Raw genomic sequence first — 71,167 nt, forward strand, 5'->3', positions numbered from 1 at the left:
CTTCCTGAGGAAAAATTCTCCTATGCATTTTGTGCGTCTTGAGATGGGATTGGACCACATCGAGTGCAGAGTATTGAAGGGAATGTTAGCATGGTATTTAAAGGTTAAGAGAATGAGAGGTGACCGCTTGCCAAAAATATGTCTTGAAAGACTGACGGAATTAGATGCACAGCCCAACAATAAAGAAAAGTACAACTGGATGACGCAACTTAATCGGAAGCTCGACAGTGCCAATCTTGGTGAGAGTTTGATCGCACTAGAATCCAAGAGAGATATAGATGCCCTAATAACCAAATTTAAGGAGCACAAATTAAAAACGGATGTCGATAGGGTGATGATTTCTCACTACAATCCGCTTTATCGTTGTATTAGTGGTTTGGGTGCTGAGGAGGAGTACTTGAACTTCGGGAAAAGCATATGGAAGATGCGTCTCATCAGCCAGCTGAGACTTGCTCAGCCAAACACGGCATCTTTCTCAAGTGAGGAAATCTGCTTGCTGTGCAACCAGCGGGCTGATAACAGCTTATGTCACGCTCTCTTTGGATGTCCGACTTTTGATGACAACAGAAGAAAGTACTTGGCGGAGTATCTGCGGGGGAGCCAGGAACTTGACGAACAGTATAAAGAACTATTACACATAGAGACACCAGCCAAGATGGATAAGATTTGTTTTTACTTTTTCAGCTACATAAGATTCAGGAGATTCGTCGATGAGTTGGACTGATATCTGATCTGTTTTTTTTTTTGTGGCAAGACTGATTAAGGACAAATATGTTTTCAGTTTTCCTATTTTCAAATGATATTTTGTATTTATATAATATGTAAACAAACTCAACTCCATTTGTATGTTTAAAAAAACGAAAGCAAATAAAATATTCTATTCTATTCTATTCTATTCTAAATTCAGCTCAATCCATATTATAGAGAATTGCCATTTTGAATCCATCTAGAAAACAACAGGTACCTAGATGTATTTAGTTCATGAATAGTTTACTATTTAGTTTATAGTGTAGAACGTTTTTAGTAAAGGAAGAACTTTAGTTTACTCTTTTAGTTTATAAATTCAGCTCAATCCATATTATAGAGAATTGCCATTTTGAATCCATCTAGAAAACAACAGGTACCTAGATGTATTTAGTTCATGAATAGTTTACTATTTAGTTTATAGTGTAGAACGTTTTTAGTAAAGGAAGAACTTTAGTTTACTCTTTTAGTTTATAAATTCAGCTCAATCCATATTATAGAGAATTGCCATTTTGAATCCATCTAGAAAACAACAGGTAGATGTATTTAGTTCATGAATAGTTTACTATTTAGTTTATAGTTTAGAACATTTTTAGTAAAGGAAGAACTTTAGTTTACTCTTTTAATTTATAAATTCAGCTCAATTCAAGACATTGTTTGGCTCTTTTACATTAATTATCCTGTTTCATTTTTCAAGAAAAGACAATGATGTATCTTTCATTCACTGATATGAAAAATTATTTAGAGTAGGGCATTGAATTTCATAGAGAGTATTTGATATGAGGAAATTATATGAATAATATGAATTGGATTGGAATTTTTATTTAAGTCTTAGTGCCGGTTAAATTTTAACCGTGAGAGAATTCCACAAGAACCAATCAGAGAGGCCGTCTTTTCAAAAACGCTTTCTCTGATTGGTTCTCGTGGAATTAATCACGGTTAATATTTAACCGGCTTTTGTGCAAACCGGGCCTTAGGAGAGCAAAGTTAGGGCTCAACCGACACTGTCTCACACTCTACCCTTGATGGTTGAATAATTTAATTATTTATAATTTAATAATATAAATATTTCAAAGCCAACCAGCAGAAGATAATCATAAGTTGACTTATTGTATTATGACGAAACATATAGGAACTGAGATCATAATTTTATGATATAGGTTGGACAGAGTGATTGTTCAATTTTGGAAACATTAATAGACAAGAAAACTATTTCCAAGTAGGCCAACTGCAATGCATCAATGGATTTCAAAAACTACAATATTATTAAAAAAAGAGAAAAGCAATTCACGATTCAATCAATTTCACAGAGTTCATTAATAACACTGTATGAGAGTTTCGATAACATGAGGTTTAGAATTAAAATGAATTATGTACATCATAGATGAAATTAAAGGATATGCAGTGACATTGAAACTTTTTATTCGGACAACTACTTTCTAAGACAGTGAGTGTAGAAAGAGAACAATTTTAATTTAAAATAATTAATTTAAATTCAGTTTGTGAGTGGTGCCTCAGGAGATCGTTTCTTCCTTCTCATGCCTGTCAGAGTGTAGGGAATGGGTGGCAGCTTTCCTTCCTATAGACAAATTCCAACAAAAATTACATTAATTCTCATAAAAATAATTTGCTGCTCAAAAAGAAATTGTGATTGAAATAAATCGAAAATATCATTCAGTACTTTTCAACTCATGAGAACAATTTTTCATCTGCAACCTAAAATAAACTAAAAACAATTGAATTGCATAATATGCATTATAAATAATATGATTATTACTAATTATTATGTCTCATGCGTTCAAACAGGTTATCCACTTATAAAATATGAGAGTTTACTGAGTGATATTCTTTTTATTTCAATAAAATATATTTGTAGCCCTACAGTAAGTTAGTTCTAAGTATTAGGGGTTTCACAAATTTATACTCATTCACAAATTAAATCACTTTTATTTATAATTAATCACAATTTTATTCGCATCGCAATTTCGCAAAAAGAGGGTTACACATATCCCCATCGCCATTACATTCGCTCGACCATAGAGCGTTAACACCAAAAAGGTAGGATACACACACACCAACATCATAAGTAATACCTAGCGCACTCTATCATCAGGGCCTTATAAAATTGAGTCTCTAACACTCGGCCATTCTGCAAATTAATTTGTCCTCAAATTTACAAAGCGTATACAAAATAAGAATCAACATTTAGCAAGAAATAGAATCACGAGATTACAATTTTTCAAGACAGCAAGTTACTTCAAGATTTTCAAATATAAAAAAAACTACATACATTTTAATCTAACTTCCTTCATAGAACCAATGATAGCAAAACATAACACTGTATGAAACAATGGTATAACTGGGTAGATATTACATTTGTTATAAACCCCTTTTTTTTACTATTTTTACAATAATTCAAGTGAACTCCAAAATTTTCAATTTACTTTAAATGTTACAAATTTTACTTTAATTCTACAATATTTCAAACCACTAAGAAAAGAAAACTGAATGATCCAAATATATGTTTCAAAAGACAACATGGACAAAAATTATTTTAAAATGAAATCCTTGAGGTAGTCTGGCCTCCTTCGTTTGCGCGTTTCTAGCAATCTAGCTTTATTGTTAACAAAACGTACTTCTGGCATAACTTCTTGTTCATTATTTACATCACCTCCAGTTTCCTCAAATCTCTCTTCATCATTCTCGAATCTTTCCTCTTCACCTCCCTCAAATCTATCTTCTTCATCATTCTCATCATCTTGGTTGCATATCTTCCATGACTTTAATTGAGAAGAATGTGCAGTGCTGGAATACAATCTGGATTCAGTCGGATTCAGGTCTCTCACCCGGTATGTATCATTCGGTAACACATCTGTTATAACCAAAGGTCCTCTGTATTTATCTTGTAGTTTAACTGGCTGGCCAGTGTGTTCTGGAGCTTTCTGCATTACTACAATTTCACCGATATCATATCTATCTCCAGCAAAGTGCTTTCGATCATACAAGGTTTTCATCTTTCTCTGTTCCTCAACAATTCTCTCACGTGCAGCTTCTCTCAATTCTACAGGATTATTATAATCCGAGGCTGTCTCTAGAACTTCATTCAACACTCCTAGATGGAAACATGGTTTATAACCATACATTAATTCGAATGGACTCTTCCCTGTGGTTTTATTTGTCGCCGCATTCAGGTTTCTCTCTACTTCTGGGATGACATTAACCCAATTCTTATTGGCGCTGAGACTGGTGGCTATGGTAGGTACCAGCACTCTGTTGACACGTTCTACCTGTCCGTTTGCCTGCGGATGCCTAGGCGAGTTCAAGGTATGTGTAATGCCTTTATTTGAACAAAACTCTTGGAATTCGAACGAAGTGAAACATGATCCTCTATCACTGATTATTTTTCTGGGTATACCTTTTTCATTGATCAAGTTTTCAAGAGACTTAATGACAAATTTCGTTGAGGTATTTTTCACTGGGAATAACCTGACAAACTTGGTTAGGTTATCAATAGCTACTAGGATCCATGAACAACCAGACCTTGTTTCAAAAGGACCCACATGATCAATATGCACAATCTCAAATGGACGCTTCCCAGGAGGGATAGGGTGTAGTAGTCCTGCCTTTTTACCAGAGGGTACCTTTACGAGAAGGCACTGGAAACACATGTGGATGTGTTGCTTGACATATCTTTTCATTCCACCAAACCAGTAATTTTCCTTAATTTTACTCAAAGTACGATCCAAACCAAAATGACCTGATAAGTCATGATAGGTGACTACGATACTTTTCCTCATGGACTTTGGGATGACAAGTAACAATTTTCCTTTATCTCTTCGATATAGTATGCCATCAGTTATAGTGAAATTTTCCATCAATAATTTTTCTGCTCTTGAAACTGTATCTTTGTGAAATAGTCCAATCAACTTTTGTAGATCAACGTCATTGTGTTGCATCATTGCAACCTGCTCTTCCTTTGTGAGCCCCAAGCATATGACATTGTTTGCCTCCAAATTCACATTTTGGTATCTGTCTGCTTCAGCTTCTTCAACAGGTGCTCTACTTAATGCATCTACATGAGCCATCTTTTCTCCACTCCTGTGTCTTATTTCAAAGTCGTAATCTTGAATGAGGTCAACCCATCGCGCAATTTGGGGGTTCTTTGTTTTGTGAACATTCATGTAGACCAATGACTGACAATCTGTAATAATCGTAAATTTTCTTCCTAGCAAGAACGGTCGCAATCTCTTCAATGACCAAACAATAGCCATAAGTTCAAGTCGGCTGGAATGATAATGTTGCTCAGTACTTGAAACTTTCTTACTTACGCAGTAAACTAAATGCAGGCGGTTATCTCCTGATGATCGTTGCAGAAGGATCCCTGCAAGACCTAATGATGATGCATCAGTATGAAGTTCGGTGTATGCATTTGGGTCAAACAACTTTAATACAGGCTCAGTAGTCAAAGCGGTTTTCAACTTCTGGAATGCTCTTTCTTGATCAATATCCCAATCAAAAGATGTATCTTTCTTAGTCAAACTTGCTAGAGGCACTGAAAGTTCTGCATAGCCTTTAACAAAACGTCGGAAGAATCCTGTGAGGCCAAGGAAACGTCTCACCTCATGTACATTTCTTGGGGTTGGAAATTCTGAAATAGCCAAAGTTTTCTGTTCACCAGGACGAATTGTACCATCTGAAATTACAAATCCCAAAAATTCGACAGTTTTTACACCAAATCGACACTTACTTGGTTTCAAGGTTAACTTGGCTTTACTCAATGCTTCAAAAACTTTACGCAGATTTATCAACATGGTTGGCCAGTCTTTAGCGGGAATTAATAGGTCATCAAGATAACATTGAACAATTGTGTTTCTGAGAGATCCCAAGACTTTATTCATTAACCTTTGAAATTCTGCTGGTGCATTGGTCAAACCAAATGGCATACGCACAAATTGTGCTGTTTCATCAGGTGTTACAAAAGCAGTTTTTGGACGAGTACTTTCCTCAAGTGGAATTTGTAGGAAACCATGTGCTAAATCCAGGGTCGCGAAGATGTGCGCATCGCTCAAAGTCTCTAATTGGGAGTCCAAGTCGGGTAATGGATATGGAAGTCGTACAGTCTGGGAGTTGAGTCTTCTATAATCTACGCAGAGTCGTTTTTCGCCATTTTTCTTATTTACAAGTATTACTGGGCTTGCATAAGGAGAGGATGTTTCCTCAATGATTCCTTTTTCTCTCCAATCGGTCAAGATAGTTCGAATTTCTTCTCGCTCACCAGCTGTCGTCTTGTAAGGTTTACTAGTGAAAGGCCCACTACCTTCTACCTCCTGTATTGTCATCTCAGTCAGGTCAGTACATCCTAGTTCATCTAGGCTTAATGCAAAGCAACTCCTAAATTCATTACACAAATCAATTACTTGCTGCTTCTCATCAGCAGTCGCATCTTCACATATTTGCAGATGACTCTCGGTAAGCACTGGGTAACCATCTTCTTTCACAAAACAAGAGTACATTTTCTGATCTTTAGTCTCAATACAAATACTTTGGACAGGATTGATTACTTGTTCGATAACAAAATTGTTTCCCTTACGGTAATAATTAACTCGTGGATTGTGAAGCCATTCTCTGCCTATCAATATGTCAATAGGAATTGCGTCATCTGGTAAGACATGGACAAGTGTTTCAGGGACTTCGACACCATCAATACAAATACAACAAGTTGATTTACCTAATGTATGGGTCGAGGGTACGTTCATATTACCTACACCATACAGAGGTTTTTCCAAAGTATCAATTTTCAAGTTGGTCCTAATTGCTGCCGAGGCGCGTATCAAAGAGTGATGCACTCCCGAGTCTATCATTCCTGAAATACAGACGTCATTCACAAGAACATCTTTTTGAAATGGATTTTGGTATGTTCTAGAAGGCTCGACAGCCACTAAGGCTTGTGACTTAACCTGGCAATATTTGGCGGTATGACCCTCTTCCTTACACTTCAGACACTTTAGAGGTCTCTTGGGTTCTGGGCAGTCTTTTGAAATGTGACCAAATTTCTGACAGTTATAGCAACGTACAGAATCCTTCATATGTATTAATGCAGTCTCATTGTCTTGATGATGAGATGTATTACGACTAGTAGATGGTTCTATTTTTCTACAATTGAGGTCACTAGTTGCATTGTTAAATTTGGTATCATGAATTTTAAATGAAGCAGGATTGTCATTTATGGATTTTGATCTTAAATTAATTGTTGAAGTTTGTCTAGGCTGATTTAATGGAGATCGATCTCTGGCTCTTGCGGTTCTTGATTTTGTTATGGCAATATAGTCCTTCATACTATTTAAAAGTTCGTATTTGTCTTTATGTGGAGTTCCTAACAGATGATTGCTTAGGTCTCTTGACCACAGTCCTTCTATTATTTGTCGTTTTGACTCTTTGAATGACATATTTAAAGAGGAGCATAGTCTTAATTTTTCATAAAAATACTCATTGATGTCTTCGTTTTTACGCTGTACCCTTGCATGCATAGCAATCCATTTCTCAGTTAGACTTTCTTCACCTATGAATGCTAACTTGAATTGGTTTTCAAATGCCTCCCATGTTGTCACATCTTCTTGGCATTCAAGGTACCAATTTTCTGCGGCGTTCTTCAGCCTGGTTCTTGCCGCTTCCAACTTTACAGCATCTGGCCACTGGTGTATGGTAGCTGCACTAATCAGCGAACGGAGCCATGTACGGGCTTCGTGGCTCGTTTCAGTACCTGTGAATTCTTTTAAGTTTCTCATAAGATCGGGCATAACGCCATACTGCGACATTCCCATAGAAAATGACGACAATGAAGCATTTTGAGTCAAAGTATTTTCTGTGTCTTTCTTTTCCTGACCAGTATTGATTTTATCTTCCATCAGTTTGTTCAATTGTTGTTGCTGATTCTGTAAAAGATCGCTCATCCGAGATACCAAATGTATCAATACGTTATTGTTGTCTTCTCGACCATCAAATCCTTGAAAAGGTTCGTCACTGATTGTACTATCATCAACATCAACTGGTTGTTTGCTACTTTGCCCCTCATCATGTGACTTAGAACTTTCCGTTTGGTTTCCACTAGACATTTTAACCTCAAGATTTTTACAAATATTATACAAAATTTCATTAATCAATCAATAGTACTCAATAATCAATAATGAAAAGTAGACATACAACAATAAGAGTGACATATGAACTGAATTAAGTAGGTGTGGTATCATTCAGTTTTGCATTAGAGTAAGCAAGGAAAGTTATTTCAGAAAATTGCAAGGAGCACATTATTTCAACAAAACACATCATCAAAACGAATTACCATAGAAATTGAAATCATACAACGAATCAATGAGTAAAGACACATCAAAGTAACATGAGCAACGAATCAAAGCTGTAAAGACACATAATATTAGTTCAATCAAGGAAAATAGTTCAATCAATATTCATCAAGGTCACAACAAGTATTCAAAATAAGTCCAATCAATGATATACAATAATTAAAGTTCATTAGAAGCAGACATCAACACATAGAATTAGTTCAGTCAATCAAATAGACCTAAAATGTGTGCATGAACAGTGTACGAAAGGTAAGTTTGATCATCAATCAAACATTGGCGCATAGAATCTTAAAACAAATCACAAAACACATTGGAGCACAGAATTGATTCAATCATCAAATTTTAAAAGTTCTTCAGAGTCGAAGCAATGTAATAAATTTAAGCAGTTCAATCATCAAGTTGAGAGTTCATTGTAATCTACTTCCAGTGTACGCAAATCAGTTCAATATTCAAAATCACAAAAAATATTCATTGGAATCAAAGCGGAGTACAGTATTAATTCAATAATCAGAATGGTGAACGTCCGGTTGAAATCGAAATATATCGAGTAGCAAGAAAATAAGTATCAAATCAGTTCACAATTAAGCTTATTTTCGCAGGTCAAGTCCATTAAGGTAAGTAAATTAGCAATTTGATCAAGTAAGTACGTAAGTCCACAATTTGATCAAATAAACAGATAAGTATCAGTACGGCATACAAACAAATGTTCATTAAACTAGATCAATCCAAATTAGGTTGGGTCTATGTAACACATAGGCGACATCAGTGTCCGTAATCAGATTAATAAAGAAATGTGTGTAGTCAATAATTTATTGTTCAAACACACCTTATTCAAACAAAAGAATACGATACTTTTCTGACGCAATAGTGATGACCAAGTTTAGCAATTCGTATCATGCAGCACTCATGTAGCCTAAGTATACGTAATTAATACTGATAAGTCTTTCAGAGTTTTCAAGACTCGAAAATTTATTTTTAATAGTTTAAAAGTTGAATACAGTTGAATAATAATTAAAAACGAATGTAGGTTATCCCACACTGTACTTATCCTGTATTTTCACTTCACTTAACCATAGGCTTTTGTTGGCAAATCCCACTTCTGAAATATTAGGGGTTTCACAAATTTATACTCATTCACAAATTAAATCACTTTTATTTATAATTAATCACAATTTTATTCGCATCGCAATTTCGCAAAAAGAGGGTTACACATATCCCCATCGCCATTACATTCGCTCGACCATAGAGCGTTAACACCAAAAAGGTAGGATACACACACACCAACATCATAAGTAATACCTAGCGCACTCTATCATCAGGGCCTTATAAAATTGAGAAGAATGTGCAGTGCTGGAATACAATCTGGATTCAGTCGGATTCAGGTCTCTCACCCGGTATGTATCATTCGGTAACACATCTGTTATAACCAAAGGTCCTCTGTATTTATCTTGTAGTTTAACTGGCTGGCCAGTGTGTTCTGGAGCTTTCTGCATTACTACAATTTCACCGATATCATATCTATCTCCAGCAAAGTGCTTTCGATCATACAAGGTTTTCATCTTTCTCTGTTCCTCAACAATTCTCTCACGTGCAGCTTCTCTCAATTCTACAGGATTATTATAATCCGAGGCTGTCTCTAGAACTTCATTCAACACTCCTAGATGGAAACATGGTTTATAACCATACATTAATTCGAATGGACTCTTCCCTGTGGTTTTATTTGTCGCCGCATTCAGGTTTCTCTCTACTTCTGGGATGACATTAACCCAATTCTTATTGGCGCTGAGACTGGTGGCTATGGTAGGTACCAGCACTCTGTTGACACGTTCTACCTGTCCGTTTGCCTGCGGATGCCTAGGCGAGTTCAAGGTATGTGTAATGCCTTTATTTGAACAAAACTCTTGGAATTCGAACGAAGTGAAACATGATCCTCTATCACTGATTATTTTTCTGGGTATACCTTTTTCATTGATCAAGTTTTCAAGAGACTTAATGACAAATTTCGTTGAGGTATTTTTCACTGGGAATAACCTGACAAACTTGGTTAGGTTATCAATAGCTACTAGGATCCATGAACAACCAGACCTTGTTTCAAAAGGACCCACATGATCAATATGCACAATCTCAAATGGACGCTTCCCAGGAGGGATAGGGTGTAGTAGTCCTGCCTTTTTACCAGAGGGTACCTTTACGAGAAGGCACTGGAAACACATGTGGATGTGTTGCTTGACATATCTTTTCATTCCACCAAACCAGTAATTTTCCTTAATTTTACTCAAAGTACGATCCAAACCAAAATGACCTGATAAGTCATGATAGGTGACTACGATACTTTTCCTCATGGACTTTGGGATGACAAGTAACAATTTTCCTTTATCTCTTCGATATAGTATGCCATCAGTTATAGTGAAATTTTCCATCAATAATTTTTCTGCTCTTGAAACTGTATCTTTGTGAAATAGTCCAATCAACTTTTGTAGATCAACGTCATTGTGTTGCATCATTGCAACCTGCTCTTCCTTTGTGAGCCCCAAGCATATGACATTGTTTGCCTCCAAATTCACATTTTGGTATCTGTCTGCTTCAGCTTCTTCAACAGGTGCTCTACTTAATGCATCTACATGAGCCATCTTTTCTCCACTCCTGTGTCTTATTTCAAAGTCGTAATCTTGAATGAGGTCAACCCATCGCGCAATTTGGGGGTTCTTTGTTTTGTGAACATTCATGTAGACCAATGACTGACAATCTGTAATAATCGTAAATTTTCTTCCTAGCAAGAACGGTCGCAATCTCTTCAATGACCAAACAATAGCCATAAGTTCAAGTCGGCTGGAATGATAATGTTGCTCAGTACTTGAAACTTTCTTACTTACGCAGTAAACTAAATGCAGGCGGTTATCTCCTGATGATCGTTGCAGAAGGATCCCTGCAAGACCTAATGATGATGCATCAGTATGAAGTTCGGTGTATGCATTTGGGTCAAACAACTTTAATACAGGCTCAGTAGTCAAAGCGGTTTTCAACTTCTGGAATGCTCTTTCTTGATCAATATCCCAATCAAAAGATGTATCTTTCTTAGTCAAACTTGCTAGAGGCACTGAAAGTTCTGCATAGCCTTTAACAAAACGTCGGAAGAATCCTGTGAGGCCAAGGAAACGTCTCACCTCATGTACATTTCTTGGGGTTGGAAATTCTGAAATAGCCAAAGTTTTCTGTTCACCAGGACGAATTGTACCATCTGAAATTACAAATCCCAAAAATTCGACAGTTTTTACACCAAATCGACACTTACTTGGTTTCAAGGTTAACTTGGCTTTACTCAATGCTTCAAAAACTTTACGCAGATTTATCAACATGGTTGGCCAGTCTTTAGCGGGAATTAATAGGTCATCAAGATAACATTGAACAATTGTGTTTCTGAGAGATCCCAAGACTTTATTCATTAACCTTTGAAATTCTGCTGGTGCATTGGTCAAACCAAATGGCATACGCACAAATTGTGCTGTTTCATCAGGTGTTACAAAAGCAGTTTTTGGACGAGTACTTTCCTCAAGTGGAATTTGTAGGAAACCATGTGCTAAATCCAGGGTCGCGAAGATGTGCGCATCGCTCAAAGTCTCTAATTGGGAGTCCAAGTCGGGTAATGGATATGGAAGTCGTACAGTCTGGGAGTTGAGTCTTCTATAATCTACGCAGAGTCGTTTTTCGCCATTTTTCTTATTTACAAGTATTACTGGGCTTGCATAAGGAGAGGATGTTTCCTCAATGATTCCTTTTTCTCTCCAATCGGTCAAGATAGTTCGAATTTCTTCTCGCTCACCAGCTGTCGTCTTGTAAGGTTTACTAGTGAAAGGCCCACTACCTTCTACCTCCTGTATTGTCATCTCAGTCAGGTCAGTACATCCTAGTTCATCTAGGCTTAATGCAAAGCAACTCCTAAATTCATTACACAAATCAATTACTTGCTGCTTCTCATCAGCAGTCGCATCTTCACATATTTGCAGATGACTCTCGGTAAGCACTGGGTAACCATCTTCTTTCACAAAACAAGAGTACATTTTCTGATCTTTAGTCTCAATACAAATACTTTGGACAGGATTGATTACTTGTTCGATAACAAAATTGTTTCCCTTACGGTAATAATTAACTCGTGGATTGTGAAGCCATTCTCTGCCTATCAATATGTCAATAGGAATTGCGTCATCTGGTAAGACATGGACAAGTGTTTCAGGGACTTCGACACCATCAATACAAATACAACAAGTTGATTTACCTAATGTATGGGTCGAGGGTACGTTCATATTACCTACACCATACAGAGGTTTTTCCAAAGTATCAATTTTCAAGTTGGTCCTAATTGCTGCCGAGGCGCGTATCAAAGAGTGATGCACTCCCGAGTCTATCATTCCTGAAATACAGACGTCATTCACAAGAACATCTTTTTGAAATGGATTTTGGTATGTTCTAGAAGGCTCGACAGCCACTAAGGCTTGTGACTTAACCTGGCAATATTTGGCGGTATGACCCTCTTCCTTACACTTCAGACACTTTAGAGGTCTCTTGGGTTCTGGGCAGTCTTTTGAAATGTGACCAAATTTCTGACAGTTATAGCAACGTACAGAATCCTTCATATGTATTAATGCAGTCTCATTGTCTTGATGATGAGATGTATTACGACTAGTAGATGGTTCTATTTTTCTACAATTGAGGTCACTAGTTGCATTGTTAAATTTGGTATCATGAATTTTAAATGAAGCAGGATTGTCATTTATGGATTTTGATCTTAAATTAATTGTTGAAGTTTGTCTAGGCTGATTTAATGGAGATCGATCTCTGGCTCTTGCGGTTCTTGATTTTGTTATGGCAATATAGTCCTTCATACTATTTAAAAGTTCGTATTTGTCTTTATGTGGAGTTCCTAACAGATGATTGCTTAGGTCTCTTGACCACAGTCCTTCTATTATTTGTCGTTTTGACTCTTTGAATGACATATTTAAAGAGGAGCATAGTCTTAATTTTTCATAAAAATACTCATTGATGTCTTCGTTTTTACGCTGTACCCTTGCATGCATAGCAATCCATTTCTCAGTTAGACTTTCTTCACCTATGAATGCTAACTTGAATTGGTTTTCAAATGCCTCCCATGTTGTCACATCTTCTTGGCATTCAAGGTACCAATTTTCTGCGGCGTTCTTCAGCCTGGTTCTTGCCGCTTCCAACTTTACAGCATCTGGCCACTGGTGTATGGTAGCTGCACTAATCAGCGAACGGAGCCATGTACGGGCTTCGTGGCTCGTTTCAGTACCTGTGAATTCTTTTAAGTTTCTCATAAGATCGGGCATAACGCCATACTGCGACATTCCCATAGAAAATGACGACAATGAAGCATTTTGAGTCAAAGTATTTTCTGTGTCTTTCTTTTCCTGACCAGTATTGATTTTATCTTCCATCAGTTTGTTCAATTGTTGTTGCTGATTCTGTAAAAGATCGCTCATCCGAGATACCAAATGTATCAATACGTTATTGTTGTCTTCTCGACCATCAAATCCTTGAAAAGGTTCGTCACTGATTGTACTATCATCAACATCAACTGGTTGTTTGCTACTTTGCCCCTCATCATGTGACTTAGAACTTTCCGTTTGGTTTCCACTAGACATTTTAACCTCAAGATTTTTACAAATATTATACAAAATTTCATTAATCAATCAATAGTACTCAATAATCAATAATGAAAAGTAGACATACAACAATAAGAGTGACATATGAACTGAATTAAGTAGGTGTGGTATCATTCAGTTTTGCATTAGAGTAAGCAAGGAAAGTTATTTCAGAAAATTGCAAGGAGCACATTATTTCAACAAAACACATCATCAAAACGAATTACCATAGAAATTGAAATCATACAACGAATCAATGAGTAAAGACACATCAAAGTAACATGAGCAACGAATCAAAGCTGTAAAGACACATAATATTAGTTCAATCAAGGAAAATAGTTCAATCAATATTCATCAAGGTCACAACAAGTATTCAAAATAAGTCCAATCAATGATATACAATAATTAAAGTTCATTAGAAGCAGACATCAACACATAGAATTAGTTCAGTCAATCAAATAGACCTAAAATGTGTGCATGAACAGTGTACGAAAGGTAAGTTTGATCATCAATCAAACATTGGCGCATAGAATCTTAAAACAAATCACAAAACACATTGGAGCACAGAATTGATTCAATCATCAAATTTTAAAAGTTCTTCAGAGTCGAAGCAATGTAATAAATTTAAGCAGTTCAATCATCAAGTTGAGAGTTCATTGTAATCTACTTCCAGTGTACGCAAATCAGTTCAATATTCAAAATCACAAAAAATATTCATTGGAATCAAAGCGGAGTACAGTATTAATTCAATAATCAGAATGGTGAACGTCCGGTTGAAATCGAAATATATCGAGTAGCAAGAAAATAAGTATCAAATCAGTTCACAATTAAGCTTATTTTCGCAGGTCAAGTCCATTAAGGTAAGTAAATTAGCAATTTGATCAAGTAAGTACGTAAGTCCACAATTTGATCAAATAAACAGATAAGTATCAGTACGGCATACAAACAAATGTTCATTAAACTAGATCAATCCAAATTAGGTTGGGTCTATGTAACACATAGGCGACATCAGTGTCCGTAATCAGATTAATAAAGAAATGTGTGTAGTCAATAATTTATTGTTCAAACACACCTTATTCAAACAAAAGAATACGATACTTTTCTGACGCAATAGTGATGACCAAGTTTAGCAATTCGTATCATGCAGCACTCATGTAGCCTAAGTATACGTAATTAATACTGATAAGTCTTTCAGAGTTTTCAAGACTCGAAAATTTATTTTTAATAGTTTAAAAGTTGAATACAGTTGAATAATAATTAAAAACGAATGTAGGTTATCCCACACTGTACTTATCCTGTATTTTCACTTCACTTAACCATAGGCTTTTGTTGGCAAATCCCACTTCTGAAATATTAGGGGTTTCACAAATTTATACTCATTCACAAATTAAATCACTTTTATTTATAATTAATCACAATTTTATTCGCATCGCAATTTCGCAAAAAGAGGGTTACACATATCCCCATCGCCATTACATTCGCTCGACCATAGAGCGTTAACACCAAAAAGGTAGGATACACCACGGTATATAGAATTCATCTAAATACCGTGGGATACACACGCACCAACATCATAAGTAATACCTAGCGCACTCTATCATCAGGGCCTTATAAAATTGAGTCTCTAACATAAGGAGTGGAAAATGATGATGTTTTCTACTACATCACAGTTGTTGATTAGGAAATTATAAGTTGATTTATTCTTGTTACTTAAGGTGAAGCTTGCATTAGCTTCTGACTTGTGCGTGGGTGATCAGACGTATGATAATGGGCCTTATAAAATTGAGTCTCTAACATAAGGAGTGGAAAATGATGATGTTTTCTACTACATCACAGTTGTTGATTAGGAAATTATAAGTTGATTTATTCTTGTTACTTAAGGTGAAGCTTGCATTAGCTTCTGACTTGTGCGTGGGTGATCAGACGTATGATAATGAGAGAAGAGTGGACGTACATCTGTGGATCCCGTGAATCCATGATTCAAAATGTTTCAAATAAATTATAATTTTTCTTTTTCTTCAACTATTTCCTATATTTTAATGATAACTGTCAGCTTTATTGAAATTCAATAATAGCATTGAGAAAATCCTCTATTTTGGGGAGCTAGCAGCTTCACAGTAAGAATATCAATGCAGTTCATTAAAAATATGATGTGACCCTACTCTTTGACACTGCCTATCTGGAAATCCCAGTTCTTGGCAACGACTTACGTACCTATTCGAGTAAGTAGGCCAAAGTAATGTATTATAAATACTGTATGATATAAGCTGACTAAAGCTGCGTTTACACCGGAGTTAATAACACGAGTTATTAACAAAAAGTTATTAACCTGACTGAATCGTCAAAAATTTTTCTTGACAAAAGTTAATAACTCATGTTTCTAACAGAAAATTCCTTGTTATTAACAAGATTTTGTTATCAATATAATTGACTTCCATATGATTTCATTCAACAAAACTATCCATATGATATAACAGCCGGAATAAAAAGCAAAAAATTGTCTTCAAATTTGAATTGAAACATGTGTGTGATCATTAAAATAATGATCTTCAGGTGATCTAATGTAAATAAATTATAATGCGTTCACACCAGAGAGTATAAAACAAAAGTTTTCAACATAAGTTAATAACATTTTCTTTTGGCTGCTAGTTTGTTATCAACAAAAGTTAATAACTTTGTCACGTGCTTTGTCTGCAGCTGTAGTTATTAAGGAACAGCTGTAGTTTTAGGGTAGGGATACTGAGCGACGGGGTTGTGGGGAACATAATAACCTGTTATTAACAAAAGTTACCGACTCTCGATGGATAACATAAATCTTGTTAATAACAAGGAATTTTCTGTTGAAAACACGAGTTATCAACTTTTTTCAAGAGAATTTTTTGTCGATTCAGTCAAGTTGACAACTTTTTATTGATAACTCATGTTATCAACTCCGGTGTAAACGCAACTCAACATGATGTTATTAACTTTTGTAATTAACATCAGTTGATAACAAAAATGTTAAAAACTTGTGTTATTAACTCCGGTGTAAACGCAGCTTTAGTTACCATAGTTTGTTATTCCTTGTCAAATCTCACTTTATCATGAGAGTTCAATTTTGTCAATCAAAGCCTATATTTTGAGCCAAATATTGGTCTCTCCTATTCCAATTTGATTGAAAGAATTGAACTCTGATATGGAACATGATAAAGTGAGTATTAACAAGTGCCAGTCTTAGAACGTTCACCGAAATTTCCTGTTCATCTGGAAGTCGTACAAGGGCAACCTGAGGATTCATATGTAGAACCTCATAATGATCGTTAGATAATGTTATCAAGATTGGACAAGATAATGAGGTTTTTTGAGATTTAAACAGTAATAATGAGAATGATTCAATAGTTATTGCATGAGAATATTTCAGTTCCGTTTAATGATAAGTAGTATGATGATAAGAAGTATGGGTGACGAACAAGCGAAGTAGGGGTAAGATTCTGGCTGTGGAAATGGAGTATTAGAGAAGGTGTTGCGGGGTCACCAGGTTGGATAGAGTAAGGAATGAAGAGATTAGGAACAGAATGAAAGTTCAATCGGATATAATGAAGTTCATTGAGGACAAGAGACTGGTATGGTATGGGCACGCGAGAAGGGCTAGTGCAAGTAAGTGGATCGGAATTGTGACGGACTGGAGCCCATTGGGTAGACGGAAGCGAGGGAGGCCAAGGCGATCTTGGCGAGACGAGGTGGACGACGCCATGGAGGCTAGAAATCTCACAGATGGGGAGTGGAATGACCGACAAACATGGAAAATCCGACTAAAAGAAGGATGCGGTGATTCACCGTAAAATCCTAATATATATATATATATATATATATATATATATATATATATAATATATATATATATATATATATATATATATATTAATGATATTAAGATCATTCACTGTAATGTAACACTACTATTGTGAGGCCCACGTTATAATGACAGTGGAGAAAGATAGGTGAACAGCGTTGCCGATACTCTACTCTGTCACTGCCTTCTATAGAGTATAGCTGATACCGGGGTATAACTCATGTCACTCTAACTGTTCAAAATGATAAATTATTTTGTATTCGTCAAGAGAGTGTATTCTTCAATGATTATATAATACATTTCCATCATTGAGATCAAATTTGTTTGACCAATCATATTTTTGCATTGCTGGAAACCAATCTAACAACTTCGCAGAGCTAGAAAAGGATGGTGATACCTGCTTTGTCGAATGATAGACAAGGATACAGTAACTATATTACCCACAGTATGGCCATTGGAATTTTATTTTCCCGCCGCCGCCATGAAGATTCCAAATATTTGAATTTTATAATGGGGCTTATATGGGATTATAAGTAAAAATCGTTTGCTTTCACTTATTAAAGTATATTTTTGTGATTATTAACTTTGATATAATTTCTTTCATGTTTTTTTCTATATTCCCAATGTAGTTTTGGAACTTGAAATAGTAATTCGTAGATAATAGCGGGCAAAAATGAAAGGTAGGTAACGTACCCTGAAAGCTGAATTTCCAAAAAATAACATAACACTTTTGAAATGTGTCATGATATTGTAATAAATTTTGTTCCATTGACAAAGAATAAAGTTCTCATATCTATTTCTAGAAGCATATGATGGAATTCTCAACACAATAGATTCCAAAACATTTAAATAGTTTGTTTAATTCAGCCAATAAGTCTGAGTGACCAAAATATTGTAAAGCACAACATTGAATATAAACTCTGGACGAGCCAATTACTCTAGCCATAGTACTACTTGATGAATTTAATAAACATGTAAGAAATTGTTAAATAACACACATAACCATTATTGTTTATATTTAGTGATATCTCTAATCTTAACCACTGCTCGTGGTAATGCAACTCGAAAATCATATCAATAGCTATTGTACCAACATGTGATGGTAGGGTACTCAGTACTGAAGAGAATCAATCAGAGAAGTCAAGACGTCTTTAATCAGCACTTAATCATGGTTAAATATTCCATAAAATGTTATATTCAATTGAGCCACAAAAATGTTTTGAAATTGAATTATTTGAAGTTCGATCCAATAAATTGGATGAGGAAATACACAAAATTGAAATTTATCTTTCTACATATTTATATAGATCACTGGTTCCCAATAAGTTGTCCGCGAAAGCTCTAGAAGTGGTCTGCGAGGAGTCCGTGGGAAGGAAAATTGATGTTTTAAGCTTTATTAGTGTTCACATACATACCGGTACATAAACGTTGTTTTTTGACATACATACAAAACGGTGTTTTTTTAAGTTATATTTTTGTCTATATTAAAGTATAATAAATTTATCTTCGAAAATGATATATATCAAACTCATCTTAAGTTCATTATATTTCCAATCGGTAAAATAAGTGATAAGTTCCAAATGTCTAATGCTATAAGATAGCAAAGTTAGTAGACAGAAGGTTGGTCACTCATCTATAGTATTTTAGTTGAAATGCAATTGGAGTGGGGGAACTGCAGCCGTGACGTAGGCTGTAGTACAGAGTGGGCAGAATATCGCATTCTTGAAAATCATACGGTGACGTATAGTCAAATTATATAACACAAACATTTTCAAACATGCAAGATTTCTGTTTCTGCTTTACAATAATTATCAAAACATGTGAATAATACAAGAGTATTTTGTCATATAAAAGCAAAAACCCCACCTCCTAACCTTCCCTTTCAAACCCTTGAGGTTGGTTTCTTCATCTTCTAGGTCGTGTTTATATTTTGTAGTTTGGCTATACATCAGCTTGTGAATTTTGGGGATGAGATATTTTGATTCTCGTGGAACATGTGCTCGATACCAGCATATTGTGTTCAATGCATTTATATGAATAAAATTCATCGGATTTATTGGGATCGGTTTATTGCAATGCATTGGTTTATCAAGATTTTTTATGGGTTAATCTGAAATTATAATAGTATAACGTTGTCTACTAACGCTTTTCCAGCTTATTAATTTTTTCGTGTCACGTTTTTAGATTCTAGAAACACTTTCAACTTCACTTTATTTATACAAGTTGAACTTTCAACTTCACTTTATTCATACAAGTTGAATGAACTTGAATTATTTAACAACATCATTAGAATCGGTTATTCATTCGCTATAAGTATGGCGAATTTTTAAGCTCTAGGTCAATCTTAAGGGGATTAAACGACGATGTATTTGAAGATACAGTGAATAAACTGTATGCTCAGTGTGGTTACTCTATCACATTTTTACTACATGTGACGTCACGCTGGCATTCCCCCCACCACTTCGAATCTTACACCTGTGAGTGATCAATCTTCTGTCTACTAACGTTGATAAGATAGGACTTGAAAGTTTGTTTGGAATCTTAATGGCGGATTTGTACCATGTGACCGAGCTAACCAATCAGAAGCGTGACAGTCAATGGCCATACTGTGGGTAATATAATTACTGTAGACAAGGATAGCAACACCAATGTTAATCAAATACTGCCATTAAAACGTTGGACCTCACTATATACTTGCCTGCTGACGTCTCCTCAATAGCTCCTGCCTTGCCTCCTGGATTGCTTCCCACAGTTTGGCTTCGGAAAGAATTTGTCGACTCAGCTCTTCAACGGCCGGCTCAGAGTTCAGATCCACGAGAGTCGCCATTGATTCGTCCGATCGTTTACGGCCGCATCCTTCAAGCACACAAATTACAATATTATTAGAAGAATATGAATTATTAAATATTATAGGCTACCATATATTTCAAACAGAAAGCAGAAAATGAGATTTTTCCAGCTCGAAATCGGTTTTCAAGTCCGAGGCCGTAGGCCTCGGACTAGAAAAGATTGAGAGCTGGAAAAACATTTTCATTCGTGGTGCGAACAATATTTTTCACTACACTACAGGTATTGCTGACAAAATTAATAAAGAATACAAAATAAAGAATACTCGTTAAACTATCGTACCTATCTCTTGATTTTAGTGGTAGAAGATTTGCAGTCAGGATTTCAGATTCTTTTAAAATTTCACTTGGAATACCACAGTCATCTTCAAGCATTTTTGAAAATTCGGAATGCACTAATCAACAATAAATAATTGAATAAAACTGGTTGCGAAGCGAATTAGTTTGATTCGAAACTGGAACTGAAATCATGGCGACTTCAGCTGATGATGAAAGTGGACACTCGCCCGATCTAGCGGATGACTTATTAACTACTTCCATGAGCGGCTGGAAAGAGACAACTTTCTGGCCTAGACCGGAAAAGTGTTTTCTGACGTCATCTGCAAACAAGGTCTTTCAGATCTATGTAGGGACTGGAAAACAGCTGCTTTCTGTGCAGTGTGGCGAAAACGTTGTTCTTTTATGCATGGGGATAAGAACACAACGGTTACTTACCTAAAGCATGATCAGAATCTACAACAACCAGCAACCCTATAATGCTTATTGGTTGCATATCATATCACGATGCAACTTCATGATAATAATTACGTTTATTATATCGTATTATCTTATAGAATACTAGCAGGTAACCCGTGCTCCGCAAGGGACTAATAAAAAACTTGACTATCTGAAAACTTGACATAATTAAATCTTGAAGAATCTAAAATAAGCCTATAACCATCCTCGGTAAATTAAGAATCTATATGCAAATTTTCAAGATAATCAGTCCAGTAGTTCAGACTTGATGATGCGTCATCCATGTATTTCCTATCCCGTACGTGTAAAAGCCAGTTCTTTCCTTTATTAAAGTATAGATAAGCTCTTCAACTTGGTGCTAAGAAAACAGACACAAAAATAAATAGTGACAGTACTCAATTCTTGTTTAAAAACCTCCCTCAACTTAATTTCATTTCCTACAAAATTGGGCTGTCAAATTTAACTATCCGTTTTGAAGAGGTAATCTCTCTATATTAACACAATTTTTTGGTACTGTACTTATTCCTTTGAAAGACATTGTGAACTGTTTTTTGCATTATCATGTATTTGCTTTGTTCAAATAAATCATCTTTCTATTCTATTCTATTCTATTCTATATATTAACATTATACAATGTATGCCGTATGAAATTTCAGGTCCCATGAATGAAATTTGAACATTTATGAAAAATCTAGAAGGAAAATTGAGATTTGGGCTTCGAGGTGCACGATTCTGATATTTTTAGAATCTATATGCAAAATTTGTAGATCTAAATCTTTCCCGTTTTTCCGGTATGCAATCCACAAGTTGACATGTTTTGATGCGAACAAACACAACCCTACTCTCTCTTATTATATAGATAAAATTTTCTTCACAGAGAAAAATAATTCTGCGGAGAAAGACAGAACTATGTACTGTAGGCCTACAATATAAATCAAGAGATAGGCCTAATATCATATTTATATGTTATTTTAAAGGTGCGTACAGATATACGCGCCGCGAACATCAGCAATTCACTTTTAATCAGCTGATGCCAAGCTTTTTATGTTTATGTCTTACCATTTCTGTAAAAATACAGATATAATCAGCTGATTAAAAGTTATCTCTATTTTTACAGAAACGGTATAAGGTATAGATATAAAAAGCTTGGCATCAGCTGATTAGAAGTGAATTGCTCATGTTCGCGGCGCGTAAATCTGTACGCAACTTAATATTACTTTTGTATAATCATATTTTAAATGTTATCCTAATATCACTTCCAATTTCAATCATATATTCAAGATACTGTACTAGTTTTACCATGATAAATTTGTATCTTAAGGTGCGTACAGATATAAGCGCCGCGAACATGAGCAATTCACTTTTTATCAGCTGACTAGGCTTATATCTGTATTTTCACAGAAACGGTATAAGATATAGATATAAAAAGCTTGGCATCAGCTGATTAAAAGTGAATTGCTCTGTGCATAAATCTGTAGGCACCTTAATATTACTTTTGTATAATCATATTTTATACGGAATCCTAATATCACTTTCAATTCAATCATATATTCAAGGTACTGTACTAGTTTCACCATGATAAATTTGTATCTTAAGGTGCGTACAGATATAAGCGCCGCGAACATGAGCAATTCACATTTAATCAGCTGATGCAAAGCTTTTTATATCTGTACCTTACCGTTTCTGTAAAAATACAGATAGCCTATAGTCAGCTGATTAAAAGTGAATTGCTCATGTTCGCGGCGTGTATATCTGTACGCACCTTCAGAAATACAGCATGAAGAGCTTTGATAGATGAAACAAGAACTGTGTAGGAAGAATAAAATTAGACATTTTGCATTGCAATAAATTAATGAATGATAATGGGAGATGAGTAAGTCTCTATTAGAAGTAGTGTTGCACATAAACAGGGATAAGGGAATAACGCATTCTCAAGTAGACCTACAAAAGCGATATATATATATATATATAAAATACTATAGGCTATATATTGTCACGTGGTAATTTGAAACCACCAAATATTTCTAAATGAGCCAATAAAATGTAATAGAACTATAAAATTGGAAAGAAAGTTAGACCTATCTAAAGAGTAAATCAACTCAAATCAAGTATTATTAGTGATTAGGAGTAATAGCATTATCAACAACGATAAGAAAATATGTATTATTGTGATTTAATAATTATGAGAACTCATTGGTAAGATCAAAAAATTATAAAGCGGCATAATTATTATTGGCGGATTACAAAAATAAAAAATAAAATAAAATGCATGAACATTGAGGTTAGAGTTACTTGTTTACGTTTTGAAAAGAATTAGTCGATCTTGGATAAATCGATAATTATCCGAACCAATACTGAATGAATCAGCTGATTATTCGATCAACCCATATGACCGGTTGAATCATATAAAATTCACTCATAAAGGATATATTATGTATACTAAAGGAAGTCGATGTGTAGAAATACAAATAGCTATTATTTCTGTATAAATATTTATTATAATCTAAAAAAGCATGATAAATCAAGAGTATAAAAAACTCATATAAAAACTAAATGTATTATCTATTAAAATCGTATGTTACGATTTATTTATGAATTCAATTTAAGATAAATACCCCATATATCTGTATAAAAACTTCTTTTATTAAATTTTTTCTATTATAAAGCCGAGGAAGCCCTGATTCCCAAGGCAACCAATTGTATTGAGTCTATTAAATTGAGGGCCAATCAGAGAGTAGCTTATAGAATTATTCTAGGAAGAAGCAAATTTTTCTGAAAACCTCTTTCTTCTGGCTTAAGATCCCAACCGAGAGGATGCACATGGAGTTTAGGGTCTTTTCTTATTCCTTTTAAAAATTTTTTAACGAATTATTAAGCCAAACCCTTTTTAAATGTAATGTATGTTTGTTGAATGTTAATTGTTTGTGAACTCAGTGCTGTCAAGGAGTTCGTAATTGTAAAGATTCCCATAAAAATAGCTTTAATTCGAAAGAAACTTATAAAAATCTGGATCACACGTTAGCCCAGCAGTGACGAAAAGGAGCCTACCTAATTAATTATTGGAAATAATTAATTCAATCCACGAGAACATCCAGAACTTCAGTCAGTGAGTGATAAGTCAAACCAAATGAGCTCATTTGTCTACGTTCAGTGGGGTAATAATTAATAAAAAAGCGCTATTCCAATTAATTAGAGTTAAAATAAAAAGTCACCACGTGTTGAACAATATCACATAGTTCACAAGAACATTTTATAAATTTATTTATTATATGTAGGAAGCTTACTTCCATGCACTGCCCGAATTCATATTAAAAGCCCTGAGATCTCATGTTCGAATATTAATTTATTAAATATTAATTTTGTTTATTGAACAAAATATACCATATCAAACTTATAGACCGAACAGGTTTTTATTTGCAGAATTTTATATTGATTGGAAGTCTAAGTACCAGTATTAAATATAATATATTTATGAATTTGAAATTCATTATTGTGAATATTAGCAAAGCCTGTGATAATTATTCAGATTTTAAAAATAGATTATTTAAGTGAATTATAGTTATATCGAATATTTTATGCACATTTTTTCTATGGGAATATATTTTGTGTTTTATGTCAGCATACAAACTTATAGAATTTTTTATTATATCCTAACTCATCTCGTGTTATATAGTTTGAGCTGTTTTGGTACCAACAAATATTTAGCAGCACTTAAAATCATAGAATCAAATAATATTAACCTTATTCAGAGCACTCAATATTTATCATCCTTTGATGATATTCATTTCATCAGCCAGAACAAATATATTAAGAAATTATATTAATAAGGTTCCAGTTATATCATATAAGGATCCAGAGAGCTTCAAGAACTGGCGTTGTAAGTTCTAAGGAATTTTGAAAGGGTATATTGGTGAATACTTGTATTCACGACGAGCGTTTTAAGAATCAACTAGAAACAACTATAGTTGGTCCTGATTATTCTCTAGTGGTACATGGTTACTGATAATCAGTCATCAAATATTCTTTTAATTTCCTTACTGGTATTCTTCAAGAACTTCATAGAAGCAGCGGTAAGAATTATCAATACCTGGTCCTTGAACCTTATGGTGATTATTTGTATTTATAAAATTCATGTTTCTACCACTGAGCTAGAGCTGAGGTTTGAACCCAGTAATTTTGCGAGCCGGAAGGCCTTAATTTTTTGTGAATTTATTCGCAAAAGAGGGAATTTAGAGACTGCTCTTATAAATACCAGAAACATCGTATTATCTGTGAAGGAATTGCAATCTACAACTTCTCACAATAGCTTCATAACGTGGGACTCTATCATAAGAGATAACCCCCCCAGGAGCACAACTTCACACAATGGCACCCAACCAGTGGAGCATGAGGAAAAGCTTACCTACTCAATCTTACTATCAATGATTAATGAAATTATTGATAAAACTGAAAGCTGCAAGAAACATAATCTGAAGTTGTTTCGACAAGATATATCTGATGATCTATTGTAAGTTTCTGGCTAAAATAATTGAGTTGCTCTTCAAATTAAAATTTTTCAAGCTGCATAAATACAGACAAACTGTATCACACGAGTTTGATAACATAATTCTCATAATAGAGAAAATTGGATGGAAATTTCCATAAAAGTTATAGTAAAATTTTGATTTTGATCTTTGAATCTAGACATTGTATGCTGACCAGGGTTATAGGTTATTTGAGGCATTATAATACTATCGTTATTCAGGAGGATAAGACCCTAATTAAAATTTTAAGAACTATATTAGTGTAATTTGTAAGCCATATCTGTCTATGTTGATAAGCGTACCTGTAGCACTAGAAGGTCTTTTTGTAATATATGTATATGACACTTGAAACTTCAACACAACACAATTTTATCCAGAATAGGCACTATCACTGAATCCATTTTAATATTCCTGAGACTTGGCAACACACTTGGCTATTTACTCGAAGTATTTCATAATAACGTCACCATGAACCAGTCGCCGGCTAACTCGCAAATTTCCTACTTCAGCGAACATCCCCAAAACTATGTAGCCACGACACCGGCAAATCAACAGCCCCAGGACGATGCAGCGGAGACCCCACGAGAAAGAGAGGGAGGCAGCATATGCTCCATCAATTTCGACCCGCAAAACTTAGCCCAATTGTCTTCTACGAAGATTGATAACATCGTCGATGCGATTAATTCCGATGAGAGTCCGGCTGAGGGAGATGAGGGAGTGAGGGCGTCCAACCCGGTACCGGCGTCTTCGCAGATCGCTCCAAGCGTCACCGAGGGAACAGAGAGTGCCGCCACCCAATCGCCATCCAACGTGACTAGTCAACCGCCATCCGCCACCAACCTGGAAAAACGCAATACAACATTAGACTCTTCAGTCGGTTACATTACCAATCTTATGGCAAATGATTCTACAAACGAACTCAAACTCATGCTCAGTCAAATCTTAGCAAGACAGGACAACGAAGCGAAGGCAAACCGGGAAGCTATGCAGAAAAATAGTGAAACTATCACTGAAAATATTACCAAGACTGTACAAGAAGGTATTAAAACCATGGATGCAAAATTTTCTAGCTTCAGGGAGGAAGTGAGAAATATAATAGATACAAAAATAGATACTCAATCTGCAGTTATCAAAAAGCTAGAAACTCGTCTAGATGATGTCACCTGTCAAATAAATGAACGGTTGGATGACGTACCAAAGGAAGTTGAAAAACAGGTGGACGTATTGGGTAAGGAGCTGGGCACCGCTATCATGGGAACGGTCATGGGAAAGGTGTTAGAAAATAAGGCGAGATAGAGTCGAAAGTGGAGGAAAATAATAAGAAAATAGTAGAAATAGTCAAGGAACAAAGTAACGTGCAGGCATGTATGGCAAATTTAGCGGAGGAGGGGGCAAAATCAAGTGAGAGATATGGCATGTTGGAGAATGCTATAGGCGGACAGCAGTTGAAGCTAACCGGATTGTATGATGAAGTGAATACACATAAGAAAATTATGAATGATAAATGGATCGCAAATGAAGAACGAGTCTCCAGAATAGAGACACGTATGGAAAATATCCCGGTCAGTCGAGTGCAGTATACACCGAATGAAGTAGTAAACGGCACTCAACTTTTCCAAAGTCTGGGAAAATTCGATAACTCCCACCGTCACATGCAACCCAGACCATTTATAGATCAAATAAAAGCTATTCAGGAATTGATACCCACCTCTTGGTTAGTATGGCGCTTCCAACTGTCCAGTCTACTACTTGGCGAGCCGCTGATGTTTTTCCAGAGCCGGATGCGAGATATCAACAGCCTGGAGGACTTCATCTCCCAGTTCCTGCAACAGTATTGGAGTAAATGTAAACAGATGGACGCATTGTCAGAAATTATTTTATGCACTTACGATAGCAGAAATGGACAATCCTACACTGATTTTATAACAGATTTAATGTATAGAAACTATCAGTTAGACGAATCTCTAGCTGATTCATCACTGGTTCACATCTTATCAAAAAAGCTTCCTTACAATGTTCGCATGACACTGGCAGTATCTTCGATTTCCAGTTGTGAAGAAATGATAGAACATTTACATTCTATCCAATCAGCTACTTCTGAGCCAAATCATATAAATAAACAAGCAAGAAATTTTAATCAGCAAAATAGTAATTTCAAACAAAACAGTAATAATGAAAATCATATAGCAAATGCTAGAGCAAATGCGCAAAGAGCGAAGTATACTGAAAATAATAACAGAGTTCAATCATTTGATAATAATTATAGAAATAAGTTCCAATACCGAAACAGTAAACAGCATCACAAAGAGGCATATTATGATAACAGAGATCACTGGAATAGAAATAATAAACGGAAAATAACCTTAACAAAACAGGACGAAAATAAACAAAATCATAACCAAACAAATACATCTTATACAATAGCACATACAACAAGGACAACACAAAATCAACATGCAAATGACCCACCACCAGACACACAGGAGCCCATACAAGACAGCCTACCACACAAAACCGCCGCCCGCCATGCACTTGAAACGCCCTGTAAACATCAATCCCTCTTGAGCCTTATATTTCCCACTGAAGAACCATCACCGCAGGAAGAGCAACCCGCCACCGAGGAACACCAGGTTACAGTAGAGGAATTATGTAATATGGAGCCCACATGCGATGAACTCGTTTTGAACGCTACACCCGCGCATCAATCGACCACACCGAGGCATACCAAGGATGGGAAGGAAGATACCAGTGAGTACCGGGAGGACAACATGCAGGATCGGAGGAACGCCCACCGCAAGGCCCGGAGACGGAAACGCCCGAGGCAGACACCGGACGACCGACTGCATGACCGACTACAGGAGAAAAGAGGCATGCACCGCAAGGCCAGGAGGCGGAAAGTCAAGCGGAAGAAAAAGAAGTACCGCGCGCGACGATGGAGGCCGCATGCACGTTTCAAGAGGCAACGGAGGACACCGGACCGAAACCAGGATGGAGGACCGGAGATCGACGGCATGCATCCACGGCACATTCGCTTTAAAGCAGAAGAGCAGCGATGTGACCGGCAAAATGGATCTAATAAATGGAAGGAAACTGGAGCTAACGGAAGGACTAATAGGGATTCATACAGGGATAAAAACGGAACTGAAAGGAAAACTACGATTGAAACATGCATGGATGATAATAATAAAGTGGACTACGTATTGAGTTTGAGGAAGGATAAACAGCGTTTAAGAAGAATAAAAGAAATAAGAAATAATAATAAGAGAGTGAAAGTACCTGAATATTATATGTTGAGAGATTATATTGCTAAAGAGATAATAAATGTTCTGATATATTGTATACTATTTGTTATGGCTGTGATATGGATAAAGGACTGCGTTGTAGGTATGATAGAAGATATTATGTTGTTGTTATTAAAAGAATCTATTATTGATGATGGGAAAGGTAATATTATAAAAATGTTTATTGTTGTGAGCCTACTAATTTATAACGAACTGAAACCAAGAATATTAAATGAAAGTGAGAGGAAAAATGCATTAAGACTACAAGATGATTGGAAAAAGAATGGACTGAAATATATAACCATTAAGGAAGCTAAGAATTGTTTGAAAAGGTATACAAGATACCGAGGTTTTATATTTATGAAGAATAAATCATCATAAGGACAGCCTCATCTATAAATAACAACCGGACAGCAGCCGTAACTGAACGTAATACCGTTCAGTTGTATGAAGAAAGCAAACCAATTTAACTTGGTGGGAAAATATTTCTAATCTCAAACCGTATTATCGAGACAATAAGCGATAAGAATATAAACAATAATATTTGGATTCATGGATCTACCTGTCAACAAATACGTACCAAACAAACACCAGGCAACACACTTATTTCGCAGACGAGTATCCACTTCGAACAACAACACCTGAAAATAAAGAAATAAAAAATTTAGAAACCATTTTTTAACACCTTTCTTATTGATGAAACAAGAGAATAAATAACTTCTAATGTTAAAAAGCCAACTTACCTTCATGTAGCAGGAAGAAACATCAAGATGGCGACAAGTGACAAGCCGAAGCCAACGTAAACCAGCTGTACACTACGAAAACCAGAGTAGTCAATGCCTATTAAATCATCAAAGTTGATACCCCGAATAAGAAGATCAAGTGTCATATAAATGTGAATTGCATGTAGAGATATTATAAAAATATTATATTATTATTATTTATGTATAAACTATTAAGAAAATCATTAAAATTATCCGCCAAATGATCAAACCGCATAGTTACCACCAAAAGCATTAATCCCAAGTCTCAATGTATTAGAGGAATAAGAAGTTCGTGTTGATAAAACCTACCAAAGATTATCTTTAAAAATATCCATTACATGAAAACAAAGCCCAATTTCTGCAAGAGAATGAAATGAAAATGTACAAGTCACTGTTCTATGTTGAGGGAGAAAATATGTTATACTCTGCAAGTCGGAGAATTATCAGTTTGTTAGGTTGGCAATGATTTTGCACCAACATTCAAATGTGCTTCTGGCCTGAGGGCAGAGCGTGGATTAGAAAAAAGATTTATATTATGTATGGAGGAGGAGATAGTTTATATTGTGTATTGTGTGTAGAAGGAGATTGGCCGATGTAAGGCGTATGTATTTGAATTGAATTTATTTATTGTTGTATATGTTGTTGAATTGTTAGGAGGTAAGATTCTCAGTAGAGTTATTAGCAGACTTTGTAACATATATGATTTCTGATCCAAAACCAACTGGATCATAAAATTTATATTATATTCTCGAATTGTCGTTTTAAATCAGAAATCAGAGGGCGTTTGTGTCACGTGGTAATTTGAAACCACCAAATATTTCTAAATGAGCCAATAAAATGTAATAGAACTATAAAATTGGAAAGAAAGTTAGACCTATCTAAAGAGTAAATCAACTCAAATCAAGTATTATTAGTGATTAGGAGTAATAGCATTATCAACAACGATAAGAAAATATGTATTATTGTGATTTAATAATTATGAGAACTCATTGGTAAGATCAAAAAATTATAAAGCGGCATAATTATTATTGGCGGATTACAAAAATAAAAAATAAAATAAAATGCATGAACATTGAGGTTAGAGTTACTTGTTTACGTTTTGAAAAGAATTAGTCGATCTTGGATAAATCGATAATTATCCGAACCAATACTGAATGAATCAGCTGATTATTCGATCAACCCATATGACCGGTTGAATCATATAAAATTCACTCATAAAGGATATATTATGTATACTAAAGGAAGTCGATGTGTAGAAATACAAATAGCTATTATTTCTGTATAAATATTTATTATAATCTAAAAAAGCATGATAAATCAAGAGTATAAAAAACTCATATAAAAACTAAATGTATTATCTATTAAAATCGTATGTTACGATTTATTTATGAATTCAATTTAAGATAAATACCCCATATATCTGTATAAAAACTTCTTTTATTAAATTTTTTCTATTATAAAGCCGAGGAAGCCCTGATTCCCAAGGCAACCAATTGTATTGAGTCTATTAAATTGAGGGCCAATCAGAGAGTAGCTTATAGAATTATTCTAGGAAGAAGCAAATTTTTCTGAAAACCTCTTTCTTCTGGCTTAAGATCCCAACCCGAGAGGATGCACATGGAGTTTAGGGTCTTTTCTTATTCCTTTTAAAAATTTTTTAACGAATTATTAAGCCAAACCCTTTTTTAAATGTAATGTATGTTTGTTGAATGTTAATTGTTTGTGAACTCAGTGCTGTCAAGGAGTTCGTAATTGTAAAGATTCCCATAAAAATAGCTTTAATTCGAAAGAAACTTATAAAAATCTGGATCACACGTTAGCCCAGCAGTGACGAAAAGGAGCCTACCTAATTAATTATTGGAAATAATTAATTCAATCCACGAGAACATCCAGAACTTCAGTCAGTGAGTGATAAGTCAAACCAAATGAGCTCATTTGTCTACGTTCAGTGGGGTAATAATTAATAAAAAAGCGCTATTCCAATTAATTAGAGTTAAAATAAAAAGTCACCACGTGTTGAACAATATCACATAGTTCACAAGAACATTTTATAAATTTATTTATTATATGTAGGAAGCTTACTTCCATGCACTGCCCGAATTCATATTAAAAGCCCTGAGATCTCATATTCGAATATTAATTTATTAAATATTAATTTTGTTTATTGAACAAAATATACCATATCAAACTTATAGACCGAACAGGTTTTTATTTGCAGAATTTTGTATTGATTGGAAGTCTAAGTACCAGTATTAAATATAATATATTTATGAATTTGAAATTCATTATTGTGAATATTAGCAAAGCCTGTGATAATTATTCAGATTTTAAAAATAGATTATTTAAGTGAATTATAGTTATATCGAATATTTTATGCACATTTTTTCTATGGGAATATATTTTGTGTTTTATGTCAGCATACAAACTTATAGAATTTTTTATTATATCCTAACTCATCTCGTGTTATATAGTTTGAGCTGTTTTGGTACCAACAAATATTTAGCAGCACTTAAAATCATAGAATCAAATAATATTAACCTTATTCAGAGCACTCAATATTTATCATCCTTTGATGATATTCATTTCATCAGCCAGAACAAATATATTAAGAAATTATATTAATAAGGTTCCAGTTATATCATATAAGGATCCAGAGAGCTTCAAGAACTGGCGTTGTAAGTTCTAAGGAATTTTGAAAGGGTATATTGGTGAATACTTGTATTCACGACGAGCGTTTTAAGAATCAACTAGAAACAACTATAGTTGGTCCTGATTATTCTCTAGTGGTACATGGTTACTGATAATCAGTCATCAAATATTCTTTTAATTTCCTTACTGGTATTCTTCAAGAACTTCATAGAAGCAGCGGTAAGAATTACCAACTACCGATCACTGAACCTTATGGTAATTATTTGTATTTATAAAATTCATGTTTCTACCACTGAGCTAGAGCTGAGGTTTGAACCCAGTAATTTTGCGAGCCGGAAGGCCTTAATTTTTTGTGAATTTATTCGCAAAAGAGGGAATTTAGAGACTGCTCTTATAAATACCAGAAACATCGTATTATCTGTGAAGGAATTGCAATCTACAACTTCTCACAATAGCTTCATAACGTGGGACTCTATCATAAGAGATAACCCCTCCCAGGAGCACAACTTCACAATATATATATATATATATATAATATATATATATAATATATATATATATATAGATAGATAGATAGCCTATAGTCAGCTGATTAAAAGTAAATTGCTCATAAACAGGATACACACGACACGGATAGATTAGAAACACTTAAAAACTTACGTTTAAACGAGAATTTTCGGGGGCTGGGCCCCCTTTGTCAATCAACCAGGAAGTGAAGTTGTGCAGATTTTCATATATATATATATATAACGTGTTTATATATATATATATATTATATATTATATATATATATATATATATATATATATATATATATATATATATATATATATATACTGCACTGCCTGCTCGGCAGTCTCAGTCTCCGAAAATTTCCCCCATTTCTAATGTAAGTTTTTAAGTGTTTTCAATCTATTTATATCGTGTCTCCTGTTTTAATTTATATTACAAACTTTTAAAGTGTCTTCTGTTATGTGCTATGTATATATATATATATATATGACTTCACTCCCTGGTTGATTGACAAAGGGGGCCCAGCTCCCCGAAAATTCTCGTTTAAATGTGTTTTTAATCTATCCGTGTCGTGTGTATCCTGTTTATATATATATATATATAATATATATATTATATATATATATATATATTATAATATATATGTGTTATATATACTGCACTGCCTGCTCGGCAGTCTGCTTGGAAGTCTGCTCCTTTGAGGAAGGAGACTCAGTCTCCGAAAATTTCCCCCATTTCTAATGTAAGTTTTTAAGTGTTTTCAATCTATTTATATCGTGTCTCCTGTTTTAATTTATATTACAAACTTTAAAGTGTCTTCTGTTATGTGCTATATATATATATATTAGACTTCACTTCCTGGGGGGCCCAGCTCCCCGAAAATTCTCGTTTAAATATGTTTTTAATCTATCCGTGTCGTGTGTATCGTGTTTATATATATATATATATATATATTTTTTTTTTGTTAATTTCGAAAACCGTTCAATGTCAAGCTCTCGGTCGAAAGAATGAGAACTTGATTGATAGGATGAAACTCAGCAATGAGGAGCAAATACTTGTGGCTATGTGGAATCGATTCAGGATCCCAATCCTATTGAGTAAATACTTGACAAACGTCTTAGCGAAGAAAATGAAACAATTTGATTGTAGATACAGTAGTACCGATCACTGAACTGTAGCTGTTTCGTTTTCAACTCAAACAGACCTGTTCAAGCTATTAATAGCGATGTCAATTCCAGGACTGATATCTAATCCCGGAATTTCGGGATTATCCAATAACAATCCCGGGATCCCGGGACTGATCCCGGGATTGGCAAGAAGCAGTTTCTTGTATTTTTAACCAATTGTTCCTCCTCAATTACATGTTCAGTAACAGTGTGTGGAGATGAAAAAGGGCTCATTATAGAGGGAGAGGATATTATTGAAATGGAAAAATACTCAGGAATAATATTGAAATTAAACATTCTAATTCTATGAATGTTTTCAAGATCAGGAGTAACTTTTTCTAAAAGCTGAATCACTACTAAATGAAATTTCATAGAGCCGACTATATTTACTTCAACTAGATATTCAATTGTGTTATCGGATGGTAAATTGTCGGTCCCGGCTGAAGTATGACAGTCATAAGGCTCATTGATGGCTTAAATAATATATTCAGGCTGTGGGACCTACCCGCAAGGGACTCCCTACCAACAAAAGCCATACGAATTCACTTTTTTCTACTTATGATGAAGAGACAAGAGAAGAGGAATAATTAGACAGAGATTGAATAGATGGTGCTAGTTTATTTCTGATTTCTGAAGTCTTTTGAGTTCTGATTTTCAATGAAATGACATCAGCACTATTGCTAATATTGCGCCGTCTAGACCAGTGAGTATAGAATTTAACATTCTTAGAATGTATAGAATGTATCAATGAGTACATTCTATACACTCTCTGGTAATTGTGGTGCTGTGTGAACAGAAACAAACGTAGAGGCATAACAACCGATCAACAACCATTCTGCGAATGATGCGAACCGATAATGCAAATTCTATTTAGCCAGTACAGAGTACAGTATATTATGTATAATATGCAACTGTAGGCTGTGCCTGTAGAATAAATAAGCCAAACACTTAGAACAATAAATTAGTTATGCAAAACTCATTATTATCACCGTGAATGAATTCTATGTTGGATTGTTTTTGGGAAAATACCATTCAGAAATTCAGGTTTTCCAATCCCGAAAATCCCGGGATTGACGTTGAAAAATCCCGTTATTGTTGGGTATCAAAAATGAACCGGGATCCCGGGATTGACATCTCTAGCTATTAAGGATTTAGCCCGTTTAAGCATTAACTAATAATGTTTAAATGAACTTTAACTGACCTGTGAAAGCATTGCAGAATGGTTTCTTCCTTTTGGGATCGAATATAGCAGCCAAGTCTGAATCGTCTACCTGAAAAATGAAATAAGAATCAATTTTCCAAGTTCATGAGTAGTGAGAAATTGATAATATTCAAAACAATCCTAGAATATTCTAGAAATCCTAAAGTGATTCGACTTTAGACTATCGCAAGGTATAGACTATATTGATACCTACTACATAAGATCGTGATACTGTTTCAGAATTGACATTGATTCCGAATAGGCAGTTTTATTGAGATAAAACTCTGGTTTGGTGAAACTGGACATAAGATGAAATGATAAATTTATTATTGTATGCTTTGTGAGTTATTCGATTAGTTACCCTCTTCTGAATGATGACGTCATCGCAGTTGGTGGGTTGTGTGAGGAGACAGAGCAGGGCAGCCATCGCACAAATCACGGCTACATGCGGCTGCATCTTTCAATTCACCTGAAACACAGTAATTGATATTCAAGAGTCTCTCTCATCTATCTATAATTTATAATGAAGAGAAGTATTGGCTTATTCACTTACGGGATACATATTTCAATTATTATTGTTGAATCAGATATGCCGGTAAAGATAATCAATTATCCTCTAAAGGAGAGAGTGTCAAGGCTCGGCAACACTGTTCTCCTATCATTCTCCACTGCTATTATAATGTGGACAGAGATGAAAAATCAAAAGCAGGAAAGGGGTTGAGGAGAAGAGCAGTAGAAGATAAAGGTGGAAAAGTGAGTACCAGGAGAAAGACGAAGAAGAAGAAGAAGAAGAAAAAGAAGAAGAAGAAGAAGATGATTATGGTGATGAGAAATGGAGAAAGAATACTAGAGAAAAGAAAAAGGAGAAGGATAAGAAGATGAAGAAGAAGAAGAAGAAGAAGAAGAAGAAGAAAAAAAGAAGAGGAAGAAGAAAAGAGCAGAGGAAGAATGCTGTTATTTATAAGCAGTGCTGCTGAGAGCATGAAATGAATTCAACTATACATGTTTGCTATACATGTTTGCCATACATGTTTGCTATACATGTTTGCTTGACGGAATACATGTTAGTATTCAATCATTTTCACTTGTTCTGCATGTTTTTTGGGATGATAGGAACTTATTAATCACAAAAGATCATTATCATTTCTGATTAAATGGAATCAATTCCATTCAATAATGGAATGAATGAATAGATAAATCATCATCATCATCATCATCAAAATTCTGCAAAACTGGTGCAGTCATTTGAAGTTGACTGCAGTAAACCACCCCGAAGACTTCTGCTACTGCAAATATTGTCAACAAGGTTAACAGCTGGATGGAAATTCGATGAGAACTACTCCAAAAACTTTTTGCCATGCCAGGAATCGAACCCGGTACCTTCTAATTTCAAGTCAGGTATGCTCACCCTTACACCACTCCATGATGTTTCAAAAGCAGCTGTATTGCAATCAATTTTCCCAAATAATGAAAATTGTTTGACCAGCGACCGTTTATACACACACGAAGCTCCATTTTCTCTCGTTATTGTTTCTTTATGTTCTACCAGAGAACAGAAAAAACATGTTTTTACTTTCCTTGCCCTATTACAATAGGTAAGGAAAGTATTGCTTTCCCAAAATAATTAAGGTACCCTAATTTCAAGTTTTCTATACGTTTCAAGGTTCCTTGACTATACTTCACTATAAGGATCCGACACGAACAATTTCGATCAAATGCAATTCAAGATGGCGGCTGAGATGGCGAAAATGTTGTCAAAAACAGGGTTTTTCGCGATTTTCTTGAAAATGGCTCCAACGATTTCGATCAAATTCATACCTAAAATAGTCATTGATAAGCTATATCAACTGACACAAGTCCCATATCTGTAAAAATTTCAGGAGCTCCGCCACATCTATGCAAAATTCGATTCTAGATTCCCAATTATCAGGTCTCAGATATAATTTAAACGAAAAATTTCGAGTGGAAAAGATTGAGCATGAAAATCTCTTCAATTGATGTCCAGTAACATTTTCACCTAAAACTGAAAATAAGCTTGAAATTTAAGAAAATGTGATTATTCAATTGCAAACTGTTGGAAACTGTTGATTTTATTAAATCATTCACTATGAAGAGATAACAGATCTCGCGTGTATGCAGCGTTATTGTCCTGTCACCAGCTGGCTCAGATCCTTGAATAGTAGACTTGAGATGCGCGGGAACACTAGCGTCATGTGATCAATTTTCATAACGGCAAGGAAAGTTGTGTGAGTGCGCCACACCAGAAACACTTTTCTTTTGGTTCGTGCTTTTACCCAGCTTGTTAACTCTCATCTTTTGTTATAATAGTGAATGAAGCTAGAGGGTCAAGGATTCTTTTGAGATAAGATTTATAGGGAGAGCCTCAATAAATATCAGGTGAGAAGAATCCTGTTATAAGTCTTATAGGCTACCAAGAAACTCTCTTCTTTCTCACAAGTCCTAGGAGATTCAAGAAATTGATAAATCTCTAAGAAGTGAATATCTCCGTTTTGAAGAAGTTGAACCGTTTTGGGCGTAAGCCTGTGGTACATTCCTGTATTTCATTTATTTAGAGTATGGCAGATACAGAACACATGAAGCTCATGAGTCTCAAATGTCTACATATACACTATATTTTTTCAATTTCTTCAAGATGTTGTGTGGTTTTTGGTCAGGGAAACATAAGTTTGTCTGACCGCCATTACATGCTAGTCCATTTAGCGTTACCCAATGTGCACACAACTTTTCTGTAAGTTCATTTATTTATTTATTAGGTTAGCACAAATAATACAATGATCGGAAAAGAAAAAAACTGGCTATTGCCCAGAACTTTTTCAATTTCCCAATTTAGTTTCAAATTATCCAAATATTATACATATTTGTGTAGTTATGAATGATTAAATAAATCTCCCAAAATCTATGATCATAATAATCGAAGATCTACTGTGCTTGATTATCAGCAACATTTGCGAAGTTCTCTATGCCCGGTTTCATCAATTTATGTCGTTCAAGACATCTGAACTTGGTCAAACCGGGTTCGCTTTACATGTGTACACTGGAATTATCGATAGTAAAGGTCATTCCACACAGCACGTGGCGTGCGTGGCTGGACGCACGCTAGCTATTTTTCAAAACATCGCTTCCCAGCTAATCAAATGAAGCAATTCACATAGCAGCCACGGCCACGCGGCAACGCTTGCTATACTAGCCACGCGGGGCTACCGTTCGCTCTCTGAGCGATCTTTTCAAACGTGTCCGGCCACGTTTTGGTCCGAGCATGCGCAGAACGTATACTAGACGTATACTATCGTATAGAAAGTATACTATAATTGTCAGCCTCAAGGTCGCGCATTAAATGATGGAATTCGCCATAGGTCTTCCTTTTTTTATTGATGTACGGACCCACTGGTCCCGTGCTGTCACCGAATACAATAAAACCAGCTCATTATCACTACTATTGCTGCTGCTGGAGTCATCAAACCAAGGTAAGCCACAAGAAAGTCCAGCCACGCACGCCACGTGCTGTGTGGAAAGGCCTTAACTATCTTCATAGAAACTATTATGCTCCAGTGCACTTGGCATTTCTCTTTATGTTTAAATGTTTATTGACCGAGCGAAGTGAGGTCTAAGATTCAAGTTGACGGTTTGGCATTTCTCTCAATGTTTAAATGTTTATATGTTGCGCATGAACGGCGAAACGCGGTAATAGATTTCCATGAAATTTGACAGGTATGTTCCTTTTTTAATTGCGCGTCGACTTATATACAAGGTTTTTGGAAATTTTGCATTTCAAGGATAATATAAAAGGAAAAATGAGCCTCCTCCATACGTAAGTATTAGAGTAAAAAACACACTACAGAATTATTCATCATAAATCAGCTGACAAGTGATTACACAGATGTGTGGAGAAGCCAGTCTATTGCTGTATTTCCATAAGGTCTATAGTTTAAATCAGGTACTTGTGGATGAAAGAACACTGCGTGAGGTCTACTGTTCACAGAACTACTAGTATAAAAGGAAAAAGGAGCCAATATTACCATACACCAATATTACCGTAAAAATCATACAAGAGAATTATTCATCATAAATCAACTGTCTAGTGGACTATATTACTACCCGTTCAAAAACATCGAACATCTTGAAAATGTATCTTGCCATCAACGTTAGTAGACAGTTGTCTACTAACTTTGTCTTTCCATAAGCTGAGGCCATGAATCTAGTTTAGAGTTTGGAGCTATTGATAGAAAAATTTTTTTACCCATTTTTATTTTCCAATCTGATGATCAAAATTGCAACAAATATTATTGAAAAGAAATTGAAAGGTGAGAAATTAAGTTTGTAGGATATCAGCATTATGGTAGTTTATTCTGTTAATTTCAACACACCGATTTTTCGCCAACACGACAACACAGAATGTTCTCTGATGGGTTGATTGGATTGACGTATCGACGGCAGCCAGACCTGATAACAGCGCTCACACTCACATTCCGGGACGACACGTCACAGTTGTACGATAGGACAGAAAGCTCTATGTTTATTTAGGATTTTTTCTAGACATTTTAAGTAGATCAATTATTTATTATCTTTTGAGAAAGCATAAAAACAGGTCAATGTAACTTACTGAGCGCGAGGTCTACTGTTCACAGAACTACTAGTTGTAAATTGAACCTATTTGACCATGTTCAAATGTTTTGACCGAGCTTAGTGAAGCCCGACATTAGTATAATTATCAAACAAGATCAGTCAAAACTATTCGAAAGAAAGTGTAAACCTTCCTTATAGGTATATATAGAATACTCCTAATTCTCCGTTTGAAATGTTTATCATTCATCTATCTATCTTCTATCTATATATATAAAAGCGAAACGGCACTCACTCACTGACTGACTGACTATCTGACTGACTGACTCACTCACTCACTCGCAGAACTAAAAATCTACCGGACCAAAAACGTTCAAATTTGGTAGGTATGTTCACTTGGCCCTTTAGAAGCGCACTAAGAAATCTTTTGGCAATATTTTAACTCTAAGGGTGGTTTCTAAGGTTTTAAAGTTCGTCTTTTAGCATGTATATTCTACTTATTCTCTTAATTATAATTGAAAAATGTCCATACCATATGTTAATATAGAACTATAATCTAGAGAGAGTACCTCTTCGAAACAGTTGTTTACTGGTAACTAAATTAATAATTTTGTCAGGTTGGCATTAAGTTGAGTTGACTTTGTTAGGTTGGCACCAAGTTGAAGATTGAAATGCATTTTTCGCGGAAAAATTAATTGGGCACTGCGACTTCAATCAGATCCATTCCTGGGAATATTATATTACTAACCATCAGGCTCGCTTCGCTTGCCATATTCGTTTAGCCAGACGTTTAGTCTGGACCCCCGACTGGATCGTCCTAACATATGATCGTTCTACAAATGAAAAATACAGGCGAGCGAAGTGAGCCTGCTGATCTCATTCTTGCACGATCCACTCGGGGGTCCAGGGGGCGGAGCCCCCTGGCTAGATGGATATGGCGAGCGAAGCGAGCCTGACGGCTAATGTTCATATGATGTTAAAAATTCATGGAGTCATTTCAAAGATTTTCCTACTAGATTCAATTGATCTGAACTTTGTTTTGAAGCTCCGTTATAATGGAGAATCATTCTTAGTCCAAAATCTTTTTCAATCTTATCTAATGAGAGTTTTGTTACTAGATTAGAATCGTGGGGTTTAAGTGATTAAGTTGAGACGAGACCATGTTCGGTATTTTTTCTGGCGCCAACTCAATACGCTTATCGGAGAGCTTTATGCCCTGCCGATTCTGAAAACGCCGCCTGGAAACGCAAAAGACGGCTACTATTGTCTCGCCCTGATTGTTCATGAAGAAACAGAATAAAAAATCTTCATCAAGAATTCTAGATCTTTATGAAAAATACAATTTTCTTGTAAATAAAGCACTTGTGAGAGAATTTTCAACCAACAAACAGGCTCTCTTTGATCAGTATACAGAGACTATGAACATTACAGTGTATCAACAATCATTGTCCTGATTCCAGCCAATCATTTTCAGGTCATTATCAGATTGGCTGTCACTTTCAGGTCACAAAACATCATGTGCTACCCACTTTGCGCTCATGAAATTCATCTGGTTTCGAGCGTTTATGAACTTAATTATTGAAAGCCGGGTTTGAAATGAGCTTCCAGTCGACTGCTAATTGGGAACTACTAGAGAGAGGTCCACGTTATAATGACAGTATTTGATCAACATTGGTGTTTATATCCTTGTCTATCATTCGACAAAGCAGATAGCGATTTCCTTTTTTACCAAAGCAACGTTGTATTGGCAGTATTTTATGTACATTAGTGTAGCTATCCTTGTCTATCATTCGACAAAGCAGATAGTGATATCCTTTTCTAGCACCACAACGTTGCAGGATCGTTCTTTAACATGTAGAAATATAATTTACTAGCCGTCAGGCTCGCTTCGCTCGTCATATCCGTCTAGCCAGGGGGCTCAGCCCCCTGGACCCCCGTAAGAAAATGAGATCAGCGGGCACGCTTCGCTCGCCATATCAGGCAATATAATATTCCCAGGAATAGCTCTGATTGAAGTAGCAGTGCCCAATCAAATTTTCCGCGATAAATGCATTTCAATCTTCAACTTGGTGCGAACCTAACAAAGTCAACTCAACTTAATGCCAACCTGACAAAATATTAGTTTAGTTACCAGTTAACAACTGTTTCGAAGAGGTACTCTCTCTAGATTATAGTTCTATATTAACATATGGTATGAATTATAATTAAGATATTGGAATAAGAAGAACATACATGCTAAAAGACGAACTTTAAACCCTTAAAAACCACCATTAGAGTTCAAATATTGCCAAAAGATTTCTTAGTGCGCCTCTAAAGGGCCAACTGAACATACCTACCAAATTTTAACGTTTTTGGTCCGGTAGATTTGTAGTTCTGCGAGTGTGTGAGTCAGTGAGTGAGTGAGTGCCATGTCGCTTTTATATATGCATATAGATTTACAAAATATTTTATCTCCATGATTGAAAAATATTTTTCCTACAGTTACCTTGGAAAGTGACCATTCCTGCACTGATTACAGAACGCGAAGAATCAGTTTTTCGCTCTAGTGCGCAAAGTATTACTTTGCGTACTCTTAATACTTTGCGTATTATCTTGCAGCCATCCTAATCAGCTGTTGACATTGTTGGCGTGTATTTTGAATGCGAATTTGTTCTATCTATATTTTTTCTGATTCTCAAATGAATAAAAATGAGAACTCATTAAATTATACATTTTGAATATTATTATTCATTATTTCAAATAATATTTTTTTTTTCATTCATAAATTGATTGGTTGAAAAATGATTCAGATAATAAGATTTACTCAAAATTATTCAAATTTTCAAATTTATTGGATTAATTAAATTTTTGATTTGAATAAATTATCGATTATCAATTTTCAATTGGATTATCAAGTTTAAAATAAATGAAAGCTATTATTAATAACTAAATTATATAGACAAACATTTGATGGTTTTCAGCCATCATTTTACCCATAATCAACCATATTCAATTGTAACTGTAGGAAAAATTTAACGTGAAATACGTGAGTAAAGTTCCTCTGCTGCACTCAAGAAATCATTCCGCCCTCGCCTACGGCTCGGGCGTAAACGTTTCTTTCGGTGCAGCAAACTGTCACTTTGCGCGCTTGTTGCACAAATAACTATTCCAATCATTGAAAAATGTCATTTATTTCTCATGAATTGACTATAATTGATCGTTTTAAACAAGAATGAAAAGTGAACAGTTCATGTTGCATCAGATATAACAGTATCAGCTATCCTCTATAGAAGGCAGAGACTAGGCAGAGAATCGCCAACGCTGTTCCTTTATCTTCCTCTACTGCCATTATACCGTGGACCTCACAATAACAAATTTAATTGATTTCACGCTTGACGGCTGGTGAATGATCGATTTTTCAATGCAATGCAGGCATTGCATCTCATCAAAGTTTAATGTTCATGATTGGAAACATAACCGGTGTCAATTTGTCAAGTTTTCACTGGAGCTAAATTAATTTGTCGAATTTTCATTGAATGGCTGAATCAAGTTTCGAATTTTCATTGAGCAGCAAATAATATCCTATAAAGCGCATAATATGTCTATTTGCACAAATATTGTATATGAGTAATGTAGTCTATGAAATATTTCGATCAGGCAATTCAAAATTCAAGCTCTCAGATCGACTTATTTAAATAAATTCAATTTAAGGTAATTTGAGCTTTTAATGAATCCCACCCTGTCATATAAACTGGATTGCTCCACTCAATATCAATTATTCATCCAATTATTGATGGCATAATCAATCAGAGAGAATTAGCACAATAAATATAAAAAATAGATATCAGTCAAATATGAGATATAGATCTATATAAAAAGCTCATTGATTCATCAAGGAAGTAAATCAATTTAAGTAAGTCTTTAGGATAGATAGTGGAGGGCGTTTACTGTGCAGATTCAAACTTTCCACTTCCAATAACTGTGGTTTTTCCTATCAGAATTGAAGTTATTGAAGTTTTTCAAGAGAATTGTTAAATAGTGATATGTTGTGAGACCGAATAAATTCTCCAAAATTTATACTTTACAGGAAAATTCAAGAAAATTTATAAGTATCATACCTTGTGATTCTCGTATTCTCATATACATTTTTCTCACATTCTTAGAGAATACGAGAAGGAAAGGCTGGATTCCAACCAAGAACAAATATTTGCACAGATAGTGATGGCAATCTTGTAGGAGGGGAAGAACAAGTCATTGAGCGGTGGAGAGAATATTTCAATGAATTGCTTGGAGGAATAGCTGAGGAGGATCTACAACTGGAATGCAATCAAATAGGTCCAGAACCATTCATTGAAGACCCTCAGATACATGAAGTAGAGGAAGCCGTTGAATCACTGAAAAATAATAAGGCCCCAGGGGAAGATACAATAACTGCAGAAATGATAAAGGCCGGTGGTCCACACCTTCTCAAAGCTTTACATAGTTTATTGTTAAAATTTGGAGAGAAGAAGAATGCCTGAAGATTGGCGGATGGCGGTAATCTGCCCTATCCATAAGAAAGGAAGCAAGACTGACTGCTCAAACTATAGAGGTATCTCCTTATTGAATATTGCTTATAAAGTCCTAACCAAGATAATAGGTAGAAGGTTGATGCCTTATGTGGAAGAAATTTTAGGGGACTACCAAGCTGGATTTAGACCAAACCGATCATGCACAGACCATATATTCACTATCCGTACAATCTTGGAAAAATGCTATGAGTATAATATTGATTTGCACCAATTATACATAGATTATAAGCAAGCATTTGATAGTGTGAAAAGGAATAGTCTGTTAGCAAGTATGATTGAATTCGGTATACCTGGCAAACTTAAAAGATTAGTGAGAATGACTTTGAAAGGTACAAAGTACCGAGTGAAGATCCAGGGAAGCCTGTCCAACAGTTTCTTGGCAAGTAATGGACTTAGACAAGGAGATGTATTATCAGCCATGCTATTCAATATTAGTTTGGAAAAGGTTATACGGAGTTTGACAGTTAATCCAAATGGAACCATCATGGATAGGACTCTACAATACATGGCATACGCAGATGATGTGGTCCTACTAGCAAGAAATAAAAGAGCCCTACTGGAAGGATTTGACCAACTTAAGACTGGATCTGAGCAAAAAGGTCTCAAAATTAATAATAATAAGACAAAATATATGCACAATAGTAGAAAAAATACCCAAGGGAATGAAAGACGTTTTGTGTTTGGAGACAGTAGTTTTGAGAAGGTTGAGGAATTCAAATATCTGGGAGCTGTAATAACACAAAAAAACGAAGTCCAATAGATATCAAAGCTAAAGTATCAGCTGGGAATAGATGTTATTATGCTTTAAAAACTTTTATCAATTCCCGACTTATCTCAAGAAGGCTAAAAGTGCAAGTTTACAACACTGTCATAAGACCAGCCGTACTATATGGTGCAGAAACCTGGGTACTTACTCAGAGGGACGAGACCATACTCAATGTCTGGGAAAGAAAGATCCTCCGAAAAATCTACGGACCCACCTATAGTGATGGAGAGTGGAGGATCCGCACTAACCAAGAGTTGCGAGAGCTCTACAACAGCCCAGACATTGTAGTTGAAATAAAAATGAGACGTCTAGGTTGGTTAGGACATGTGGAGCGCATGGATGACTCAAGGAGCGCAAAGAAAGTCCACAGAATGAATCCTGGAGGAAGAAGACTGAGGGGAAGACCAAGAATGCGTTGGATTGACGACGTGGAGAATGACTTGAGGCAGATGGGTATCAGAGGATGGAGAAGGAAAGCTCAAAATCGGGACGAATGGAGAGGCATACTGCGGGAGGCCAAGACCCTCAATGGGTTGTAGAGCCGAGGAGTAAGTAAGTATACCTTGTGATTATGTCGCAGTAATGTATATTGCGATAAGTATTTAATTCTTTATTCATTTATACAAAAAGTACATTATCAAAATGATAGGGAGAGGAAAATAAGGCAACCTTGTGCTATTCCTCTCCCAAATTTGGATAACACATAGTCTGAAATAGGTTGTCTCGTAGTTCTTCAATTCACAAAATTTTTAGTCAAAAATCAAAAGTATTTTCACAAAGTAGATTTTCAAATTTAGATGCTTGAGAACTGAGCATAGGAGAAATATTTCACATCGTTATAACTAAAATAGGAATTATTTACATATCAAAATATAATTTTGAGGAATTACCGAAAAACAAACTTGATAACTGTTTTTGCTTCCATATTGATTTGGCTGAACCCATAATCTCTCTAGAAATTTTTGTTATAACTAAAATGGGAAATATTTACATATTAAAATATAATTTTGAAGAATTACCGAAAAACAAACTTGATAACTGTTTTTGCTTCCATATTGATTTGGCTGAGCCTATAATCTCTCTAGAAATTTTTGTTATAACTAAAATGGGAAATATTTACATATTAAAATATAATTTCGAAGAATTACCGAAAAACAAACTTAATAACTGTTTTTGCTTGCATATTAATTTGGCTGAGCCTATAATCTCTCTAGAAATTTCGACAAAATTTTCAATCAAGATCTCTGTTTTTAGTCAAGTCGAGTAGGACTTATTTTCGTAAAAAATCAAAATCACCTGATGACAAGAGGCGAGAGTATTCCTGAAGAATATCACGAGACAAATATGTTCATGAATACGAAATACTATTCTCTTTGCACTGAGTTCTCCAAGGAGTGGAGTGAACTTTTGATTTGTCCATACACTCCGTTCGTCGTTTTTTCTTTTGCTCGATAATAACTCCAGTTTTGGTTTGTATTCTCTGATCAAACAAAGTGAACACAATCGCAAGTTCATTCACGTTAGAATCGTTTTTCTGTTCAAACAAATAACCAGCCTTCTTTTTCGATATTCATAATATGAAGTAGTAGTCTTGAACGAACAAACAGTCATTCAGAAAGAAAATACACGTATTTTTCAATATACTCATATTTTCTTTCCTACTCTCAATAGAGGAAAACTATTGAAATACCTGTAATGAGAATATGGGAAATTCAAATTTGGCATGTTTCAGAAGGATGTCACGTGACATTTGAGCTACAATAGTCCTCAAAGTCATTATTTTCTCTCCTATCCTCAAGAGAAGGAAACCATTGACATACCTGGAATGAGAATCTAGGAAATTCAAATTTGGTATGTTTTAGAAGGATGTCACATGACATTTGAGATCCAGCTGTCCTCAAACTTGATTTTTCATGAAATACCAATAAATGCTACAGATGAAAATGAGTTACTACTCTCAACAAGATCTGTGGTTTCGACAATTTTCTATAGTCTTTTCATTCAATATTGAGATAAAAATAAGATTCTATAGAGATGGAAGAGTTTGAAGATTAGAATTTGCTAAAGATGAAAAAGAGATAATATTGATAATGATAATAAGTATTAGCTGGAGATAATAATAAGATTGGACAGGAGAGGATAGGAGAGAATTGAATAGATTAAATAAAGATAGAAGAAATAGGGATCAGAATTTGCTAGAAATAAAAATTAGTTTGGATTCGAAAGATTTTTCAATTTCTTCCAAAGATCATAACCAAAGTAACGAGCTCTATAGTGAGGTCAACGTTTTAATGGCAGTGGAGAAAGATGGGAGAACAACGTTGCCGATCCTCTATCTTGTCAATGCCTTCTATGGACGGTAGCTAATACAGGTTTATTGATGTAATATTTAAGTTCATTCTAGTTTGGAATAATCAATTATATTTTATTAAGCAAGAAATTATATTTTTCAATAATTCCATAATGAATCTTCATAATTTATTAATATAAGATATATTGTTGATTAATTATCAATATTCCACATTGTTGAAAGAAGATCTGGCAACAGAGCAAAGCGAGAAAGAGATAACACTATCCGCTTTGTTGAATGAGAGACAAGGATAGCAATATCATCGCTAATTAAACACTGCCATTATAACGTGGACCTCAAAATATTGATAAAAATGAGTCTCTACTTTTGATGAATCTGTGGTTTCGACAATTTTCTTTTCATTATTATTATTATTATTATTATTATTATTATTATTATTATTATTATTATTTTATTATTATTATTATTATTATTATTGAGATGGAGAAGGGATTGAATAGAGATGGAAGAGATTGAGATTGGTATTTGCTAGAGATGAAAACGAGATTGGATAGAGATGAAAGAGATAAAGATTGTAATTTTCTAGATATATTAATGAGATTGGATAGAGACAGGAGAGGATAAAATAAAATGGATTGAATAGAGATTAGACTCTGTTAGAAATGTAAATGAGTTTGGATACAAAAGGTTTTTCAATTTCTTCCAAAGACCGTACATAACCAAGATAACTGAGCCTTGAACTATATTCAAAGTTGAATAAGACTTTAAAAGCCTGCATCACGTACCTCTAGACTCGTTTGAGGTATAATAAAGGAGTTCAAATACGTTTCTCAAAGTTCAAAACTGATATGTACTGTGCTGAACTATCGACCATATTTAGCTTGTTCTTTCAATTTGTCTCAAATTCAGCTCAGCTAGTAATCGATTAAGAAGTGTGCACATGTTGAATATTAGGTTCATAGTGATTTGAATTGAAGAATCATTGATGAGAGATTGAAATAATAAATTGGAAGCTGCATTTCTTCAAGTGCTAATTAATGAATAATAATTTATTATTAAACGAAAATCCCAATTAAAAGCTGTAAATCACCTCGAAGACTACTGCTACTGCAAATATTGACAACAGGGTAAACAGCTAGATGGAAATTCTAGTTCTAGTATTTTTTTACTAGATGGTATTATTTTTACTTCTTATTTTTAATCGATACTTTTTTTAAAGATGTTAATTCAGTTAATTACTGATTCTTCATCTTAATTACCATTAACTTTGACGAACTATTATTACTTTGAACAAATTTTACATTCAATTATATTGATTCAAGAATTGAATTAACTGATTTCCCAACTGAATTACCATAAACTTGATGCAATTGTTTTTTATATAATAATTAATTTTGAAGAATATTAGCTGAGTTATCTCTGATTGATTATTATTAAAGGAATATCCCAATTAAATGCTGTAAATCACCCCGAAGACTTCTGCTACTGCAAATATTGACAACAGGGTAAACAGCCAGATGGAAATTCGATGAGCACTACTACTCAAAAATGATGTGTCAGCCCGGGAATCGAACCCAGTTGATTGTCAGAAATTGTCAGTTTGATTTGAGGATAAGCATTCTTGACTGGCAATTAGGAGGTACTGGGTTCGATTCCCGGGCTGACAAATATTTTTTTGTATTGTAGCGCTCATCGAATTTCCATTTAGCTGTTTACCCTGTTGTCAATATTTGCAGTAGCAGAAGTCTTCAGGGTGATTTACAGCATTTAATTAAGTTTTTTCGTTTAATAATAATCAATCAGCAATAACTCAGCTAAAATTTTTCAAAATGAATCATTATATGAAAAACAATTGCATCAAGTTTATAGTAATTCAGATGGGAAATCAGTTGATTCAATTCTTGAATCAATATAATTGAATGTAAAATTAGTTTATGAATAATAGTTTATCAAGTTAATGGTAATTAAGATGAAGAATTAGTAATTAACTAAATCAACATCTTCAGAAAAATTATCGATTGAAAATAAGTAGTAAAAAATACCATCTAGTAAAAAATACTAGAATTTCTATCTAGCTGTTTACCCTGTTGTCAATATTTGCAGTAGCAGAAGTCTTCGGGGTGAATCACAGCATTTAATTGGGATATTTGTTCAATAATAATTATACATCAATTAGCATTTGAAGAAATGTAACTTCCTATTTATTCCCATCTGTGATGAAACTCTATAGTTGGGTCAAAAAAATTATGAAGGCAGTGGAGAAAATAGAACAGTATTGCCAATTCTCTGTCTTGCCACTGCCTCCTTAGAGGAGAGATGATACCAGTATATCTAATGTGATATCACTTCATTCTTGTTCAACATAATTTATTCTTTTTTTATTTAACAAAATATTCTTCAATGATTGAATATTGAACTCTCATAATTGAGATTAACTTAAATATCTTGCTGATTGATTATTTTCCACATTGTTGAAAACAATTTATAGTACGGTCCACGTTATAATGGCAGTGGAGAAAGATAGGAAAACAACGTTGCCGATCCTCACTGCCCTGTCAATGCCTTCTTGACGATAGCTGATACAGGTTTATTAATGTAATATTGATTCTCCATTCTCGTTTAAAATAATCAATTATATTTTTTAAGAAAGGGATTATATTTTTCAATAATTTCATAATTAAGATGAAATATTTTGTCAGTTAATTATTGATTCTACATTGTTAAAAGCCGATCTGGCAACAGAGCAAAGCGAGATAGATAGCCGTATCCGCTTTGTTGAATGATAGACAAGGGTAGCAACACCATTGTTAATCAAATTTTGCCTTTGTAAGGTGGATCTCAGTATAGTGCATTCTATATCGAAATCACCAATATTTTTCTAATATGCCATACAAATGTGACTTTGTATGTGACTTATGACACTAACGTTTCAACTTTCTGAAAAACATGGTTCGCCAAGAAACAACGAATATTGGTTGTTAAAAACAAAAATTCCTCCCTCTATAGCTTCTTGTAGCATCCTGCCTCGAACAAATAAAGTGCTTCAATTTTTTCCAAAGGTATTATTTCCCTCTCAGATAATGCACCGTTTATTCATACCGTAAGTGGGGGTTTTATCTCTTAGTCTCAGAAGCAAATCGCTGTGTGGGTGGGTTCAGAGAGAGAGAATACAATATAGAGAGAAAATGGGAGAAAAAGAGGAAATACAAGAGAGAAAATGAAAGAAGGAAAGGAAATTAGAGAGAGAGAAAATGACAGAGAGTACATGAAAGAGAAAAAATAAACGGGGATGGAAAATGGAAGAAGGAGAGGAAATACAAGAAATAAAGAAAATATAAGAGCTACAGGATATACAAGAGATAATGATAGGAAAGAAAGAAAAGAGAAAAACAAGGAAGAGTGAAAATGAAAGAAGGAGATGGAATAAAAGATAGAGATAGAGAGAGTGTGAGAGAGAGAGAATGCAAAAAGACATAAAATACAAGGAAGAGAGAAAATGGAAGAAGGAGAGGAAATACAAGAATTTAAGAAAATATAAGAGTGACAGGAAATACAAGAGTGAAAGAGAATGCAAAAATGAGAATGAATACAAGGAGGATAGGATGTAGGAGATGGAGAGGGAATACAAGAAAGAGTGAGAGGATGCAAGAAAGAGAAAAAATACGAGAGAGAAATTGGTAAAAGAAGAGGAAAAACAAGAAAGAGAGAGAGAGACAGAGAGTATGCAATAAAGAGAGAAAATTCGAGGAGGAGAGAAAATGAAAGAAGGAAAGGAAATACAAGAGAGAGAACATATTGGAGAGACAGGAAATACAAGAGAGGAAGAGAATGCAAGAAATAGAATATTCAAGGAAGAGAGAAAATAAGAAAGTAGAGGAAATACAAGAGAGAAACTGAGGGATTGATTGATTTATTGAGTACTTTATTTATGTAGATTACAATATATACTGGCTTATACACTTATATACAATAGCTTACAATACAGCAAAATTATAGATGAATTTACATAATATAGACTAAGGAAATAATTATTGAACTGTATATGAAATGAAAAAGCAATTTGTAGTATAATAACTATAGATAATAATCATATTGTTATGCATCTACATAAATTGGCGGAGCTTTGGACATATCAATGTTCATTCTTCGGAAAGAATATTAAAAATATCCTCCCCACTAACTCTCTACCAAAAGGGAGAGAGAGGGTGAGAATGCAAGACAGAGAAAAAATACAAGAAACAGAGCTAAAATACGAAAGAGGGAGATGGAATACAAGAGGAAAATACAAGAATGGGATAAAATACAAGAAAGAAAATATGAGACAAAGAGAAAATGCTTGTACTTTATCTCTGGTCGGATGCCGTGTGACGAATATATGATAAGAGCATTATGAGCTCTGGAAAAAGGGAACAAAAGAATTGTGCTTCAGTTTTGAAAAATCGACAATCATTAATGCGTCCTGCAAAGTTGAAAGTTATTATCCCAGCTGGAAGCTTGAGCTTTCACAGTGAATGGAGCAATTGTTATGTGCTCTGCTCATATCTGCATACTCCTGCTTTTTGGAGATAGTCAGTCTACCTGCTGTAATCCATTAACATCTTCTACCACTTTTTTCTAGGTAGAAAAGGAATCTGTGATCCATCACGATTCTCTGCCACTTTGTTTCAGATGAAACAGAAAGAAGTGATCATGGAACAGAGAAGAATGTATGTGTAATGTATTGTGCTAAAGTGAGAGAAGAAATATGATTAAGGGCCGTTTGCACAGTGTACATTGCTAAACTCGATTAAGTTAATCGAGTTTAAGTTAATCTGAAAGTTTAAACTTGAATCGGTTTTCTCAGTGCATTCACTAATCCAGTTCAAGTTAAACTAGTTCAGCGTTGAGTTGGTAATAGAATGTCATCGTTTGTAATATCAGGTAGGCTGATTTTTACAGGAAATTTGTTAATTTGTTTACAAACCATCAGTAAATTGAGGTTATGTAGCTACTATTTTAGTATTTTCTTGTTTTTGTTCAAAATCCACAGAGCTGTTAGTAAGCTGTACGGTTATAAAAGTTTGAAAAGCAATCAAGAAATTCTTTAAAAACTTATGTTTAGTTGGCACCAGAAAAATATATTTAGAATGTAAGATAAAAAAGTTATTTTCTTACGCTTGAATCTACAGTACTACGGTCTTTCTCGTTTATTAGAAATCTCTCGAAAGCAATATATCTCAGTTATGTGTTATTAGAAACATGTTTTCTAATCGAAGACCACTGTTAAAAATTGTCTCAATTTCTATCAAGTGGTAAATTCAATCAAAATACTAAATTGGCGGCTGCTGTACACAAGCAAAACCGTTAAAAAAATTCTCCAGAAATTTAAATTATTTGTTTTTTGCCCAATCTTTCTCAGTTTCAAAATTTCTTCGCAGTCATCTTTATCAATCGCATTGAAAGCTTCTATCAATTCCTCCATTACAATTATTTTTACATTCAAATTACGATTTTACTATAACCTTAACAAATAATAATTTATTATCGTCTACAGAAGCATTAAACAACTGTCGAAAAATAATTTACTATCAGCTGTTTCCCCATCAAATCTTTACAGATTTCAAATCAATCAAAATTATTTGGTTTAAACCTCCTGCTTTGGAGGTTTAAACTTTCCCAGAGTTAAAACTCAATACAGAGTTTAAACTGATAATGTGCAAACGGAATTTTAGTTTAAACCAAAAAAATCCAGATTTGGTTTAAGCTTTAGCTTAAACTTATACTGTGCAAACGCCCCAAGTGCTCATATTTGGGTTTCTAAAACTATAGTGAGGTCCATGTTATAATAGCAGTGTTTGATTAGCGATGATATTGCTATCCTTGTCTATCATTCAACAAAGCGGATAGCGCTCTCTCTTTCTCGCTTTGCTCTGTTGCCAGATCGGTTTTTAACAATTTAGAATTGATAATTAGTTTACAAAATATGTAATCTTAATAATTTAAGAGAATTCATTATGAAATTACTGAAAGTATAATTTCTAGGTTAATAAAATATAATTGATTGTTTTAAACGAGAATGAACAGTTAATATTACATCAATAACCTGTATCAGCTACCGTCCATGGATGGCATTGACAAGACAGGGGTTCGGCAACATTGGTCTTTTCTTTTTCTCCACTACCATTATAACGTGGACCTCACTATATCAAATTATTCTTTTGTAAGAAATGCTTAGATGTTTCCATGATTCTCACCAACTCAGAATAATTAAAAGATGTGGGTCTCAAAGACTACAATACAACAGTTGATGAGCGAGTTCTCCAACCCAGGGGGTCACTAGTTGAATATATCACTATAATTTCATAAGTTTTCCAAAGACTGTGCAACATGAACTTGAGGGTAGATAAAAACATCCGTTTGATTCGTTATTATGTGATTTATTTCAAGTTTTTTGTTGTGTCGACCTAACAATCCTTGACACGAGTTGTTAAGATTTTCAGAATGAATGAAATTTTATTCTGGAATGTGATAAGGAACGCTATGATTGGCTGACAAGAAGACAGAGCTACTTCACAGTGCTGGCCTCTGATTGGTGCAATGTTACTCGCACAATGCCAGCACTGGCTCCTCCCATTCAGAGGCAAGTGGGAATTGCTTCCACCAATCAGAAGTCTGATACAAAGTATTTGATACGCAACACTTGAGCCTGTTCTGTATCATTGAGCCACTACTGCTATTCTGTTCGAGAAAGGATGGGAAAAAAAGAAAAAGAAGATGAAAAAAGAAGGAAAATTCAATTGAAAGAAAACTTTCAAAATGGGTCATATACAACTAGGACTCTGCATCAATGGAGGAAGAAGAAGGAGAAGAAGAAGAAGAGGGAGAAGGAGAAGAAGAAGAAGAAGAAGAAGAAGAAGAAGAAGAAGAAGAAGAAGAAGAAAAGAAAAGAAGAAGAAAAATGAGAAGCAGAAGAAGAAGAAGAAGAAGAAGAAAGAGGGGATGGAGAAGGAGAAGAAGAACAACAACAACAACAAAAACAACAAGAACAAGAAGAAGAAGAGAAGAAGAAGAAGAAGAAAAAAGGAAGAAGGAGACGAAGAAGAATAATTGAATTGAATTGAATTAAAAGATAACTTTCAAAACGGATTAAACCGTTATGGCTATATGCATCAATGGAGAAAGAAAAAGAAAATGAAGACGAGGAAGAAGAAGAAGAAAAAAGAGAATGAAGAGAATAATAAGCATTTAAATGCAATTCATTAAAGTCGCTAAACTCATAATTCCCACTTTAATTGAATAATATAGATTGACTCTTGTCGATGTGCATATTTTTAAAGATTTTTTGATCCCTCCAAACTCCCAGAAAAGCATGATATACCAACTGAGATCAAAAGACCGTGAGAAAATGCTTTTTCGAAGATTGACCATCAGATACATTGACTTATCTCCATCCAGAGCAACTGAGGATTTATCTTATGAAAGGATTTCTTGGAAACTGACTGTTTTAACGAAATCTCTTTGAAAATATTAAGCATGTCTTGAAATCTCACTCATTGGTGTTTCAATGAAATCTCTTTGAAAACATCACACTACCGAAACTCTCATGCCAATTGTACAAAAGCTTTGCATCTCTGTAATTGAATTAAATAACCCTTCAGGGTTAAATAACCCTAATTGAATTAAATAACCCTGGAATGATCCCGGTGAGTATCACTGAGAGAAATCTTCCACTCATAACAGAGGGAACGTATCTCAGGTGGGAAGAATTCTCACAATCCCTCAAAAAAGTCCCTCATTTTTCCTTCGTCAAGATTTGAAACTCCAAAGTGAGGTGCACGTTATAATGGCAGTGTTTCATTAGCAATGGTATTGCTATCCTTTGTCTATCATTCAACAAAGCGGATTGCGCTATCTGTTTCTCGCTGTGTTCTCTTGCCAGATCGTCTTTTAACAATGTAGAATTAATAATTAATCAAAAGAATACCTCATCTTATTTATGAAAATTCATTGAAAAATTATTGAAAAATATAATTTTTTGCTTAATAAAATATAATTGATTATTTTAAACCAGAATGAACCGTTAAGGTGCGTACAGATATACGCGCCGCGAACATGAGCAATTCTTTTTTAATCAGCTGACTATATCTGGTAAAAAGCTTGGCATCAGCTGATTAAAAGTGAATTGATCATGTTCGCGGTGCGTAAATCTGTACGCACCTTATGAATTTCCTACATCCATATTTAGGTGTGATATTAATATCTGTATTTTTACAGAAACGGTATAAGATATAGATATAAAGAGCTTGGTATCAGCTGATTAAAAGTGAATTGCTCATGTTCACGGCGCGTAAATCTGTACGCACCTATAAAATTACATCTATAAACCTGTATCAGCTACCGTCTATAGAAGGCATTGACAAGACAGAGATTTGGCAAGTTGTTATCCTATCTTTCTCCACTGCCATTATAACGTGGACTCAAATATAGGAGAACGACCTGAGACTGTGCAGTTAAGTTCTCAAAAATACCCTCAAAGATCCATCATTAAAATGGCCACGCAAAAATAAACTCGATGCTCGAATTCCTTGTGAGAGAAAAATATTTAGCAGTAAGGTAATTTAGCTTGAATACCCTTTACATTAGCTTTTCAATTTTATTATTCAACATCTTCCTCTTCTTCTTCTTCTTCTTCTTCTTCTTCTTCTTCTTCTTCTTCTACTTCTCCTCCTCCTCCTCCTCATCCTTCTTCTCCTTCTTCTCCTCCTCCCTCTTTTTTTCTTCTACTTGTCCTTCTCCTTCTTCTTTCTCTTCTTGTTCTTCTCTATTACCTACTTATTCTCCATCCTTCTCTTCCTCATCTTCTCCCTCCTCTTCTTCTTCTCTTCCTCCTCCACCTCCTTCTCCTCCTTCTCCTCCTCCTCCTCCTCCTCCTGCTCCTTCCTCTTCTTCTTCTCCCTGTTCTTCTCCTCCACCTCCTCCTCCTCTTCTTCTTCCCCCTCTCATCCATCTTCTTCTTCTTCTTCTCCTCCTTCTTCTTCTTTTTCTCCTTCTTCACCCTTACCTCCTCATCCTTCATCTGCCTCTTTTCCTTTTTCTTCTTCATCTTCCTTCTCCCTCTTCTTCTTCTTCTTCTTCTTCTCTTCTTCTTCTTCTTCTTCTTCTCCTCCTGCTCCTTCTTCTGCTTCTCCTGCTCCTTCTTCCACTTATCTCCCTCCTTCTTCTTCATCTGCTTCTTATTTTTTTCTCCTTCTTTTTCTTTTTCTATCCAACACTCAGCAGTAAGGTACCTCAACTTGAATTTCCTTTTAAGAGAAAAATATTCACATCAACCTACCTTCCCACACAAAGTATCCTATGCTCTGAAATTCATGACTACTTAATCAACCAGAGTGGTATAAGCCAAAAGGTGCTGATATATATATTATGAGAATAGCTTGGGGCATGGAGAATAATATTATACCTTTTCTTGTTACAAAGGATTGATGTAATACTGTTGGTTATAATGGATAACCTCTAGAAGACTGGAGATTTTCTAACATTTCTTCACTATTGAGGAAACAATATACTCCCACGCAATCTCTCTGGAGTATAAAGCTGCGTACACATATTCGTGCTTCCAATCCGCACCGAGCACTCTCCTCCCTCGTACCGCCCTCGTACCGCCTTCGTACCACCATCGAACCACAGTCGAACCGCCCACGCACCCATCATGAACGTTACGGAAGATGTTAGATCTTCTCGCGTTCCCTACTACTGTTGCAACTACTGTTGCAACTACTGTTGCTCGCCGGTCGATCATCAATCGCTCTGCTGAAGTGACGTTCGGTTGCGGAGCAGAGCGACAGTCTGTACGCACCTTAAGAGCAGAAGGACCATTTTTCTCTACCTTTGGCGGAGTATCAAATTCACCTACATTAGAGTAGTCACGAATATTATAATTTTAATATAAAAGCGGAATATCACTCACTCACTGACTGATGACTCACTCACTCGCAGAACTAAAAATCTACCGGACCAAAAACGTTCAAATTTGGTAGGTATGTTCAGTCGGCCCTTTAGAGGGGCACTAAGAACGGATTTGGAAAAATTTTCAAAGATACGCCCAAAATCTGCGTTTTTCCAGCGTTTTCTCAGCTTTATCGAGAACAAATGAACAGAGAATGTTCAAATTTAGTACAGAAGCTAAGCTAGGGTGTAATAATGTTGTGTTAGAAGGAATTTGCGATAACGCCAAAGATACGCCCAAATCAGCGTTTTTTGCTTTTTCTGAGCTTTATCGAGAACAAATGAGCAGAATGGCACAGGCATTCTTTTGTCGCAAAGTACCCCAGTTAGCTCTCTCCATTTAATCCAACCTGTGTTTATTCGGCTTGAGATGTCAGCATCTATGCTTCCATCATGGCTGATTATGGAGCCTAAATATTTGCATTGAGTAACTATTGGGAGTGGAGTACCTTGCAATTGTATGTGTGCCTGCGCCTGATCATCATTGTCACCAAAGCTGCAGTGCATATAGACCGTCTTCTCTCTGCTAATTCTTAGGCCAGCTGCTTCCAGGCTGTTACGCCACAGATCAAGAGACTGTTGTAATTCTTCTGGCGTTTTTCTTATGAGAACAATGTCATCCGCATAAAGAATGTCCCAAGGTGGTGGATGCTGAATTTCTCTAGTGAGGTAGTCCATGACAAGGTTGAAGAGGAGTGGGCTCAGGACTGAACCTTGATGAACCCCAACTTCCACACTAAACTCCTCACCAATTCCAGCCGGGCTCCTGACCTTTGTTTTAGCTCCCTGATACATATCTCTTACCACGTTTACATAGTACTCTGGGACTCCTTGTGCTCTCAATGCTTGCCAGATTAAATCTCTTGGCACTCTATCAAATGCCTTCTCTAGGTCAATGAACACTAAATGCAAGTCTGCTTTATTTTCTCTGTGTTTTTCCATAAGGATTCTGACAGAGTGCACTGCATCAGTAGTGGACCTACCACTAACAAAGCCACATTGATTTTCTGTCACCGATGTTACTCCCAGCAGGCGTCTGTTCATCACTCTTTCCCAAATTTTAAATGTATGAGAGATGAGTTTCACTGCTCTGAAATTTTTACACAAACGAACGTCACCTTTGTTCTTATAGAATGGTACAATGTAGCTTCTCCTCCATTCATCTGGAATTCCTTCACTGAGCACCGCATTGAAGACCCCAGTAATAAATTTCACCCCTGTGTCATTCAGCATTTTCCACACTTCCACTGGGATCTCATCTGGCCCCACAGCTTTGTTTGTGGCCATTTCATGGAGAGCTACCCTTACCTCCTCCTCTGAAATGGACGGAATTGGCCCCATTGTCGGCAGTTCAGATTGCAGTGTCTCAATTGGAAATTCTTCATTGAGGAGATGACAATAATATTCTTTCCACCTTTTCCTTATGTCCTCATCTTTGGTGAGAAGCTGACCTTCCTCATTCTTTATAAATTTGACCATTCTGATGTCTTGACAGTTGTTGTGCCTCTGCTTGGCAGTCTTGAATATCAATTTTGAATCCTTGGTGGTCTCGATCTTTGTGTAGAAATCTTGCTCTGAAGCGGCCTTTGCCTGTGCAACAGCCCTTTTTGCAGCTTTCTTGGCCAGTTCTTCCATCAAGTAATAGACATAAAATGTTTAAATTTGGTATAGAGGTTTAGCTAGGGTATAAAAATTTTGTGATCAGGTGACTTTGATATTTCATCAAAGATACTCCCAAAATCAACGTTTTTCTCAGCTTTTCTGCGTTTTTACAGTACTTTGACTTTCTGATGGAATGAAGCATGCTCAAATGAAAAATGCAGCCCGCTGATTTCATTTCTGGACGATCCAGTCGGGGGTCCAGGGGGCGGAGCCCCCTGGCTAGATAGATATGGCAAGCGAAGCAAGCCTGACGGCTAGTAAGTTTAATAGATTTCAAAAAGTGAGAAATAATATTACAGTATCTACTCCAGTATTCAACTTCATTAAAAAAAGTTAATTGACAGAGCGAAGTGAGGTCCAAGATTCAAGTCGACGGTTTTGCATTCTTCTTTATGTTCATATGTTTAAATGTTTATATGTTGCGCATTTACAGCGAAACGCAGCAATCGTTTTCCATGAAATTTGACAGGTATGTTCCTTTTTGAATTCCGCGTCGACGTATACATAAGGTTTTTTTTTAAATTTTGCATTTTAAGGATAATACAAGAGGAAAATGTGTTCCTTCGAACACCAATATTATCGTAAAAATCAGACTATTGAATTAGTCATCATAAATCAGCAGTCTAGTGGACTATAATACTACCCGTTCAAAAACATCGAACATCTTGAAAATGTATCTTTCTCCATCAACGTTAGTAGACAGATGTCTACTAGCTTTGTCTCTCCATTAGCTAAGGCCATGGATTCTAGTTTCGAGTTTGGAGCTATAGATGAAAAACATTTTTTCTACATTTTTCTTTTTTAATCTGATGATTGTAATTGCAACAAATATTATTGAAAAGAAATTGATTTCTAAAATCATGAAAAGTGAGAAATGATGTTTGCAGGGAATCAGCATTATGGTAGTTTATTTTGTCAATTTCAACACACCGATTTTTCGCCAACACGACAACACAGAATGTTCTCTGATGGGTTGATTGGATTGGCGTATCGACGGCAGCCAGACCTGACAACAGCGCTCACACTCACATTCCGGGACGACACGTCACGGTACGATAGGACAGAAAGCTCTATGTTTATTTAGGATGTTCACTAGACATTTTAAATTGATAAATCATGTATTAATTTTTGAGAAAACATAACTACAGGTCAATGTAACTTACTAAGCGCCCTCTATAGACGGTAGCTGATACAGGTTTATTGATGAAATATTAACGGTTCAATCTCGTTTAAAGTAATCAATTATATTTTATTAAGCAAGAAATAACATTTTTCAATAATTGCATAATGAATTTTCATGATTAAAATGAGATATTTCGTTAATTCTACATTGTTAAAAGACGATCTGGCAACAGAGCAAAGCGAGAGAAAGATAGCGCTATCTGCTTTGTTCAATGATAGAAAACGATAGCAATACCATGGCCTCTGATTTGTCAATGCCTTCTATAGACGGTAGCTGATACAGGTTTATTGATGTAATATTAACTGTCTATTCTCGTTTAAAATAATCAATTATAATATTCTATTAAGCAAAAAAATATATTTCTCAATAATTTCATAATGAATTTTCATGATTAAGATGAAATTTCTTGTTAATCAATTATCAATTCTACATTGTTAAAAGACGATCTGGCAACAGAGCGAAGCGAGAAAAAGATAGCGCTATCTGCTTTTTTGAATGATAGAAAAGGATAGCAATACCATTGCTAATCAAACACTGCCATTATAGAGTAGTTGCTATTGGAGGAGTTGACTATTTTCAGAGCACTATGCACCCTAACTGAAGCATTGACGCCTCTCTCTGATGGCAGAAACCTCTCTCTCCTCATTGGTGTAAAAATATTACTTTCACCCCCACCACTTAAAATTCCAAAACCTACGCAACTCTATTGAAAGTTGATAAAAGAAGAGCTTTATTTGCAAAGCTCCCGTTTCTAGGCAGGGTCTGATCATTTTTGAAAAGTTGATCTCAATCAAGCCTTCTCGAATAACTTTGCAAGTCATTTTTTGCATTCCTCCCTTTATCTATCACACTCTCTCTCATTCTCTCTCTCCCTTCCTCTCCCTCTCTCACTCACTTTCTCTCTTGTTTTCCTTCTCTCCTTCTCGCACCACATGGCTTTTGCAAGTGATTGATTGTCAACCCAAAATTGATTGTTTAGCCGTGAACGGCGTGGAAATAGCGAAACCCAATACCTTAAATTATTACAGCGGCGCCCGTGAAGTGTTTGTATAAATGACCCCAACGTAAAACAAGCTCTTCGTAGTTCAAGTGATAATTTTGAACTGTTCAATTACCATATTTGAAGTAGATATACTCCTGATTTGACCTAGAATATTGAAGATTTGAAAATTATAATTCATATAGAATTTTATTCGTTTGACAATCACATTAACACCGAATCTGCTATCAATGTGTAAGTTCAAATTTTCTTGAATCTATATATATAAAAGTGAAATGGCACTGACTGACTGACTGACTCACTGGCTCACTCACTCACTCGCAGAACTAAAAATCTACCGGACCAAACGTTCAAATTTGGTAGGTATGTTCAGATGGCCCTTTAGAGGCGCACTAAGAAATGTTTTGGCAATATTTCAACTCTAAGGGTGGTTTTTAAGGGTTTAAAGTTCGTCTTTTAGCATGTATATTCTTCTTTTTCTCTTAATTATAATTAAAAAATGTCCATACCATATGTTAATATATAACTATAATCTAGAGAAAGTACCTCTTCGAAACAGTTGTTAACTGGTAACTAAATTAATATTTTTGTCAGGTTGGCATTAAGTTGAGCTGAATTTGTTAGGTTGGCACCAAGTTGAAGATTGAAATGCATTTATCGCGGAAAAATTGATTGGGCACTGCTACTTCAATCAGAGCTATTCCTGGGAATATTATATTACTAGCCGTTAGGCTCGCTTCGTTCGCCATATCCGTTTAGCCAGACGCTTATTCTGGACCCCCGACTGGATCGTCCTAACATATGTTAAAAAAAATGCTCAAATGAAAAACTGCTGATCTCATTCTTGGACGATCCAGTCGGGGGTCCTGGGGGCGGAGCATCCTGGCTAGACGGATATGGCGAGCGAAGCGAGCCTGACCGCTAGTCTATAATGATAATAATAATAATGGGAATAATAAAAATCTCTCACTTTTGACAACTTGATAAACTCTGAAATCTTCAATCTCATAGACCCGGTTACACGAGATCTACTAGTAATATTCTTCAAAGTTCTTCGATATGTATATCATCAAGCAACCAAAATGAAAAAGTTTTCTCAGGAAATTGTTTTTCTCGATCATTACTTTTCGAGATATGAGCGCCTAAAGTTTAAATTTTTGGGACAGAACATTTCAAATTCAGTAAGAGATAAATCCATGAGATTTGAAGGATTAATTCTTCATGGTATTGTTGATCTAATAGAACAAAAATCTCTCAATAATGTAAATTTTTGAGAAAGTTGTTCAATTTACCAAAAATAACTCAACTGAAAGTTATTTTTAGTCATTTTTGGTAAATTGAATAACTTTTTCAAAAATTGATATTTTTAGATAATTTTCTTTTATTCAATCAACAATACAATGAAGAATTTATCCTCTGAATCTCATGGATTTATCTCTCACCGAGTTTGAAATGTTCTGTCCCAAAAATTTAAACTTTAGGCGCCCATATCTCGAAAAGTAATGATCAACAAAAAAAAAATGTTTTCCTTAGAAAACTTTTTCATTTTGATAGCTTGATGATATACAGATCGAGAAAATTTGAAAAATATCACCAGTAGAAAGTTTATTTTTAGCCTTTGCACAGCCTTAACCAATCAGAGAATGCGTTCATGAAAAGACGGCTTCTCTGATTGGTTCTCGTGGAATTTATCACGGTTAAAATTTAACTGGATTTTCTGCAACTGATTCTCACACTATTGTCAAGCATAAGAAACATCAACAACCATTTGCATTTTAAATTTATTTTTTAAATATCATATCAAAGTACAATCTATATATATGAAAGCGAAATGGTACTCACTCACTCGCAGAACTAAAAATCTAACGGACCAAAAACGTTCAAATTTGGTAGGTATGTTCAGTTAGCCCTTTAGAGGCGCACTAAGAACGGATTTGGAAAAAATTCCAAAGATGCGCCCAAAATCTGCGTTTCCAGTGTTTTCTCAGCTTTATCGAGAACAAATGAACAGAAAATGTCTTAATTTACTACAGAAGCTCAGCTGGGGTGTAATAATGTTGTGTTAGAAGGAATTTGAAATAACGCCGAAGATACGCCCAAAATTAGCGGTTTTCTCAGTTCTTTCATCAAGTAATGGACAGAAAATGTTCAAATTTGGTACAGAGATTTAGCTTGGGTCTAAAAATTTTGTGATGAGGTGACTTTAATATTTCATTAAAGATACGCCTAAAATTAGCGTTTTCCCAACTTTTTTCTCAGCTTTTCTGCGTTTTCTCAGTACTTTGACTTTCTGATGGAATGAAACATGCTCAAATGGAAAATGCTGGCGAGCGAAGCGAGCCCGCTGATCTCATTTTTGGACGATCCAGTTGGGGGTCCAAGGGGCGGAGCCCCCTGGCTAGATCGATATGGCAAGCGAAGCGAGCCTGATGGCTAGTATCTAATGAAAGCCACGAACCACTTCTATAAAATAACACTTTCCTTATCTGTATAACATGTGCTCTCAGAATACGTCGATAAGTCACTCAAGCTTTATTAATTCATCACGAAGGCGATTGGGATGAGTTAATTAATTTAAAAAATGTATGCAATCGATAATGTACAGAAGAATAGAAACCCAAGGTTCATCAACTCTCATTTCGAAGAATCCTTATACTCGAATGATATTATTAAGAATGCGCGTGGGTGGACAATAGTTATTTGTGCAACTAGTGCGCAAAGTGACAGTTTGCTGCACCGAAAGAGACGTTTACGCCCGAGCCGTAGGCGAGGGCGGAATGGTTTCTTGAGTGCAGCAGAGGAACTTTGCGCACGTATTTCACATTAAGTTTTTCCTACAGTTACCATTGAATATGAAAAGTGGGTAATTATGGGTAAAATTGCCTGAAATGCATCAAATGTTTTTCTGTGTAATTTTATTATTGATAAAAACCTTAATCCTAAAATCCTAAAGTCCTCGTTGTCCTTGGTTATAATATGTAATGTAATAATTAGCGCGTTGTGCTTCGTTGCACGTCTGCTCACTATAGCAGCCCAGTCACTGTTACCAACTTCATTTTGATTTTGCTGCACTGTTGCTCAATATAACCTACTAAGTATTTTGCGTTGCCATGTTGCAAATCTGGAGTGCAGAAAAATTTTTCCCGCACTAGAGCGGAAAAGTGATTCTTTGCGTTCTGTAATCAGTGCAGCAATGGCCACTTTTCAACGTAACTGTAGGAAAAATTTATTTCGAACAAGATGTTATGCAGTTTCCACTTGTATGGGATGGTCAAGTCATTTTAGGTCAAAGTCAGAACATTTAATACTCTTTTCAAATTAAAAGAATGTTGGCAATTGATAACGTTTAGGAGAATGGAAACCCAAGGTCCGTCAACTCTTATTTCGAAAAATTACAACTTGAATAATTTTGAAGACTATGCCTGAGTGAACTGAAATGTCTTCATTGAGACGTTAAAACATAATATTTGAAAAAAATCTGGTGTGGCGCACTCACACAACTTTCCTTGCTCATTGATCAATAAGCCTCATTCTTAAACGAGAAAAATTAGGAGAATAACATCATGCCGATTGGCGGCTGAATATTATTTGAAACTACGATCATACTATTGTATTTATATTATTGTTTTCAGCGTATATTTTCCTTTGTGTAAGTAATTGTGAAATTCGATGATTTTTTAAGTCGTCAAAACAGCTGTTCTACAAATAAAATATCGACTATGACTGTGTTCTTTTGAATAAACTGCTCTACTTACCTACCTCATGCACGAGAAGGAGGTCACAAAGTCGACTTCTCAAGGATGGGGTGGACCCCTGTTAGTTTCCCAGGAAATAGACTCATGCCAGTTAATAGAGCTGATAAATAAACTATACAGGGTATGAATTTGAAGAAAATCGGTCAAGTTATTTTTGAAAAAATCGTGATAAAAATTTAACAATATTAATTTTTCTCAATAATATCAAGGAGCTCCTGCAATTTTCCCAGGAATGAGACTGATGTCAGTTGATAGGGCTTATAAATAGCTATCTAGGGTATAAATTTGAAGAAAATCGTTAGAGCCGTTTTCGAGAAAACCGTGAAAACATGGTTTTTAGCCATTATCCGCAATTTTTTCCGCCATTTTGAATTGAATTTTATTGAATTCCTTATTTTCGGAACCTCATGGTAAAAGGACCTTGAGTTTGAAATTTCAAGTCGATCGACTGATTAGGAATGGAGTTATCGTGTCCACAGACACACACACACAAACATACACACACACACGCATACACACACACACACACACACACACACACACACACACACACACACACACACACACACACAGACCAACACCCAAAAATCATGTTTTTGGACTCAGGGGACCTTAAAACGTATAGAAACTATGAAATTTGGGTGCCATGGTAATGGGGCAAGGAAAGTAAAAACAATGGTGGAGCAGAAATCTTGAGTCTTATATATCTACTAAATGGAAGGAGAAATTACTGTATGTCCAGTTTTTTATATCTAGTTTGATTTTTCCGCTGATCTTATTGTCCATGAGAAAGTGATTTGGAATAAGGTTTATTATTTTATTACCTACTAGCCGTCAGGCTCGCTTCGCTCGCCATATCCGTCTAGCCAGGGGGCTCCGCCCCCTGGACCCCCGACTGATCGTCCAAGAATGAGATCAGCAGGCTCGCTTCGCTCGCCTGCATTTTTCATTTTTATCATATTATAATAGGACAATCCAGTCGGGGGTCCAGACTAAACGTCTGGCTAAACAGATATGGCGAGCGAAGCGAGCCTGACGGCTAGTAATATAATATTCCCAGGATTGAAGTAGCAGTGCCCAATCAATTTTTCCGCGATAAATTCATTTAAATCTTCAACTTGGTGCCAACCTAACAAAATCAACTCAACTTAATGCCAACCTGACAAAATTATTGATTTAGTTGCCAGTTAACAACTGTTTCGAAGAGGTACTCTATCTAGATTATAGTTCTATAGTAGCATATGATATGGAAATTTCAATTCTAATTAAGAGATTGGGAGAAGAAGGATATACATGCTGAAAGACGAACTTTAAACCCTTAAAAACAACCCTTAGAGTTGAAATATTGCCAAAAGATTTCTCAGTGCGCCTCTAAAGGGCCAACTGAACATACCTACCAAATTTGAACATTTTTGGTCCGGTAGATTTTTAGTTATGCCAGTGAGTGAGTGAGTGCCATTTCGCTTTTATATATATAGATGTAAATTAACTGCCTCCTTATACATTCAATATTAGTGTTATAGGTTACATATTTGTTAGCAGTGGCCCTTAGATTATAATAATCAAGTGTAGAGTTAAAGTGAGAGGAAAATCGGATCTATATTTTATTAAGTAATCAATCACGGTTTTTATGTATAATTGACGTATAGTCATGACCTCAAAATCACTAAAAACCATATCCGTTGAATAGAACCTGGGTTTGCTTAATAGTTTTGATTATCAGCTTTTGTGCTACAAATAATTCAGCAATATGACAGTTGAAACAGCCTTCCCAAAACAACTATGCCACACTGCAAAATTAACTTGACTAGAGCATGATACATAACGTTGAAACATAATATTGGAAAAAACAGGTATAGCCCGAAATTTCTTCTATTCTCAAATTAATTTCGATGCAATGTTCAAAGTATGGTTAAGTTTTACAGTTATTTATTGACCGAGCGAAGTGAGGTCTAAGATTCAAGTCGAAGGTTTGGCATTTCTCTTAATGTTCAAATGTTTGAATGTTTATATATGTTTTTATGTTGCGCATTTACGGCGAAACGCGGTAATAGATTTTCATGAAATTTGACAGGTATGTTCCTTTTCAAATTGCGCGTTAACAAGGTTTTTGGAGATTTTTCATTTCAAGGATAATATAAAAGGAAAAAAGGAGTGGTGGATTCACGGAGGATCGGCAGCCTTGATTGTGGGTTGATTGGTTTGTACTTTCCTCCCCTTCCCCCTCTCTCTAAGAGGCAAGATAACCTCTCTCCCTCACCCCTCCTTCATCATCCCCGTTTATCTTTCTAACCAGCACTTCAAGAATTGTGCTCGAGAAGTCAACATCGTTTCGTTTCATTTTCACCTGTACCCGTGGCGTTCGAGCTGAACGCAATTACCTCGTTTCGTTTCGTGATATATGTACAATATCATATAGGCCTACGCATAAAAGACAGGATATCGTCAGCAGTAACTTCTGCAGTCCACTTCCTCGCCAGTTCCAAGGTTTGTGCTAATTAAAGACTTACTTTTGGGGCTGTCGACGTTTTCGTGAATTAAATCTTAACTGTACCCCAATCCATAGGTTTGGGGACAGGACGGGATTACCAAGGAGCCTCCTTCATACGCCAATATTACCGTAAAAATCAGACTATAGAATAATTCATCATAAATCAGCTGTCTAGTGGACTATAATACCACCCGTTCAAAAACATCGAACATCTTGAAAATGTATATTTCCATCAACGTTAGTAGACAGTTGACTATAATACTACCCGTTCAAAAACATCGAACATCTTGAAAATTGTATCTTTCCATCAACGTTGTAGACAGTTGCAGCCAGACCTGATAACAGCGCTCACACTCACATTCCGGGACGACACGTCACGGTTCGATATAGGACAGAAAGCTCTATGGTTATTTAGGATTTTTCTAGACATTTTTAGTTGATAAAATTATTTATTAATTTTTGAGAAAACATAACAAGAGGTCAATGTAACTCACTGAGCGCGAGGTCTACTGTTCACAGAACCACTAGTGTATAGAAATGATTGAGTAATGGGTAGATTTTTAATGGTAAGATTATTATGGTAACTCCATGATACTTCTAGAGAGATAAATATGATTGATTGATTATTTGCCTTTATAAGGGCGAAGTTAGGACTCCTGGTCCTCTCTGCCACAGAATGGATGGACATTGATATGTCCAAAGCTCCGCCAATTTATGTAGATGCATAACAATATGATTATTATCTATAGTTATTATATTACAAATTGCTTTTTCATATAATATACAGTTCAATAGTTATTTTCTTAGTCTACATTATGTAAATTCATCTATAACTTTGCTGTATTGTAAGCTATTGTATACAAGTGTATAAGCCAGTATATATTGTAATCTACATAAATAAAGTACTCAATCAATCAATCAATCAACCACACAACCCTTGACAGATTGATGTGAAGATTGCACGGAAGTGCATGAAGTTATAATAATCATGAAGAATAGTTTAAGCACAGAGAAAAAAAATTGGAAAAATTTTCTGTAGTTTAAGTGAGCCATAGAACAATCTTGTTGAAGTTATGAAAATATTATAATTAAGGCGATGAAGACGGTGAAGAGCTGTTGAGGAAGTGGGAAGAGGAGGAGGTGATCAAAAGAGAAATTAATTATAATCATGAAGTGGAATAAAATTAGAATGGTGAGAACTATGAAGTGGTAAAAAATAAAAATATTTGCTCTTAAGTAGAAGAATATAGAAGGGGTGACAGGAGAGCTAAGAGGGTACTTCTTACGATTTCTCAGACTCACTTTCTCTCTTTCTCCTCTTTCTCTTCCTCTCTTTCTCTTTTTACATTACAGTAGTACCTTAACTTTCGCATATTTAATCATTTTTCTTGTTCAATATTATTGTAGAACTCATTAGTTTAATATGATTCACCATGTTATTTTACCGCTACTGGTATTTATTTTCAACGCTAGAACGTAAGTTGAATTATGTTTTGTTAAACACATGGATAAAGGGATCTGACTCTCCCTCACTGTTTCTATCTTTCTGTCTCTAGAAATGCATTTCCTCCCTTCATTTAACAACTATTCTCTCTTTCCCTTCTTTTCTAAACCTCTTCTTTCCACTCTCTTCTCTCTTCTCACGCTTCCTCGGAATGTCGTTCTCTCACACTGTCTCTCTCTCTCGTTCCCTCTCAAGGAATGCATTCATTTCTCTCTTTTATCAGTTATTATATCTTTTCCTTCTTTCGTACACCTCTTCTCTCCTCTCTCTTCTCACGCTTCCTCAGACTCCTGAGGTCTTTCTCCCTCACTGTCTCTCTCTTCATTGGTAGACATTGGTAGAGATTCAATGTGAAGGGTATTTTGAATATTCTTTCCGAAGAATCGACATTGATATGTCCAAAGCTCCGCCAATTTATGTAGATGCATAACAATTTTATCTATAGTTATTCCAAATTGCTTTTTTCATATCATATACAGTTCAATAATTTTTTCTCAGTCTGTATTATGTGAATGAATCTATAATTTTGGTGTATTGTAAGCTATTGTATACAGGAGTATAAGCCAGTATATATTGTAATCTACATAAATAAAGTACTCAATCAATCAATCGATCAATCAATCAATCAATCTATCATCCTCTCTCAAGAAATGCATTCCTTTCTCTCTATTTATCAGTTATTCCTTCTTTTCCACAACTCTTCTCTTCACAATTCTATCTTCTTTTCTTTCTTGTGATTTTCTTCATAAGAGAACTTTCTGCTTCGATCTCTCATCTTCTGTATTCTCTCTTTCACTGAATCTCTTCTCTCACTAAATCTCACCTCTCTTCCCCTCTTTTCTCTCTTCCATGTTTCTCTCTCTCTCTCTCTATTTTAATCCTATGTGATTGTATTTCAATTGAGAATTTTATCTCTTTCTATTAATCTTATGTAATCCTAAACATGATGTAATCTACTATTTTTGTAATCTTATGTAAATGTTTTCTGTTGTGGTAGAGGGTTGTTTGGCAGAGAGGACCAGGAGTCCTAACTCCGCCCTAGTATAGGCAAATAATCAATCAATCTCCTCTTCTTCTCCATTTCCCTTTTTTCTCTGTCACACTCCATCTCTTTCTCTCTCTTTCTTATTCTTCTCGATCTCTTGTCTTCAGCATTTTCTCTTTCATCGAACATTCTCACTCTCTCTCTCTCTCTCTCTCTCTCCTCTCTCTCTCACTCTCTCTCTCTCTCTGGTAGAGAGTTAGTGGGGAGGATATTTTTAATATTCTTTCCGAAGAATGGACATTGATATGTCCAAAGCTCCGCCAATTTATGTAGATGCATAACAATATAATTATCTATAGTTATTATATTACAAATTACTTTTTCATATCATATGTACAGTTCAATAATTATTTTCTTAGTCTCTATTATGTAAATTCATCTATAATTTTGCCGTATTGTAAGCTATTGTATATAAGTGTATAAGCCAGTATATATTGTAATCTACATAAATAAAGTACTCAATCAATCAATCAATCTCTCTCTCTCTCTCTTTCCTTCTGTTATTATGTTCTTATTGTTCTAATGTTCTCATTTGAACATTGCCTGTTATGGGAGTTATAATTCTCAACAGCTCTAATTCATCACATATATATTTTATATCATTCTTAGAGAATCGACAATTATTTGTTGAAACACCGCTGATTCATGAAGTTACATCACATTATTATATTATCGTTATTTCAATTGCATTCAATCTTTATTCTCATTGATTAATTGTTCATACTTTGTAAAATTCTTTGAATAACTAGCATTATCATCATTTAATGTAAAAAAGTGCATCAGCCAGTAAATATTGTAGCATACATAAATAAAAAACTCGAATCCAATCTTTCTTATTTTTCTCGATCTCATATATCTTCTGTATTCCTCTTTTACTGAATCCTCTCTCTCAAACACACACACTCTCTCCCTCTCTGTTTCTCTCTCAGTCACTCTATTTCTTTTTCTCTCTCGCTACTTTTTCTCACAAGAAGAGAGTGAAATGTATAAATCAGCAGCTGCATTACTCTTTGTGGTAGCCCGGGTGTCGGAGAGCTTAATGCCTCAATTAACACGTTGTATGGTT

General features: G+C 35.2%; 1 protein-coding gene across 1 annotated transcript; it reads right to left on the bottom strand.

Moving 5' to 3' along the window:
- Window positions 1–2,149: 2,149 nt before the first annotated feature.
- LOC111055511 (cardioactive peptide) lies at window positions 2,150–35,743 on the bottom strand. Its single transcript, XM_022342731.2, has 4 exons — window positions 35,631–35,743; window positions 35,270–35,339; window positions 20,290–20,447; window positions 2,150–2,323 (listed from the first exon to the last, which is right to left on the bottom strand). Exons 1-4 carry the CDS (start codon window positions 35,724–35,726, stop codon window positions 2,240–2,242), a joined length of 408 nt encoding a protein of 135 aa, XP_022198423.2. The 5' UTR covers window positions 35,727–35,743; the 3' UTR covers window positions 2,150–2,239.
- Between the last annotated feature and the right edge of the window lie 35,424 nt (window positions 35,744–71,167).

Source organism: Nilaparvata lugens, chromosome 4 (assembly GCF_014356525.2).
Source record: "Nilaparvata lugens isolate BPH chromosome 4, ASM1435652v1, whole genome shotgun sequence".
In the NCBI taxonomy this organism is placed as follows: Eukaryota; Metazoa; Arthropoda; class Insecta; order Hemiptera; family Delphacidae; genus Nilaparvata; species Nilaparvata lugens.

Excerpts from the sequence above, each read along its gene's own strand:
- LOC111055511 (XM_022342731.2), bottom strand. The coding sequence starts at position 35,726 with ATGCAGCCGCATGTAGCCGTGATTTGTGCGATGGCTGCCCTGCTCTGT. Across the intron at positions 35,340-35,630 it reads ACGTCATCATTCAGAAGAGG|GTAGACGATTCAGACTTGGC; the intron begins GTAACTAATCGA and ends TTCATTTTTCAG. Across the intron at positions 2,324-20,289 it reads TATTGAGGAGACGTCAGCAG|GAAGGAAAGCTGCCACCCAT; the intron begins GCAAGTATATAG and ends ATTTGTCTATAG.